This window comes from Cenococcum geophilum (assembly GCF_001692895.1).
Source record: "Cenococcum geophilum 1.58 unplaced genomic scaffold K441scaffold_32, whole genome shotgun sequence".
Lineage (NCBI taxonomy): Eukaryota > Fungi > Ascomycota > Dothideomycetes > Gloniales > Gloniaceae > Cenococcum > Cenococcum geophilum.
In genome coordinates, this window is record NW_027137590.1 from 1,863,094 (window position 1) to 1,932,609 (window position 69,516).

General features: G+C 39.8%; 13 protein-coding genes across 13 annotated transcripts in view; 4 read left to right on the forward strand and 9 right to left on the reverse strand.

Moving 5' to 3' along the window:
* Window positions 1-14,007: 14,007 nt before the first annotated feature.
* K441DRAFT_663227 (uncharacterized protein) lies at window positions 14,008-14,897 on the reverse strand. The gene has a single exon (XM_067649162.1). The coding sequence runs from the start codon at window positions 14,718-14,720 to the stop codon at window positions 14,157-14,159; it is 564 nt and encodes a 187-aa protein (XP_067502030.1). The 5' UTR covers window positions 14,721-14,897; the 3' UTR covers window positions 14,008-14,156.
* A 160-nt stretch (window positions 14,898-15,057) lies between these two features.
* K441DRAFT_570179 (uncharacterized protein) lies at window positions 15,058-17,585 on the forward strand (the record flags this gene model as incomplete). The annotated part of the gene is made up of 2 exons (XM_067643902.1): window positions 15,058-15,521; window positions 15,572-17,585. 2 exons carry the CDS (start codon window positions 15,058-15,060, stop codon window positions 17,583-17,585), a joined length of 2,478 nt encoding a protein of 825 aa, XP_067502031.1.
* A 10,013-nt stretch (window positions 17,586-27,598) lies between these two features.
* Window positions 27,599-27,817, reverse strand: K441DRAFT_570857 (uncharacterized protein; the record flags this gene model as incomplete). The annotated part of the gene is made up of 1 exon (XM_067643948.1): window positions 27,599-27,817. A coding segment is annotated over one exon (219 nt), but the record flags the coding sequence as incomplete, so codon positions are not given.
* A 10,136-nt stretch (window positions 27,818-37,953) lies between these two features.
* On the reverse strand, window positions 37,954-38,190 carry K441DRAFT_570493 (uncharacterized protein; the record flags this gene model as incomplete). The annotated part of the gene is given in 2 exon segments (XM_067643920.1): window positions 37,954-38,091; window positions 38,110-38,190. Coding segments are annotated over 2 exon segments (219 nt in total), but the record flags the coding sequence as incomplete, so codon positions are not given.
* Window positions 38,191-48,665: 10,475 nt separating this feature from the next.
* K441DRAFT_663230 (uncharacterized protein) lies at window positions 48,666-50,089 on the reverse strand. The gene is made up of 2 exons (XM_067649163.1): window positions 49,850-50,089; window positions 48,666-49,784 (listed from the first exon to the last, which is right to left on the reverse strand). Exons 1-2 carry the CDS (start codon window positions 49,996-49,998, stop codon window positions 48,971-48,973), a joined length of 963 nt encoding a protein of 320 aa, XP_067502034.1. The 5' UTR covers window positions 49,999-50,089; the 3' UTR covers window positions 48,666-48,970.
* Window positions 50,090-50,728: 639 nt separating this feature from the next.
* K441DRAFT_570589 (HET-domain-containing protein) lies at window positions 50,729-51,085 on the forward strand (the record flags this gene model as incomplete). Its single annotated transcript, XM_067643927.1, has 1 exon — window positions 50,729-51,085. A coding segment is annotated over one exon (357 nt), but the record flags the coding sequence as incomplete, so codon positions are not given.
* Window positions 51,086-52,493: 1,408 nt separating this feature from the next.
* K441DRAFT_663231 (Adaptor protein complex beta subunit) lies at window positions 52,494-55,503 on the reverse strand. Its single transcript, XM_067649164.1, has 5 exons — window positions 54,989-55,503; window positions 54,847-54,922; window positions 54,431-54,795; window positions 53,951-54,379; window positions 52,494-53,888 (listed from the first exon to the last, which is right to left on the reverse strand). The coding sequence occupies exons 1-5, from the start codon at window positions 55,231-55,233 to the stop codon at window positions 52,859-52,861; spliced, it is 2,145 nt and encodes a 714-aa protein (XP_067502036.1). The 5' UTR covers window positions 55,234-55,503; the 3' UTR covers window positions 52,494-52,858.
* A 43-nt stretch (window positions 55,504-55,546) lies between these two features.
* Window positions 55,547-57,169, forward strand: K441DRAFT_663232 (uncharacterized protein). Its single transcript, XM_067649165.1, has 2 exons — window positions 55,547-56,255; window positions 56,420-57,169. The coding sequence occupies exons 1-2, from the start codon at window positions 55,994-55,996 to the stop codon at window positions 56,722-56,724; spliced, it is 567 nt and encodes a 188-aa protein (XP_067502037.1). The 5' UTR covers window positions 55,547-55,993; the 3' UTR covers window positions 56,725-57,169.
* K441DRAFT_184334 (uncharacterized protein) lies at window positions 56,787-58,575 on the reverse strand. Its single transcript, XM_067640394.1, has 6 exons — window positions 58,426-58,575; window positions 58,105-58,321; window positions 57,563-58,002; window positions 57,404-57,456; window positions 57,101-57,241; window positions 56,787-57,006 (listed from the first exon to the last, which is right to left on the reverse strand). Exons 1-5 carry the CDS (start codon window positions 58,475-58,477, stop codon window positions 57,236-57,238), a joined length of 768 nt encoding a protein of 255 aa, XP_067502038.1. The 5' UTR covers window positions 58,478-58,575; the 3' UTR covers window positions 56,787-57,006; window positions 57,101-57,235.
* A 713-nt stretch (window positions 58,576-59,288) lies between these two features.
* On the reverse strand, window positions 59,289-62,687 carry K441DRAFT_688422 (Arginase/deacetylase; the record flags this gene model as incomplete). The annotated part of the gene is made up of 1 exon (XM_067652187.1): window positions 59,289-62,687. The coding sequence occupies one exon, from the start codon at window positions 62,685-62,687 to the stop codon at window positions 59,289-59,291; it is 3,399 nt and encodes a 1,132-aa protein (XP_067502039.1).
* A 551-nt stretch (window positions 62,688-63,238) lies between these two features.
* Window positions 63,239-65,036, reverse strand: K441DRAFT_727020 (queuine tRNA-ribosyltransferase-like protein; the record flags this gene model as incomplete). The annotated part of the gene is made up of 8 exons (XM_067654154.1): window positions 63,239-63,762; window positions 63,813-63,890; window positions 63,936-63,993; window positions 64,045-64,365; window positions 64,421-64,520; window positions 64,625-64,707; window positions 64,763-64,920; window positions 64,980-65,036. 8 exons carry the CDS (start codon window positions 65,034-65,036, stop codon window positions 63,388-63,390), a joined length of 1,230 nt encoding a protein of 409 aa, XP_067502040.1. The 3' UTR covers window positions 63,239-63,387.
* A 786-nt stretch (window positions 65,037-65,822) lies between these two features.
* K441DRAFT_663238 (uncharacterized protein) lies at window positions 65,823-67,973 on the reverse strand. Its single transcript, XM_067649166.1, has one exon. The coding sequence runs from the start codon at window positions 67,816-67,818 to the stop codon at window positions 66,151-66,153; it is 1,668 nt and encodes a 555-aa protein (XP_067502041.1). The 5' UTR covers window positions 67,819-67,973; the 3' UTR covers window positions 65,823-66,150.
* Window positions 67,974-68,049: 76 nt separating this feature from the next.
* Window positions 68,050-69,516, forward strand: part of K441DRAFT_640185 (kinase domain-containing protein) — a gene marked incomplete at its 3' end in the record, with an annotated part of 3,626 nt that continues 2,159 nt past the window's right edge. The window contains exons 1-3 of the mRNA XM_067646608.1: window positions 68,050-69,196; window positions 69,252-69,357; window positions 69,405-69,516. The exon at window positions 69,405-69,516 is cut by the window's right edge and continues 2,159 nt beyond it. Coding sequence (XP_067502042.1) covers window positions 68,124-69,196; window positions 69,252-69,357; window positions 69,405-69,516 — 1,291 coding nt within the window. The remainder of the gene's footprint in view (window positions 69,197-69,251; window positions 69,358-69,404) is intronic.

The following is a 69,516-nucleotide window of genomic DNA, read 5'->3' on the forward strand; positions in this document are numbered from 1 at the left end:
AATTACTACTATATAGTTGGCATCTAGTAAAAGTTTAGAAGTTAGGAAACTTAATACTTTAGCCAGAAAGATTCCTTACGGAAGAATATCTAGATAGATAACAGTAGTAGGAGTGCCTAGAGAATACGTATCTATAGCATATTAAGGATAAAAATCGAACTAAGTATTAGCTAAGGATAGACTAAGTATAAACAGGATTAAGTAGCTAACAGTTAGGAAAAGTAGAGGCCTATAGGACTAGAGGGAACTAGTAGTAGAGCCTTAAACCCTTAAAGGAATTTAAGGACAACACCTAAATTTACGAGTTAAATAGCAAAATCGACAGTTTGAGGTATTAATAGATAGTAAAGCAATAAGAAACCATATCTCGCCAACAGCAGTTAAAAGGATAGGTTTACCACATAAGAAAAAGGAGCACCCTTACCTATTAGTAACAATTTTAGAAGATCTAATAGCCTATAGAGGAGGGATTATTAATCTAAAAATAGGACCTATTTAGTTAACTATTATAGGGAGATAAATCGAGATATCTTTTAATATATTACTATTAGGGAATAATAAGGTAGTACTAGGAATGCCTTAGTTACAGAAATACAATCTAAAAATCGATTAGGTTATAGGTTAGGTTAATATTAGGGATACTTAGTAACGTAAGATATAACAATAAACTAAGATAGTATAGTACTAAGTTAGAGTAATATATAAAGAGACTAAGCGAGGCTTAAGTTACGTACCAAAAAGATACTATAAGTATGGCAAGAAACTATAGTCACTAAAAAGTAAGAAGCTGTTAGAATATATAGCATAAAACTATAAGATAGAATTAGAACCAAGAATAAGTCTAAGGTTCTTTCTAATCTATAAGCTTACTAAAGAAGAAGGGAAAGCATTAAAAGAGTTTATCTAAGAAAACCTATAAAAGGGATATATCAGACCATCGCAGTTATTAGTAGGTTATTTAGTACTATTTATACTAAAAAAAACGGCAAACTAAGGCTATATGTCGACTATAGATAGTTAAACAGCATTACTAGAAAGGATAAATATCCTTTACCCTTAATTAGCAAAATCCAAGACAGAATAGGTAACGCGTAAATCTTTATAAAGATAGATCTAAAATAGGCGTACTATTAGATTAGAATTAAGAAAGGCAATAAATATAAGGCAGCCTTTAGGTCAAAGGAAGGACTATATAAACTATTAGTTATGCAATTCGGGCTTATAAATATACTAGCAACATTCTAAAAGCATATCAATAATATATTAGAAGAGCACTTAGATAAATTTATTATAGTATATCTTAATTATATTATTATCTACTTAATAACTAAGGAAGAGTATAAAGAACACGTTAAATAGGTCTTAAAGAGACTATAGGAAGAACAGATACTAATAATAATTAAAAAATGCGAGTTCTTTACTAGGAAGACCGATTTCGTTAAATTTATTATTAAACTAGGCTAAGTTAGTATAAATCTAAAGAAAATTAAGGCTATAGTAAATTGGCAAGAACCAGAAAACATTATATAGTTAAGATTATTCCTAGGGTTTTGCAATTACTATAAAAGGTTTATAGCGTAATAGTTAAAGGATATTAAACCATTTACGCGATTAATAAAGAAAGAAGAACTATAGGTATAGGGAGAGGAATAATAAGAACTCTTTAGGAAAGTTAAAGAGTTATTTACCTAGGAGCCAGTTTTTAAGATCTATTAACTAGGATTAGAAATAGTCGTAGAAATAAATACATCGGACTATATACTAGGGGCATACTTTATATAGAAATATTAAGATGGATAGCACCTAGTAGTATACTATAGTTGGAAGATAATACTACTAGAGTTAAACTATAATATCTACAACAAGGAGTTATTAGGTATAGTTATAGTATTAAAGGAATAGAGAGCATTCTTACAAGGCATAGAAAAACTATTTATAGTTAAGATAGATTATAAGAACCTAACAGGATTCCTAATAATAAAGGAACTTAACTAAAGACAGGTTAGATAGGCAGAGATGCTTATAGAATACTATTTTAGGATTTAGTATACTAAGGGTACAGATAACACGCAAGTAGACGCTCTAAGTTATAAAGCTAAACTACAAAATAAGGAGAAGCTATTAGGGGCTTTACTACAAAAAGATACAGACGGATTAATTAGATACAATTATCTAAAAATTATAGCAACTTAGGAAGAACTAGAAAAAGTTTATAAGTTACTAGAGAGCTTTTAGGCATAAAGGATTCTAAAAGCACAGCTAGAAGATTTATAGGTAGATATATATAAGAATTAAGAAGCGATATATATTCTAAGAAGTATAGCAAAACACTTTATAGAAGACTTCTATAAAGGAATAACTTAAGGATATAATAGAGCTATAAGCTTAGTATTAAGACTCTAAGAGGAGTATATTATTAACAGAATTTAGGGCTTAGCGCGAAAAGTTATAAAGGAGTATCTAGATTGCTAAAGAAATAAATTAATAAGATATAAGCTATATAGAGGGCTATAACCTATTAAAATACTAGAGAGACTATAGAAGGTCATATTATAGGACTTTATTATTAAGTTACTAAAGTTAAGAAATCCTATTACTAGATAAGATTATAATATAATCTTAGTAATAATAGACAAGCTTATAAAGTGGGGATACTTTATAGTATATATAGAAGAAATATTAGCAGAAGATGTCGCTAGAATCTATATTAAAGAAGTATTTATAAGATATAGAGCACTAAACAAGATTATATTAGATAGAGATTTAAGATTCATAGTAGCATTCTAAGAGGTATTTTTAGCGGAATAAGGAGTTAGAGCAGTAACTTCTACTGCATATTATCCGCAAACAGATAGTTAAACGGAAAGACTAAATTAGACACTAGAGTAGTATTTAAGGCACTATATTAATTACGCGTAGAATAATTAGGTATTACTATTACCAGTTATATAGTTTATATATAATATAACACTATAAGAAGGAATAGGTATATTACTATTTAAGGCGAATTACAGATACGAGCCAAGAATATTACTATCGCTATATTAAGTAAAGAAGATAAGTAGTATAGCTAAGTAAAAGATAAAGATGTTAATAAATCTTTATATAAACCTTATAGAATTAGCGAAGAAAGTATAAGAGAGAATAAAAAGTACTATAATACTAAGTGTTGGGAATAAAGGCAAATGGTCACCATATGAGGCATATTGCCGTCACGTGTGGCAAGTTGCCATCACGTGCCGCCGCGGCACTAGCGTGGTGAGGAACCTTAAGTTCCTTACCCCTTTCTTTAAGAATATAAGAATAACAATTATCATACTATCTACGAACCGTAGCTACGTGATATCCCCTTGTGAGTCCAACACTAATTAGTGGTTAACTTCACAGTTATACTATAGAATAGCTAGGTTTTCACCAAGAAGAGATAAGCCACTATACCAGTGCTACTTGTACTAAAGGAAGCTGTCTTTTAAGGTTAGAACTGGTCCTAAACCTTAAATAGAACTCTTCTATAAATCTAAGGATTTAAAGGCCAGAACTGGTCCTAAGCCTTTCTAAGATTACGGATTCTTGCGTCTATTACGCAGAATAATACGCTTTACGAGTCTTCGCAATTTAAGGCCAGAACTGGTCCTAAGCCCTATAATCGCAAATATACGTCACAAACGCGTACTAAATAACAATCCCTATACTACTAATATTCCCTTCCTCCAAAGACATAACTATGGCTACTTTAAACGACTAGAGAGACTCCTTACTATTAGGGGTAGCTACATACGCAAAACTCATTAATAAAGATTAGGACGTATTTACCTTTAATATAATAACCTATACCGCAAAATAAGTTAACGGCTTTCTCCTATACCATATTCTATTCTACTAAGATAGCTACTACGCCGATTTACAGTTATAGGAATACTTTAGGGAGGATTTTATAGGATGGACCGCCGACACCTAGGTACTTAGCAATATTAATATTATTTAGGATTTTTAAGACTCCCTCTAAAGGAATAAGGTGTATATTACTAAGGACAGTAACCCAATTACTAGTAATATTTACGCCGTTCTTACTAGTATAAAAGAACCAGTATAGACGGAAGCTAAGATTATACGTTAACTACGGAAACCTAAAACCAACCTATATTCTTTGGAAGGCAACTTTAATTCGGAACGAAACCCCTAAAACGCTACTCTCCCACCTAAAGGTGCTCTACTACCTAAAGGTGCTCTTCCTCTACCTTTACCACCTCTAACTCCTCTATCCTAGCCAACCGATAAGCCTCTATTTTAAGAAGTCACGAATCTAATAAAGGTATATTTAAATGAAGAGAAGAAGTTTAGAGGAGAATTGTATAATATACTCGGAGCAAAACTACAGGTCTTTTATAACTGCTGTAATAAGGTCGGAATTTAACGCCACCAGTTCTATCATGCTTTCTCTATTATATTAAAGGGACAGGCGGCAACGTTCTATTATGACCATATCGTAGGTAAAAACTATAGCTTTAATATAATGCTTTAGCTTACTAGAGCCCACTTTAAAACCAACAAAAACCGCTAACTCTATATATCCGAATAGCAGGAGACTATATTCTAGAGAGTTATCGCTTCTAACTTAACAATGACTCGCCTAGAGTGTCTTTAACTACTCTTTAATAAACTCTAGAAAATCTAATATGGACTTACCAAAACTTACTAAAATAAGAACAGCCTAAGGGACTAGGTTATCTTAGCATGCCGTGGCGTTCCTAAGTGTAACTTAGCGCTATATAAACCTATAGACACGTTTAAAGGAGTATATACTGAGCTACGCTCCGCCATAGGTACTGCAATACGAATATAAGAATCTCAATAGCTCTATACCGAAAGCCCTACCTAACTAAGCGTTCTTAACTAACACGATTATAACTAGACTAATTAAATATATGGCGGCTGTAGTAGGGAATACGGCAAAGGGTACGATTAACGTCGACTATAAGGTAATTATAAAGGTCCTTATAGAGGTTCATTTTGAAGTAATTGCCAGAAGAAGTGCTATATTTATAAGAAGCCAAATTGCTAGTTAACTAGACACTCCCTTAATAAGCGAAAAGAGGCATATAATAAGTTCTGTTAGAGTATAAGAAACGTCAGAAATTATAAGGTTACTGCGGCCTACTTCTAAAGCTTTCTGGTTTAATACGAAGGCGTAGAAGACCTTAAGGGTGAGGTTAATAAGACCGAATAGCTCCTTATAGATATGGAAATTGAGGACTACTTACCTAACCAATACTTTACTGAGTATAGTGAGGTAAATAGTATATAAACCGTCGCTGTTCTTAATAACTAATCTACGCTCCATTTTATCACGAAGTTAGATATCTTTAACGAGCCAAAGGAGAGCTCCGCGTTTTCCTTTGATAATAGATACTTAGCGAACGTCTTTTATGGTATTATACCGGATACTAGAGCCGCAGAAGTATCTACAGTAGGAGAACCTTAAGTTTGAGCCCTTTAGCAGCTTAATAGCTTTGTTTAGATTAACTATTTAACGGTAGGCTAACACACAATTCGTTTTAGTAAAGGTACTATAATCTCTCTCGGCATAATTAGGGTTTAAACCCCCTTAGGGTATATTACTTTTCACGTTGTTCCCACAAACACCCCATTTCTATTTTGCATTAGAGATATAGATAAACTAGGCATTAAGCTTAATAACCTTAAGAATATGCTTATGTAGGGAGATAATCGGGTGCCTATTATACGTAAGTAGGGTTACCCTTAGCTGCTCCTTTAATAACCAGAAAAGAGTATTACTTAGAGCTATTTAACTAAGTTAGAGTTACGCTAACTACACCGTCGTTTTAGTCACCCATTAATTCACCAATTACTTAGGGTTCTTTAGCGAGTAGGCTATAAAGTTAAGGTTAAGGCAATTAAGTATCTTATAAAATACTGCTACTACTACCAAATAAACCAGAGGTCCCCTAGCCGATTTAAGTTTACCCTTAAAGATAACTATAACTTTAACTTCTATATTATTGTTAACGTTATATACCTTAGCAGCAAGCTAGTACTCTAAGTTGTTAACTTCTTAACCTCCTTCCAAGCCGCACGATTCTTAAAGGATATATCAGCTAAGAATATATGGGATACCCTTTAGTTATATTGGATTAATGTCTACCTAGGACCCCCTAATCAAATCGTCCACAATATAGGAAAGAACTTCTTATCTATAGAGTTCCGACAATAAATAAAGGCAATGGCAATTAAGGTTAAGGAAGTCCCTGTTAAGGCATATAATAGTATCAGAAAAGTAGAGTAATATTACACGCCATTACGCCGCGCATATAAGATTATCTCTTTAGAACTAAAGGATGCTAGCGAAGAACTTACCTTATAAATGGCTATTAAAGCTATTAACGATTCCGCTGGCCCGGATGAACTTATACCTACATTACTAGTCTTTAGCGCCTACCCTTAAATAACTAACAATTCTCTACTATCTCCCTTTATTATATAATGAGCTAAGGCTATTTATAAAGCAACGAAGGAGGTATGACGTCTATACGCTACGCGCCAGGTTAATAACGCACTAGGAATAAGAAATAGCCCAAATACCTTGACTATGCTTAATCTGCCACTCCAATCTAAAGTACGGGTATGGCGTAAAAAGGGAGGATGGTTAGGCCCATATAAACTTATTGCAATTAATGGTTAAACTTATACTCTTTAGATGCCCTATAGACCTACTTAATTCCGTTTAACTGTTATTAGGCCCTACTATAAAGATAACAGTTCTGAGCCTTTATAGGATGCCCCAGAAGATACCCTAGAAGATACCCTAGAGGAGAACCATAATTAACATGCCCTAGAAGGCGACTGTAATCCTAATATAATTATAGTAGACGTGCCGCAACTATAACGCGGTAAAGGTTACCCGAAGGGATCATAAAATTACTAACATCTTATTAATTTTAAAGAGCAATTCGTTGCTGCTATAGAGAGTAGAGTCAAGTTATTAATGGCCTTTATAACAGCCAAAGAGAAGGCTGACTTTAAGCTCGCAAAATAGCTCCAAAAGGAAGGTCGTATTATAACCCTAGGAGCTCCTTTCCAAGCATCCGACAAGCAGGAGATCGACGGTCTTATTATAAGAGGAGTCTTTAAATTTAAGAAATATAACCCTACTAAGTTTAATGGAGTTCGCATCTTTAAGTTAAGAATGGTTAACGAGATTAAGGGCAAAGCTACTGACGCCCTATTTGAGAAATTAAGGCTTATTATCTAAGGTTACAACAATAATAGCAAAGAGATAATTCTTATACAATCTCCTATAATTCAACGAGCTAGTTAGCAAGTTATTGTTGTATTAGCTCCCTCCTTAATAAAGAATAGAATAGCAGTTTATTTGCGAGATATTACTTAAGCCTACACCTAATTAGAGACGCACCTTTAGCGCTTAATATTAGCATACCTTCCGGAGCAAATTCGCCACCAGTATCCTAAAGACACGATCATAGTTGTGCTTAAGCCATTATATAGAATCGCAGAGGCAGGAACTCACTAGTAGGCTACCTACAGTAAGCACCATAAAGAGAAGCTTTTAATAACTACTTCTATATTNNATNCCTGCTTCCTTATTATAACNANNGGAACCCNATTNGGAATTNTNNGTATNNAAACTAATAATATAATTATCTTAGGAGACGACCAATTCTTAGCTCTTAAAGAGGATAAGCTAGTAAAGGTAAATCTTATAGCAAAGCTAAAGGAAAAGCTTAACTTAACAATACCATTACTCTTTAATGGATGCATCCTCTCCCTAAACGAGGATTCCATTACTTTACGCCAGAAGGGTTAAGGTAAGAAGATTAATATTATTAACGTTAATTCCCTAAAGCAAGGATATATAGAGCAACGCGCTCGCGAAGCTTATATTGCTTCTATCTATTAACCTAAGGCTTTATTTAATCTCTCCGTTGCCGCCTAATACTAGGAACTAACTAAGGACGACGTTCTTGCCCTAAATAAACGTCTTTTCTGGTAAATAAACCATCTTAATTAGGGACTACTCTATATACCTATTAATCTTCCTACCGCTAAGCTCTTTATATTTATTAATAGATNNTTTANAAATAATAAAGATTTTAGCTCCCAGTTAGGATATAAGATCATTATCGCGAACGAATTTACTAAAGAGAATGACTTTATAATCTATGGCAATCTTATCTATTAGAGCTTAACTAAGAGCAAGCGCGTTACTTAAAGTGTTTTAGCGTTAGAGATATATAGAATAGTTAGCGGAGTTAATATAGCAATTATAATTGGAACTACCCTAAAGATAATTATAGATCGACTTAAACTTCCTATTATCCCTACAATCGTATACACCAATTTATTTTCCCTCTATAAGTGTTTAGTCAAGCTCGGTACCACAAAGGAGAAGCGCCTTATAATTAATATTATAGCACTTTAGCAATCCTACGAGCGTTAAGAACTCTTTAAGATTTAATGGATTAATGGCTAAGATAACCCGGNAGATNTNATAACGAAGGCGAACCCAAATAAGGCACTAGAGACGTTTGTTAATATAAATACTCTGCGTATACGAGTTAAAGGTTAGGTTAAAAGGGAGTCCCTAGAAATTTCTTAGTCATGTAAGGTCTTAAGATGTCCAGGAACTTTAACCGGCAGTCGAAGTTGTCTAATTAGTCAGATTCTGCAGACCCTAACTTAAACTAGCCAATTAGGATTTTCCATCCCTAGGATGGAAAATCGCTATTTGGCTCGCTTACCGCTAGCGCCTTAGCGGCCCTACTAATAAGATACCTACCTATAACTTATAAGCAAGAAAGCACTACGTGCTAAGAGGCAAATTTTGGGATAGCGAGACTTATATTATAATGGCAATAGTAAGTAAGGAGGATTAATTTTTGTTCCGCTAGTTAAGCGGTATATATATATAGATGGCAACCACAAAAGAAGAGTTGCTAGTGTTAGGAATAAAGGCAAATGGTCACCATATAAGGCATATTGCCGTCACATGTAGCAAGTTGCCATCACGTGCCGCCGCGGCACTAGCGTGGTAAGGAACCTTAAATTCCTTACCCCTTTCTTCAAGAATATAAGAATAACAATTATCATACTATCTACGAACCGTAGCTACGTGATATCCCCTTATAAGTCCAACACTAAAAGATCTAAGGGACTAGATCTTAAGGAAGGAGATAAAGTATAGCTACTATATAAAAATTTTAAGTGTTAATAATTAAGTAAGAAGTTAGACCACGTTAAACTAGGACCTTTTAAAATTAAATAAAGGATTTTACTGGTTACGTTTAAGTTAAACCTACTAGCTAAGATAAAGATTTACCCTATATAGCATATTATAATACTAGAGCCAGTATATAGGAATATTAAGCCACTAGTTTACAAAGTAGATACGTATAGAGGATAGGAAGAAGATAAATAGCAAGTTTTAAAGATCGTTAACTATAAGGACATTAACAATAAAATATAGTATAAGGTAAAGTAGATAGGCTATACTAAGACTACCTAGGAGCTACTAGGGAATTTAAAAAACGTTATAGGAAAGGTATAGGAGTATCGGAAGAAATTAGATTAGGCAGCATTAATAAAAAAGGATTACTAAAAAAATAAGTTATCTAAGGGGGACTTAAGAAGAGCAGTTGCTGAGCTACTTAGATCTATTTCCTTCTCTATTAGAAGAGAATCCGTTCTTTTATTACTAAGTTCCTATAGACCCTATTCTATAAGTTTTTACTTCTTAGAATAAACCTTCTTATGGACCTTCTTAAGACAAATTAACTAAGTGGACGCCGTAAGACAAGACTTAAGGGCCTATTGCTAAGTATCGGCAGCCTTTTATTCTGTATTATAAGAACGGCGTAACTCTGCTAGAGTAATAGACAGTTTATTATCTAGCCGCGTAGCAGTAAATTAAATATAAAACTCTAAGACAAATTAATTAGGGAACTAGACAACTATTAAAAGTAATAGGTTATATATATTTAGTATTAGAGATAGAGCGAACGTTATAGGATAAATAAATATTTACTTTAGTGCACTTTAAGTAAGAGGACGGTTATTGTAAAGAAGGGTTTACTAACGCAATATAGACTAACCCCTCTTTTAAACAGCGAGAATACGGAGATAGTATAATCTCACTAAGAGACAAAATTGCAGTAATAGTGCGAACACGACGGATAGTTGAGGAAGAAGAAATTGCTTTAGGTATAATAAGCAATAATATTAACTAAATTAATTAGACGGATATTACACCTTTAGTAAATAACTTAGAGATATATAGGATTTTAAGGATAAAGATAAAGAGAAGGGGGATAGTATTACGGACGCTTTAAGTACAATATTATAACTACTTAGAGAAAAGTTGGAAGAAGCTAGTTAGTTAATATAAGCACGGTTTAAGATAGAGCTAATAGAGCTATATAACGAGGAATAGTAACTAAGGTTACGTAACGTGATCTATATAATCTATAAGATCTATATAATCCGTAATAGAGTAGATAGAGCACACGTATATTATATATAAGAAGGATTTTATAAAAGTACGGTTGTATATTTAAGGACCCTTAGTCCCTACCTAAATAGTTCCTTCCTTATAGTAATTCTTAGAATATAATTAGAGTTAATCTATTAGGCAACTACTCCACTAGTTATTATTACGTTGTTAACTTTAATTTATATTACCTATATACCTAGCCTATTAACGAACCCACTATAGTTCCTGCTATAAGGTTCTATTACAGTAGTCCTTAATAAAAGATTCTATAGTAATGCCTATATAAATTAGCATACTAAAGTACGCATATAATTTCTACCTATTTATTAGTTTTTACCTATAGGTAAACTTAGCTTCTTTCTCTATAGAATAGAGCTCTATATATTTATTTATCTACTTCGCAAGCTTATTTATTATTTTATTAGTAAAGAATAACTTAAATATAGCTAAGGTGTTATATTAATTAAGGTTTAGAGAAAGATTTAGGGTATTATAGTTATTAAAATTCGTAACGCGTAAAGGTTTAAAGGAGGGTAACGGCTATAGCTATAAGGGAGGTTCTTTTACCTTTTAAGTTAGTAGAATTAAATATTATTATTAATTCTATTTATCGCCCGATTCGGTCCCTTTTTAGGTCTATACAGGCTTCTACCTTCTATATATAGGAAAAAACCCCCTAGGGGGGAAAACCTAGGTATATCCTTTCAGCTAGTCTTACGCGCTCCGCCTTCGCCTAGCCTATATACCTTTATATAATGTCTGCCTTACATACCATGCTTCCAAGGTGTCTTAGAAGATCTAGGGGGTAGTAGAAGGGTTTAGTGATTCGCCGGCGTGCCACCTTCAACTAGGTAGGGGGTGTCCAGTCTCTAAGGGACTGGAAGGGGGCGTATCCTTTAGTATCCTCCTGCTGGATCTCATTTGCTATCTGGAACTGCTAAAGGACTCCTTAGCTTATAAGCCATTATGCTGCTTTATGTAGACCCCTGCTTATAAAGAGCATTTGGGTAATATTATTTGTGCCTACTCTAGCGAATAACTGGTCTCTTATAGTGCGTTGGTTGCAGAATAGTAGTATATAGCGTACTAACTGTGTAGGCCATCCGCACATATAGTGTGGCGTAATATTTGGGACATAGATGCTTACTAGCCATGCATTTAGCCCTAGAACCTCTATCCTTAGTAGAAAGGCGGCTGTAGATTCTACCTTCATCTGTCCTTCGTATAGGGGGAGAGTTAGTATCGTCTATAGGGTAATCCATATGGCTGCCCTCTATGTTTTTGCCGCCTTCTTCTATCGTTGGTTCCACTTAATATCTGCCCATCTTGCGATGCATATAGTGGATCTCCACTTATACTGGTGGCCTCCTATCCTCTGCTGCTATAATGGCGCTCCGCTGGCGTGGCGCCGGGTCTCCACTTAGTGTTATAGTAGCTCCCGTATTTCCTGTTCTTTTTCTACCGCACGTAGGCGGAGGGCTTCCTGGCTTGTAAGCTTAGGCGCGTTGCCCCTCCGGGGGGCCCTTACTCCTCATATACGATTAAGTGTTTGGCGTATGTCCTTCTCCACTAGGTGGTCTTGTACTGTAGCTGCTCTCTACATAGCAATTGTGTCTATGTATATATCTAGTAGAGGTACTACTGCTTCGCGTTCTAGTGCGGCACGTAGTATCCTCTTATAGGCCCCTGTGATTCTACGTAGGCATTAGTTTTATAGTTTAACTAATGGCTCTAGGGAGCTTTTTGCTAGTAGCTTGCCTTTTAGGTCCACGCCCCAGATCTGGGCGCCGTATAGCATTGTTAGCCTTACTACAGCTATATATAGTAGTCGTGTGCGTCTAAATAAGGGTCCCTAGGTCGAGGCTGCGATACGCAATATCGCTGCGAATGCTGCTGCTCCCCTGTAAGTCGCCTGTGTAATATGCGCATTCCAGTTTAGTCTAGCGTCCACCTATACCCCTAGGACCTTAAGGGTGGCTTCTAGTTTTGCTTCGCAGCCCTAAATGCTTACTATTAACGCTAGGTCGTTATTCGCCCTCCTTTTCCTTATAAAATAGATAAGCTGGTATTTATCTGGTGTAAATTTAGCGCCATGCTGTTTTGCCTATATGACGCACCTGTCGTGCGCCTAGTTTAGTCTAGTGCAGTTTTCTGCTGCTGTGTTTCCCCGCGTAATTAGGTTTATATTATCTACAAATCCTAAGGCTACTGTTTCCTGGTTGCTCTCAAATGTCTCTAGTAGCTTAGATATAAAGAATAAGAACAGAATTAGCGACAGGGGCGACCCCTATAGGATGCCTGTAGGTATTAGTATTAATTCGCTTTTATAGCCCTTAAACACTATCTTAGTGGTGCGCCCTATTAGAAAGGCTTATATAAACTTAACTATCCATTCTAGTAGACCCTTCTTTCTTAGGATCTATAGGAGTCTCTTATGCGATACGTTGTTAAAGGCTCCACTTAGGTCTAAGCTGAGCATAGATACTACGCATCCTAGGCAGGCTTACCACGCCGCCTAGACGCTAAAGGTAATTAGGGAGAGGGCTAAGAGGGTTAATCGCTTCTTTCTTGCGCCCATTTATATCCATAGTAGTAGTCCTTGCTCCTCTACGGCGTCTTATATGCGCTCTGTAACTATCTTTTCTAGAAGCTTTCCTAGCGTATTTTTAAGGGCGATTGGTCAGTAGCTTCCTAGGAGAGAGTAGTCCTTTTTATTTAGCTTTCTTAAGACGACTGTAGTTGTTACTTTATAGCAGTCTGGTAGATTACCTTCGTATAGGCAGGTAGTTATAGCGTTCGCTAGTGGTATTGCTAAGGCTTCTAACGCAGCCTTGATTGCCTCATTTGGGATCCTATCTGGTCCTGCCGCTTTGCCTATAGGGAGCTTCCGAATAGCTTCTTTTATATCCTTTGTTAAGACTATCTGGCTTATCTCTAGGGGTAGGGGGTAGTCTTAGTTGCTGGTGTCCTGTAAGTCTGCTTGGCCTACGCCTAGGAAGAACCTCTCTGCTAGTATTCTTGTTTTTTCCCCGTTGTTATTTATGTACTAGTCGTGTGCTGTCCGACGTAGTGCGGGTAGGTGGGGGTCCCCTGGCGTTTCCCCTGCGGCTCGCCTACTCCACTTTAACATTCGCCAAAGTCCCTGGTTGTGTGGCTTAGTGGGGTCTGAAGTAATTTCCTTAAGGAACCGGCGCCAGCTGTTTCTGCTCTCCTTCCGTATTGTCTTCTTAAGCCTATTCTTTAGGGCTTTATAACTCTGTTGGTGGTGGACCTCGCCCGTCTCACTGTACTGTCGCCTCGCCCTCCTTGAGCCTGCGAGTATCTGCGCTGCCTCCGGTGACCATTCGCGCCGGGCGTGTTTACTAGGCTGGGCCATTGGAAGAATTAAATATTAAGTTAGTAGAATAAAGTCTATATTATTAGAAGTATAATTAGTAGGTATAGTTAATTAATGTAATTAATTAAATCTATATAGAATATACGCGTACTTTTAGTTCTAGTGTTTTGATGTTCTGCGCACGGACCAATTATTGTAGGACCCTACCAGCCGAAGGGATACACCGCTTTCCTCGTGGGCCAGTACTTTTCATGGACCTTTATACTGCGTCGGCAAGCGCAGTTTATGAAGTTCTCAACCGACGACAAGAACAGGAAGCTGGCTAAAACCTTCCAAAAAATTATCGTGGCGTTTAGTCTTGACGACGACCCCCCCGACCCCCTTAGCGAACCGTTCTCGCTGTGGCGATCCTAGCAAAGCGCGATTGGGGAGCTGATGACGACGGATTATTGTGACGAGCTGGTGTGCATAGGCTATGCGACGTTCTATAGTAATTGGACATGCAATCGCTACGGGGATAGCGGAGACAAAGCGACGGAAGATAGCAGAGACAAAGCGCCGTTCTATAGGGGTTGGGAGCGCGATAGCCCCCGGGATAGCGAAGACGAAGACGGCAAGGCTGATGAGAGCGCCCAAATGATTGATATGACTGCGTATAAATATTGCAATGGGCCTTTCCGCCAATTCTTTCGTCCAATTGTCGAGGGTATCATTAAAGTCGAGACTGCGAAGAACGGCGGGAACGAGAGGGTTCCGGATCAACGATTGAGACGTCTGCAGCACCTGTTCATTGATCTTATCAATGTTCTCGACGACAAACGCGTGTGGATTGAAAAGGAATCTAGGAAATACTGTCATCGAGCTGATTGCTGCCCGTGTGAAAAATGCGGCTGGAAGGAGACGTGTCCTTGCAGTATCTGTGTCGATCGGAATATCAAAGAATGAGGACTGTCTATTAAATTTGGCTCTAGGGCCTCTATATATACATGAGAAAGGTATAGGCAATAGGAAAGGAAAGGGGAGGGGATAGCAATAGAAACAGGGGGTAGGTGACCGAGCCAAGAGGGGGTCCCCGATATGTGATAGATATCGTATCGTCGATCTGTATCGCGATAAGATTAGATTTCGCCAACCCTGATTCTTTCACAACAAAGTCCTCCCGCTGTCCTCTCTATCTTGGTCAAAAGCCACCGACATGGACCCCATTACCGCTTTAGGGGCAGCCGCGGCCATTGCTCAGTTTGTTGGTTTTGCAGTCAACTTGGTTTCCGCATCCAAGGAAACCTTTGACTCGGCCAAGGGATCTGTCGGCCACATCCAAACCATTGAAGATGTCTACGGGCGACTTCGGGATTTAAGCACATTGCTACGGAAGCCTTCGAAGATGGAGCCTGGTCTTGAACTTTTAGTAGAGGACAAGTCTCTCCTGGATGCCCAAACGTCAGCAATCAACGATCTGTCGCAGGTGTGCATAAATGAGTGCAACAAGCTCTTGGAAGTGGCTCCCAAGCTCAAATGTGAGCCTGACTCCAGGACCCGTTGGCAGAGTTTCAGGATCGCTCTTATGACGGTGTGGAAGGAGAGGGAGATCGCAAGCCTGGAGAAGAGGTTGCAGGGCGTTCAAGTGGCTTTGACGCTCCAAGTATGTTCCCTGACAAGGTAAGAAGTATCGAATGCCCAAAATCTGCGCAAGTTAACTCCTTGATCAGTGTCTGGCAGAGGATCTGCTACAGCGAGTTGACAAAACTCCGCTCGGAAAGTCAACGTCTAAGCTCGAGACATTCCGCAAGGCTAAACAGCATCTATACGGCTCTCGGTGAAATCAATACTCGTTTGGAAACTGCGAGCTCAGAGAACCTGGTTCATAAACCGTTTTCGCCCGCCGAGATAGAATCGCTCGAAAGCCAGATGTCCCGACTATCCTTTTCAGAATCGAATGTCGCCAAAGAACAGAAGATTCTCAAGAGTCTCAGCTTCGAGAGCCGCCCGACGCGATTCCAGTCTGTGCCCGAGGCTCACAGGCGCACTTACTGCTGGATCTTCGAGAACCAGAAGCAGAGCCCTTCCGACGTGTCATCAGCCAAAGGCAACGTACTTTCTTGGCTCAAAACGGGGCAAGATTGGTTCTGGGTGTCTGGTAAACCAGGGTCGGGTAAATCGACATTGATGAAATACATCGCCAGCCATCCAAAAACTTCCCAAGCTTTGTCCGAGTGGGCACAGCTCAAAACTGTGGTCATTGCGAGCCATTATTTCTGGAGCGCCGGTACGCCAATGCAACGGTCCTTTGAGGGCCTCTTAAGGACTTTACTGTACGACATCTTCCGCCAACTACCGGATCTAATCGAGACAACGTGCATAGAGCGATGGCCGAAACCAAAAGAGCAACTTGGCCATGGAGATTGGTATGTCTCCGAGCTCCACGCGGTACTCAAGCGAATTGGAGTCCAAGAAACAATTTCAGCCAAATTCTGTTTCTTCATTGACGGGCTAGACGAGTTTGATGGCGATCATGTCGACTTTTGTGCGACTTTGTGCGAACTGACCAAATCACCGCACGTCAAGCTGTGTGTTTCAAGCCGTCCCTGGAACGTGTTTGAGTACTCATTTGGCCGGAGCGTATCGTCCAAGCTATATATGCATGAATTAACTCTGGAAGATATCCGATCTTACTCAAAGAGTCGACTGAAAGAGCATCCACGGTGGCCCGAACTGCATATCGAGAGCCAAAATGCCAAATGGCTCGTCGATCAGATAACGCAGAGAGCGGCCGGAGTTTTTCTTTGGGTCTTTTTGGTGACCCAGCTTCTGCGAAACGGCCTTACCGAGTATGACAACTTCTCGGACATGAAAAAGAGATTGGACAGTGTTCCTCGGGACCTCGAAGCATTCTTCAAGCAAATTCTCGAGTCCGTCGAGCCTTTTTACAATCAGAAAATGGCGACAACATTGAAAATAGCACTGACTGCTAAACAGCCAGCACTGACTGCAATCTATGATTTCCACGAAAAAGAGTGGGAAGATGAGGATTATGCATTAAAGCTGCCCATACAAACACTTGATGCATCCGAAACCGAAGCTAGGCAAAAGCAGATGACTCGACGTCTCAACGCCCGATGCCGTGGCCTTCTCGAGGTCAATGGCCCAAGTGATCGTGTCGAGTTCCTCCACAGGACCGTTATGGATTATCTCAGAACCCAGGAGATGACCGAATATCTAGATCGGAAAGTTCCAGTCGATTTCGACCCAAGTCTCTCGCTTCTCAGGGCATTCCTGGCATACTTGAAAAGTACCCAGTTTTTAGGATATTTATATCGACGAGCGCAGGGTGATTTTTACGGCTCCAAGGTCAATTACGCGGTACAAGAAACCCTTGGCTACGCCATGCAGCTTGGAAATAGCATCAAACGTGACGATCTTTTGACAGAGCTGGAACATTGCCTTCTCGAGATGATGAGAACCGGCCAAATACTTCTAGAGCTACACGCAAAAGCCCGACTCGACTCTAAACTGTTAGACCTCAAAGATCGTGTTCGATTCAACATCAATCACGCTCCAATACCGGGACAAGGGAACAATACAGTTGTTAACGAGATTCAGGGTGTTGCCAAGTTGTACTTTTTGGAATCCTTGGAGCAGGTATTACCGCTCTCTACATTGGACGAAGCGGATACGAGTTTTGTTTCCTCGGTACTGGGGCAGAAACGAAGTCGCCTAGGGTAGAAGTAGCGACAATGACGGCTGTATCTATGAATTGAGAGGACTCACAACCCCAACTTCCTTTCATTTGACATGGTCATTACCTGTTTTATCGTCTCGCTTTGATGGTACAGCTATGACCAGTCCACAGCTTCCACCTTCTATTTTTGTCAAGGGGCAATGAGTGAGCCGCCATAACGAGCGAATCCTTTGGCTTCATCCGGAGCATCGGCCAAGCCGTATTGCTGTTTATAGGAGTATTGTTGCTTTCGGATATGGATCCGGAAGAGTTGTGACCATGGAATCTACTTTGTGAAGCTTTCTTAAGCCTTCTTAAACCTCCTCCGTTGCAGACGACGTCTTCACGTATGACATGAACAGCACGAGAGGTGAAATCTTATGGGTAATGTTTGATTAAAAATGCAAAAGGGTTAAAACCTAATTACGCCTCAAGGCGATAGCGACTGACGTGATCAAGACCGTGGTTTGGTGCTGCCATTGAGGGTGTTTTAAGAAATGATGTCTCTCCTAAACTACCTCCTTGTAATTGCTGCTGTGGCGTCGAGGTGTGGCGGAAGTTAAGAATACGGTATGATAAAAGACGCTAAGTTGGTTTTAGGCGTAAGAATCGGATTCGGGAAAGTTTGAGAGACACTAACCCGGGGTGCAGCTCGGCAGGGTCACGGAAAAGTTGAACGGGGTCACCGATGGAGCGCCGGAAAAAGGTCGGCGGGGCCACACTTTTACCCATACAGAACGCGCATCGGTAGCCACAATTTACCTTAGCGACCGCATGCACTGAATATGCGGTGCATATGCCAAGTCTATACATACACCCACGAGAATATATCGCGGTAGTTAAACGGCTTTATTAGTGAGTATATGTATATGTTTAGTATATGCTAAGTATGTACAGCCACTACAGCGCAGCCTGCCTTACATAGAATAGTAAGTATATACGTTGCATATGCTAAGCATATACAGCTGTTATAGCGCAGCCCACTCTATAAAGAACAGTAGGTGTATACCGTTGCATATGCTTAGCATATGCAACGTATATATAGATACTGTCACGATGACGATGTATTACATTCGAACGCTAGATAAACAGGCATCAGATTCAAAAGAGTTGATAGCTACGTACGGCTGTCGTGGAGACTCAAGAGGATTGCTAGAGAGCTCAAAAGGAATGCAGCTGCGCTAAATCTATATAGGGGCGTCGGGGCGGATAAACTATTTGCCGACGGTGCTAAATAAGAAAAGGAAACCAGCTGTACCGCGTAGCGCTTATAACGGCAGTCCCGTTACAGATACTACAGCGCAGCCTACCTTATATAGAACACGAAGGCGATACTTTAGAGGGTAGTATAAGTAAGGCCTTTCTGGGGTAAAGATAGAACTAGTAAGGTGTTAGATTGGGCATATATATAATTATATATTAATAACTATTACGGGACACCCCCATAATACCTTATACACGTCTACCTATTTCTACCGACTTAACAACTAGAGACTAACCACGAGACGGCAATCTACTATATTCCGCCAAGTTTTACTAAATCCTACTAAGTTCTGCTAGGATGTAAATCCTACTAAGTATTACGGCACTAATAGATATTGGTAGATTATAGCGGACAGTTATAGACAGTTGTAGACAGTTGTAAACAGTCGTAGACAGTTGTAAACAGTCGTAGACAGTTGTAAACAGTCGTAGACAGTTTCACACAGTTCTAAATAGTTGCCGTTACGTAACTAGAGGATCGTATATAACGTTAAGCGGCGCCGCCCTCTGTCTCCTTTCCTTTCTCTAGCTTTAGATCCTTATTTATAGGCTACCAATTATATAGGCTTGCGCGTCCCTCTTACCGTACTCGTGCCTTAATTAACTAAGTCGCTAATATTATCTAAAGCTTAACTACCTCTTCTTCCTAAAAAGGAACTTAAAAATATTTACGGACTATAAATAAGAACAGAACACAGAAATAGACCTAAAGATTAGTACTAGAACTTAAAGAATAAAATAGAACTAGAAGAATAGAAAAGAATAATAAGATCTATAGAACACGCACAGACTAGAACCCCTATAGAATCCTATTAAAAGTTACTATAATAACCGTACTATAATGCTAAGAAATATAGTAGCTGGTAAAGTAGCTATAGGACCCTTAAATACCTCTAATAGTAAAATAGCAACTAACTTAAACTCCTAGGTAGAGCTTATAGCAGCTAATGCTAAAATTAAATAACTTTAAAAGCTGCTTAAAGCTAGAGAACCTCTATACCTAGCGAAGAGTTATTAGATACCTAGAGACTTACTATAGTTCTTAAGGCTCTAGCCCAATATATAGCATTAGCATTATTATAGTCCGTAAAGATCATGGACCCCCTATTGCTTATAGATGGAACCGACCCTATATTTAATAATTAGAAGCTTTAATTATAGAATAAGCTTAAAGTTAATACGGACCACTTCCCTACCACTTAGGCTAAAATAGCCTATATCTTTAGCCGTACTAGTAGGGACGTATAGACGTACCTACGTCCTTGGTACATATAGGACTTAATAAATCCTTTCCTCTCTAAAGAAGAAATAATTATTTACCTGTCTTCTATTTATAAGGACCCCTTTAAAGTATAAAATACCTAACTTAATTATAAAAGCCTAAATATAAAAACAATAGAGACCTTCTTAGCCTTTTAAAACCGCTTTCTATACCTAGCCGGCTAGGCTTAAATTCCTTAGAAAGATTTAATGCTAGACCTATTTAATAAGCTTACCCTAGACCTACAGCGAGCCGTACTGCTAGTTTTTACTACTATATAGACGCTAAAGAAACTTATAGACTAGTGCTTAGCTATTAACTAAGGCCTCCGCTAAATTAAGGTATATGCTAAACGGTATAAAGCCAGAAACTCTTTAAATTAAACTATAAGTAATATAAGAACGGCCCGTAATACCCTAATATAATTAGAAACCCCTACAGCACCGCCTGTATAGCCCGCTACCAATTTAGTAATTAGCTATGCGGCTAGTTCTGCTATAGGTTTAGTAAATACTTAGCCTATATATAGCAACCCCTATATATAGGCCCTTAGTAATTAAGGAGCTTACTTCTTTTACGGTTAGAAAGGTTACTATATAAAGGATTGCCTAATAGGCGTAAAAGCGGACAAGGTTTTATTAATCTAGGAGGATAGTATAAAGTTATAAAAAAAAAAGGAACCCTAGAGGGAGACTTCTCTCTAGGGTTAAAAGGGATTAATATATTAGATGTTAATCTAGGTCGGCTAGTTAGTAAAAGAAGCTATACTATCCCTTATACTTTATTCCGCAATAAATACTAAGTTTTAACCTCTGCTTTAGCTAACGCTAGAGTAAATACTTTTACCTTAATAGACACCTAATATACTATAAAGCTAGCTAACTTTCTAAATATACCTATTAAAGAACTACCTAAACTAATTCCTATCTATAGGTATAATGGGTGGATAGGGCTACCTATTATAACTATCTTATAGATTTACCTCCGTGTTAACGGATAAAGGTAGTATAATATCCCCTTCCTTATTACGGACCTAAGTAGCTATAATATAATCTTAAGGCGAAAATAGCTAGCCTATTTAGGCCTATAGCTTAACGTATAGAGTAAACAGCTTATCTAGCCTAAAACCCTACCTTTAACCCCTTCCTTTATAAAACCTCGTACGGCCCTAGATTAATACTATTTACTAGGCTAATACTGTGTATAGGGACTAGGCCTTTGAGAAAGATATATAGCTTAATTTGTAATGGATCCGTATACTATATCGCCCCTAAACTACCTATATTACGCTACCCGCATTAAAGGCCTAGGAAGTTAGTAGTAATTTAGAAAAGCCCCCTATAAAAAGCTTAGGCCCTAAGTAGCTACAAAAAATAGTAAGGGATATTAGACATTATACTAAACTAATAAATTGGAGGGATAATCTACGGAAAATAAAATAGGAGCTAAGAAGGATTATAAACCCTAAACCGCAAAATATAGTTTAAAAAACGGCTATAAGAAAACTAGTAGATCTCCCACTAGTTAATATCTGCTATATTAGTGCCGTAGAATTCTACTAGAACTTAGTTTAGCCTAATACTATTACCTTTATAATAAGCTTAACTATATAAAATTAATTAAATAATTAAGGAAAAGGGAAATAAGCTTAGTGGATAAGAAAGTAAGCTTATAGATAAGGAACTAGTAGAATAAAAGCTGCCCTATTAACATTAAAAATTTAAGAATATATTTTTTTAAAGTAGCGTCTAATATACTTCTACCTTACCGACTATATAACTATAAGATTAAGATTAAGTAGGGTAAGAAAAACACCCTTAGCTTTAGCCCCCTCTATAAGCAGTTTATTACTAAATTATAGGCTATAAAGTAGTATCTTATTAATAACCTAAATAAGGGCTTTATTAAGCCTAGCTAAGCCCCTTTTACATTACGTATTCTCTTTATTAAAAAGCTAAATAAAGGACTCCGCTTCTATATTAACTACTATAAGCTAAATAATATAACCCGTAAGGACTGCTATCCATTACCCCTACTTAATAAAACTCTAGCCCAAATAAGTAGAGCTAAGGTCTTTATAAAGCTTAATATCCGCTAGGCCTTTTACTAAATTAGAATAAACCTTAGGTCTAAAGATCTTATTATATTTTAGACCTATTACAAAATATATAAATATAAGGTACTCCCTTTTAGACTAACTAATAGACTAGCTATATACTAGCGGTATATAAATAATATACTCTTTAATTACCTTAACGACTTCTATACAGCCTATTTAGATAATATTATAATTTACTCTAAGAACGAGCTAAAATATAAGAAGCACGTCTATAAAGTCCTATAACGGCTTTATAAGGCTAGCCTCTAGGTTAATATTAAGAAGTTAGAGTTTAATATTAAGTATATAAAATACTTAGGTTTTATTATTAGTATAAACGGAATTAAAACCAACCTAGAGAAGACGGCTGTAATTAACTAGTAGGCACCCCCACGGACCGTAAAGGGGGTATAATTATTTTTAGGTTTTTATAACTTCTACTAACGCTTTATTAAGAACTGCAGTAAAATTACCTAGCCTCTTAACCGTCTTACTAGAAAAGACTAGCCCTTTTACTTTAACGCTATATATAGGCAGGCCTTTAATAAGCTTAAGAAACGGCTAGTATTAGCTCCCCTACTTGCCTATTTTAACCTAAAACGGCTCTTAATACTAGAAACTAATACCTTAAATAGCGCGATAGCTAGTGTTTTTTTCCTAGAAGTAACTAGATAGAGAGTAGTACCCTATTATATACTATTTAAAGACTATAATAAATCCTAAGCTAAACTACTATATCCATAATAAAGAAATGCTAGCTATTATCTCTAGCTTTTAGCACTGGCGTATATAGCTAGAGGGGACCCCTAATCTAATTAAGGTAGTTTTAGATTATAAGGCCCTAGAATACTTTATAATAACTAAGGCCCTTATAGCCTAATAGGCACGCTAGGCGAATACCCTATTTTAGTTTAACTTTTTAATTATATATAGACCGGGCGCTATAAACTATATAGACGCTCTTATAAGACGTAAGTAAGACCTAAAGGACTAGATGGCTATAAAGATCTTATTATAGACCTAGACGCTACTATAACTAAAATACCTTAACCCCTAAATACGGGCAGAACTAAATATAGACTCCTTAGGCGCTAAAATATATCCTATTAACTCCTTTAAACTTAACCTTATTAATAAACTACTATAGGCTAACTAAACAACTCCCTCTCTATAGGAGTACCGTAAAAAGGTAAAGAACGTTACTAGCCTATAGTCCCTTAAAAACGGACTACTTAAGTACTAGAAACGGCTAGTAGTAGCTAAAAAATAGAACTTACGGACCCGGCTTATTGCCGAAGCTTATACCTAGGTCTTTACAGCCTACTCTAAAAAAAATAAGACCTATAAGATTATTGGCGACCGCTACTACTAGCCTAAAATAGTTATAGATATTAACCGCTATATACGGAACTGTAATAACTGCTGTAAATTTATAATTCTATAAGATAAGACCCTAGGACTATTAAAACCACTCCTAATACTAGAACGCCCTTAGTAGTATATCTTTATAGACTTTTATAAACTACCTATAGACTATAACAGATATAATATAGTTATAATTCTAGTTAACCGCTTTAGCAAGCGCCCGTTCTTAATCCCCTATTATAAGAATATTAATGCTAAAGAGGCGGCCTAACTATATATTTACTACGTCTACTAAATTTACGGACTACTAAATACTATTATATCCAATTATAGGCCGTAATTTATTTTAGCTTTCTAGAATAAGTTTATCTAGATCTTAGGTATTAAGCTAAAGCCTTCTATAGTATACCACCCCTAAATAGATAGTTAAACGGAAATTGTAAATTAATACTTAGACTAGAGACTTCGGCCCTTTATTAACTACTTCTAAAATAACTAAGCTAAACTGCTACCCCTAATAGACTACCCCTAAGCGACCCTACCTTATAACTCTATAGGATTTGCCCCTATCTAGCTAGAAATGGGCTACTTACCCTATATAAGCTTTAACTAGAAAAGACTAAAAGGACCCCAGACTATACGCAAAAAACTATCTTATAAGGAAGCCTAGTAGTACGCTAAGCGCTTAGAAGAAGCCTAGACGGTAGCCCGTATAAATCTAGAAAAGGCCTAGAAATTAATATAATAGTAGGCGAATAAGTATAGGCGAGAGCCTAACTTTACCGTAGGAGATATAGTCTAGGTTATAATAAAGAACGAGAAGACGGAACGACTTAGCTATAAGCTAAACTATTAGATAGTAGGACTGTATAAGGTTCTTAAGAAGATAGGCAACGCGTATAAAGTAAAGCTCCCAGATTTAATTAAAGTTTACCCTATTTTCTTTTTAAATAAACTACAAAAAGCCGTAAACAACTTATTACCTAGATAAAAGAATAAACCTCCCCTACCAATCTAAGTTAATAGCGATAATAAATAGGAAATTAAAGAAATACTGGCCTATAAGCTTATAAGGGGAATATTAAAATATTATATTAGTTAGAAAGGGTACGACTTAGACCCTACTTAATACCCTATATAGAACTTTATAGGTAGTCCCTATAAGCTTTAGAAATTCTATAATTATTACCCTAATAAATCTAGACCCCTAAAGTACCTTAACAAGTAAATAGAGTGCTAAAATAGCGAAGACGATAAGCTGCCTATTAAGTAAAAAGATAAAAATACCCTATGGACATAATATGGACGTATAAAGCCTAAGAGCAGGCTTTTTAGGAGGGGGGGGGTAATATTACGGCACTAATAGATATTAGTAGATTATAGCGGATAGTTATAGATAGTTGCAGACAATTATAAACAGTCGCAGATAGTTTTATACAGTTTTAGATAGTTGCTGTTACGTAACTAGAGGATTGTATATAACGTTAAGCGGCGCCGCCCTTTATCTCCTTTCCTTTTTCTAGCTTTAGATCCTCGTTTATAAACTACTAATCGTATAGGCTTGCGCATCCCTCTTGCTGTACTCGTGCCTCGATTAACTAAGTCGCTACTATTAAGTCTTACTAGGACCTAAATCCCACCCTACTCTGTGCACGTGTTGACTAAGTAACTAAGTTAACAATATATACCCTTTCTCCCCGTTTTCCTACCTTCTCTTCTTACGTAACGTTTTAATCTTATTATATAGTTTATATATATAGCTTAATAATATCTACTTTGCTATATATTATCGCCGCTTATACTTACTCTATAACACTATATTATATTAAATCTATACTTTATACTACCCTACCTAGTATATAGAATAACTTAAAAGCCCTTATATCTATAACTAACCTACGCGATATATTTACTAGATATAGATAGTAGGGTTTTTTTTAGTTATATAACTGGCTTTATCTAAGTAGAGAGGTAGCGGAAAATACTTAGTATATATATAAGCTAAATATCGACCTAAAACTTTAGAGGTTATATTAGTCCTTAGTTAAGCGACTAATATTTAAAGCTCTAACTAATTAACTAAATCCGTCGCAGATTAGATAAAGCTAATAATAACTTCTTAATATATATATAGAGGCTTTAGAGCCACATTTAATAAAGCAGAGTTCTTATTCTTAATTGTCCTATTTAATACTAAATTATACCCTTAAATATTGCTTAAGATATAGTTAAAAGTAGAACTAGGAAAGAAAATTAATAAAACATGTTATCTAAAAATGTTCTACTCGGCTTAGCGTAGCTTATAGATAGCGAGAAATATAGCAACTTAAAACTTATATACTAGGGGCCAGAGTTTAAAGTCTATAAAGCGATTATATACATCCAATCTCCTATACTTGCAGCTACCTATAATAGAGGCTTTTAGGTAAAAGCTAACTAAATATCTAGTAAAATTAACCCTAACTAGGAACTAACTAATAGGTAGGAGGCGGTGACTAATATTATAAATATTAACAAGTTTAATTCTGGCACTATTAAGAGAATAATCTAATTTATATATAAGTGGAACTATAATAATAGCGAGGAGGAGTAAGGATCTAATATTGCGAGTATAGAAAAGCTCGGCTAAGGTAAGGGATATATTCGCACGCTAATCTAATTTATCCGTACTTAAGCTTTAATCTATAGAATTAGAGGTAGCGTAACTTAACGACGCTAATGCCTTATCGCCATCCAAACTAGGTAGTAGCGGTAGCAATAATAAAGACATAACAATACGGCCGATAACGGCCTATATTATACTTTACCACATCTATATTAATATAATTACCAATTATTACAATATACTACAGCTAAAAGAGCTTGTAAATATAAAAATCCAACATATTTTAGGAACTAGCTAGTCTATAGGTAGGTTCCCTAATATTATTAGAGATGTCTTTAGCCTAACGGGCGACTTAGTATTATATAATATAATTACCTTAATAGCGGCCAAGTATATTAAAGAGCTTATTAAACTTAAGGACTTTATAGAGCTGGATGTTATAAGCGATTTCGCTATTAGTATTATATGGACAGTAATTACTATATCTAAGGATATAGAGGAAATTTTATATAGAAACTTTAAGCTATCTAATATTAGCTATAATAAACAGAATTACTACTTTAATCCGCCAAGGCGAGGTACGCTACGGCTAAGCGTAAAAGCAAAAATATTAATAACTATCTTTATACTCTCTACACGACCAGGGCCTATTATAATATTAGTTACAGCGCCAAGTTTATATATTATATTAATGATAGTAGTTATCTATCTAACCCTAATTACCCTTATATACTTTATTATAAAAAGTGCTAGTAAAGATATATAGCTTAGGAGATCGGCTTAGGTAGGAAATTATTATATAATACTTCTCTTTCTCCACTGAAGTTAATCTAAGAAATTTAAATATATATCTTATTTATAGTCGGTCCGTTAGATATTATATAGTAACTATATTATCTATCCCTATTAGCTACCCCTTACCTTACCCTTTATCTTATCCTTTACCCCCCTAGACGAATTATAAAATCCTAGTTATTATATCTATTTTACTAAATACTAGAATAGGATTAGATAATAATAGACTAAAATAAAATAAAAAGTAGTAAAGAATAATAAGATAAGCGCGCAATGACTAGGAAAAGGTCCTATATATACTATACGCATAGTTCTAAAGATGAATTTTATGCTCAAGGGTTACTTTATAAATATTATATTTAATCTTACCCTACTTTAGGAGTTTAGAGAGATACACTTATTAGAAATGCTTTATAAGAGTCGTTAGAGTATAAAACCTATATATGCGCTTACTAATTACAAGCTTTTTATTCCTAAGGCAGATAAAGTATATTTTTAGTCTTTTCTCCTTATATAAGGATGACCTTACCCTCTTTAGCGCTTTAGCCGCTTCTAAAATCTTAGCATCTTCTTTAATCTTAACTTAGCTAAGGGCGATACTTATCCTAGACTATCTCTAGCAATAACTTAGCTAATATACTCTGCCTTCCTTAATATTGCAGTAATCTACAACTGTATTAATAGTGTTATTGCGTCTATATATCTTATCTTCTAGTAATATGCTAGGTAGTATTATAATTACTTTAATAAGGCGTTTATATTTAACTAACCTATTATTACTAGATTTTAAGGTTACTTTAATATCCTTACTAAATATAATCCTAGAAAGTTGCCGCTTAATATTAATTATAGCTTATTCGTTATCCTAATTCTTCTTAATATTTTCTAATAGCGTATTTCTCTAATATTACCTTTTATTTATAATTTCTTAGCTAAGCTTTTAGTATTCTATACTTCCTATAGTTTTATACTTAAGGCTAAGCTTTAGCTTATTTTAAACTTTAATTAAGGAATAAATATATAGGTTCTTATCTAAGAGAGCTACCTCTACCTAAGAGGAACCTAAGATCCAATTAGGATCAGAAATTAAAGGTAATAATAACGTTATAGACATACACAAATAGATTCGCGCCCTTATAGCCAGCTAGAAAGCTAATTATCTTAAGGTAAAGAATATACAAGAGACCCTATAGGAGATCCTAGAAAGCCTCGCGGCCTTATAAAATAGCCTAGCTTCCCCTTTTTAAAGTTTTAGCTAACCTGTTTACTCTACTAAATACAATATACTAGGGAGAACGGATATAATAATGAAGTAATTAAAGTCCGTTAAGTTCTTTAACCCCTAATTACTATCTAATAGGATAGACCCTACCTTTAAGAATTAGAGGATTTAAGTATAAAGAAAGCTCCGTGTTAACTATAACTATTTCCTTTCTAAAGAAGCCAAAATACTCTACCTCTTTAGTTAAACTACTGGGGACGCCTAACGGCACCTTTAAGCCAAGTTTGAGGACAATTCCCCTATCTAATTTATATTTATTAATAAGATAATATAGCACCTAGCAACTATTTATATTAACCTAAATAAAGTACAAGATACCTAGTATAACTATAATTACCTAATAATAAAACTAAACTAACCCTTTATTAAATTCTAGACTTAATTCCTATACCTTATAGGAGAAGGCTAGGTTCCCCTAAAGAACTACTAATTAGACCTATACAATAAGCTAATAATCCAGCTATAAGAGAAGATCGCTATAACCTTAAATAACTTTCTTATATATAATAGACTCGCAACTTATTTCCTATTATTAGATTTAGAACTAAAGCAAATTAATACCTGCCCTAATCGGCAGAAGTGACCCTAAAATAATTAAAACTTATTAGTTATACCTATAGGAGCTAGAGTAGGAAGATAAGCTACGACCACTCTTATACTAAAAGCGGTTATATCTACGCACCGGTAAGCCCCGCCTAACTAGCTATATACTATACCCCTAACTAGTACTCGTTATAATACCCTAATTGACCCTACCTTAGCTATATGCTATAACTGCGATAAAGAAGGTTACTTTACCTTATCCTGCCTAGAGCTAAAGAATATAGGCGATATTAAGGAGATAGAGGAAGGAGAAACGTCTAAGGAGTTGGGAAAAAAAGAACCCTAGGGAAAGACTCCCCCCTAGGGTATCCTATTGATTTTAAAGAGATTAATCTAAGTTAGTTAATAGGTGGAAAACACTTTACGGTTCTATATATAGTATCTTAAAATAGATATAGAGTTAACTTAACTGCCCTTATTAATACTAAAGCAAATAGCTTTGCCTTTATAAATACTGCCTATATAATTAACGTTGCCAAGTTTCTAAATATAAAAGCTACCCTACTAGAGAAGCCTATTTAAGTAAAAGGCTATAATGGTTAAGTCGGTAAGCTGGTTACCTATATCCTAAAGTTATATATTTTCCTTAATAGACAACGCTAATATAGTATTTCCTTTTGTATTTTAAACCTAGGTTTATATAATATAATCCTTAACTAAAAATAGATATCTTACTTTAATATTTAGTTAAATGTATAGTAAAGATAGTTTGTCTAGCCGGAGGATAGACCAAAATTACCCTCCTTTATTAGGGAAATCTAAACTAACCGTAAGACACTAGCCGCAAAGGCTAACCCTACCTATTAGTAGGATGTAACTAATTGTAACCTAGCCTTTACCTAAGAAGATACTTATTGCGAGGCTAGAAGGAACTCTTTTATACTAATAAAGATACTTTTTTAAAGCGCTATAGTTAACGAAGACTCTATATACGGAAGTAGGATAGATAGTAATATAGACGGTGTCTAAATTGCGTAGATCTAACTGGTATAGAAAAGAACGTACCGATAAGATATAAGGGATAACCTCTAAAAGATGCGATAGGAGCTAAAAGGAGTAACAATAACGCTAATACCCTAGAAGCCCCTAAGGTTATATACGTCCTTATTATTATATAGCCCCCCTATAGTAGATATTGCCGTAATTAGCGCTATAGCGTTTTACTTTAATATATACCGGAAAGATAATAAGGTCCTTATAACAAGCCTATATAAGATTAATTAAATTATTAATAATAGGGAGAAAAAGCTAGCTAAGGAAACCAATAAGGAACTAGTTAAACGCCTCCTTTTTACTATCTATGCAGATTATAAGGACGCATTCTTAAAGACGGCTTTAAATACGCTACTACCTTACCGGATATATAACTATAAGATTTAATTAGAAGCTAATAACTCGCTAGGCTTTAGCCCCCTTTATTAATAATTAATGGACAAGCTAAAAGTAATAAAGTAGTACTTAATTAATAATCTTAATAAAGGGTTTATTAAGCCAAGTTAAGCCCCTTTTACTTTACTTATCCTATTTATAAAAAAGCCTAACAAAGGCCTACGCTTTTATATTAACTATTAAAAGTTAAGCGCTATTACCTAAAAGGATTAGTACCCTCTCCCCTTAATTAATAAGACCCTTATACGTCTAAGCCGGGCAAAGATCTTTACTAAACTTAATATCCGTTAGGCTTTCTACTAAATTTAAATAAACCCTACTTCTAAAGACTTAATAACGTTCCGTACCTATTATGGGTCCTATAAATATAAAGTCCTCCCTTTTAGACTTACAAATGGGCCTGCTATATACTAAAGGTATATAAATAATGTCCTATTTGACTACCTTAACAAATTCTGCACGGTATACCTAGACAATATTATTATATACTTAGACGACGAACTAGAGCACTATGTTTATATTAAGAAGGTTTTAAAGAGACTGCGGAACGTAGGCTTATAAGTTAATATTAAGAAATATAAATTTAGGATAAAGCGTATAAAGTATCTTAGGTTTATTATTACTATAGATAGAATTAAAGTTAATCTAAAGAAGGTCGAAGTAATCCGTAACTAGAAACCCCCTTATACCATAAAAGGGATCTAGTCCTTCCTTAGCTTTTATAACTTTTACTATTAGTTTATCCATAACTATAAAATAGTAGTAAAGCCTCTTATACAACTTGCCTGGAAAGATACGCCTTTTATCTTTAATAATAACTATATAGAAGCCTTTGGGGAGTTAAAAGATCGGCTTATCTCTACTCTAATCCTTTATTACTATAATCTAGACCTTAAATTAATGCTAGAAACGGACGCTTCTAACGGAGTTATAGCGGGAATCCTATTATAGCTACATCTAGACAGTAAATAGTACCCTATTACCTTTTTCTTAAAAATAATGGACCTAGCTAAGTGTAACTATAAAGTATATAATAAAGAAATGCTAGCTATTATCCGATCGTTATCCTAATAGCGCGTAGAGCTTAAAGGCACTAACTCTTAGATTAAAATATATACGGATTATAAAGCCCTAAAGTACTTTATAACTATAAAGTAATTTACTGGATAATAAGCCCGCTAGGCCAAAATACTCTCCTAATTTTTCTTTATAATTATATATCGTTTTAGTAAATAAAATATTAAAGCTAATATATTAACCCGAAGGGAATAAGACGTAAAACCCTAGGATAAGCTAAAGACCTAATACCGGATGCGCGCCCTTCTCTACCCTAAATAGCTTAACCTGTAGATTTTTAAAGATAAGAATAAGTTAGCACCTTTAGAGGGAGAAGTCTTAGATAAACTAATAGGGCTAGTTAACCACATTCTAACTATAAACCGCACGGCTAACTTCCTAAAAGCCCTCCGCAACTAAGCTATAAAAGGTAACCTTAATTTAAAAATAGAAGAAGGACTGCTTTTATACTAAGAACGGCTTATAGTTCTAGATATTAATAACCTATAGATAGAGCTAATCCGTAAAGCCTACTGTTAAGTCTCTATAGTATACCCTAGTTAAGATAAGACCTACTAACTACTAGCGCCCCGTTGCTACTAGTGAGGACTTCTATCTAATATAGAACGATTTATTAGAAACTGCTACACTTATAAATACGCAGATACTCCTAGGGATTAAACCCCTGGGTAGTTATAACTACTGCTTATTCTAGAACGCCCTTAGTAATATATTATAATAGACTTTAAGTCGTTTTTAAAGGACGCCTATAGCCATAATGCGGCCTTTATAGTGATTGACCGGCTATATAAGTAATCCGTCTCCCTCCCTTATTTTAAGACTACAACTACGAAGGATATAGCCCACCTCTACGTTAATAACATTTATTAATTCTACGGTGCCCCTAAATCAATTATTTCTAACTATAGTCCCCAGTATATATTAGATTTTTGGAACAAACTCTGCCGTATCCTTAGGATTAAGATTAAACTCTCTACTATATTCTACCCTTAGATAGACGGCCAAACTAAGATTATAAACCAGTATCTTAACTAGCGACTACGCCCCTTTATAGACTACTATTAGGATAGCTAGTTAGAATTACTACCTATAATAGACTACGCACAGCTTATACTCCCCCATAATAGTATAGGGATATCGCTATTTAAACTACTTAATAGGTATACGCCCTAAACGTCCTTTAATTGGGATAGGCCTACTAAACCCACTACGGCTCGCGAATGCCTTAGCCGTAAAGAGGCCTAGGTATTTACTAAGAGAATATATAGAGCCTAGGAGACCGCCTAAACAATTATAAAAAAGGCGTAAGAGAAAAAGGAGTCCAATGTAAATTAATATTATTATAAGGTAGACTTCTAAGTAGGAGATAAGGTATAGGTGTTAATAAAGAACTAAAAAACCTAGAGGCCGAGCCGCAAGCTAGACCATTAAATAGCTAGCCCATATAAGATTCCTTAAAAAGTAGGATACTCTTTTAAGGTTAAGCCACCAGAATTAATAAGGATCTACCCTGTCTTTTCCCTAAACCGGCTACAAAAAGCTATAGATAATCTATTACCTAGGTAATATAATAACCCCCTACTACTAATCTAGATTACAGAGAATAAAGAATAGGAAGTTAAAAAAAATCCTAGAGGTTAAAAAGGACCGTAAGGTCTTAAAATACTATATAAGCTAGGTAGGCCACGACAAAGACCTAAAATGGTATCCCGTATCTAACTTTAAGTACTCCCCCTATAAGCTACGGGACTTCCACCTAGTCTACCCTAACCTCCCTAAACTACTACGCAAGTTAAATAGCTGGATTAAGTGCTGGGAAGAGGGGTTAGATAACTATAACAATTTAGACGATAATAAGGAGCTTAGACAACGCCTAAGGGCAGGCTTTTTTAGGAGGGGGGGGGGAAGGGGGGTGATATAATGGTGCTAGAGCGCGTTACCTACTAAGTTCTACCATATTCTGCTACCTGTTATACTATTATATACTATCTAATACTATTGCATACTATCTGGTACCGTTTCCCACTATTAGCTCGCCTATTATTAGCTTGTCTACTGCTAGCGCCTTAGCGACTTGCGCTACCTATTTGTTAATACTAGCCCTCGCGACCCCCTTTCCTTCTCCTTGGCTTAGTATCTTCATTAAATAGCAATCTACAAGCTTCGGTTTAGAGGCATTTATACGAGCCGTCACACTTATTTACTAATAAGGATTATTTTATTATTAGGTGCTATAGCTACCACAGGCTAATTAATTGACTTATTTAGTATACTACTTTTATTACCTTTTTTTAAGGGTTTAAGCCTTAAACGATTGCCTATATATCTATACTAATACGCCGTAAAAGGTAGTACTTTAGGAATATTTAAGCGTCGGCGTACTATATTATTAGGTTCCGGAGGGCGTTACTTATATTACCTAGGTAGTATAGGCATTAGAAAGGTTTTAGTAGAACTAGCTCTATATAATAGAACTTACTATTCTTATTAAATGCCTTACCTACGCTATAACAAAGACTATATAGGCGCGTAACCTACTAAAATCCTATAATTACGCTAAGGTCCTTAATCTAGGGTAAAAGAGTTAAGTATAGTAAAGGCTGGTTAAGTAAGACCTTATAGCTGTAGGGGGTTTTAATTAATTGCTAAAATACGGGGATATTATCTAGGTCTAAACGGAGTAGTAGCGGCAACTTATTACGCCTAAGCTTAATATATAGCTTAATAAGCTACTCTATAGATATTAGATTAGGGGCTATAAAAGCTTTATTAGTAAAAAGAAGGCCTAGAAGAAAGATATAAAGGCTAAGAATAAGTAAAAGGTTAAAGATAATCTTAAGAATTAGGAAAGTATTATTAGTTCTCTATAAGTAAAAGGAGAGGAATAAGGTAGAAAGGGAATATACGCTTCTTTTATACTAAGATATTCCTTAGTAAATTTAAATATAAACTTAGGTATAATTATATAAGGCCCGCCTTCTAAGTCGTAAGTAAGTATAATTATTATATATTAGTAGTATAGGTTAAGAAGAGCTTTAGGTTAGCTTATAGTATAAAGGCCTAGCTATAGTAAGAAATAGACTTATATATAATATCGCCTAACTATATATTTCTTTCTAGTTATAACTAAGTTAGTCTTAAAAACTAGGGTAAGATCCTCTATATCTATAACGAGCTTTTCTCACTTCTTATTACTTAAGCTATATTTTTTTACTAGTTTCTAAAGTACCTAGAAAAGATATTTTAGCTCTATCTTACTTTACTAGGCTAAGGGGTTAACTAGGAATATAATTACCTTATATATTTAGCGGGTTAATTTACTAGTAACTTTTTTACTAGTTACTCTCTTATATATAAGGCAATAGTACTTCTAGTATATACTAAGCGAGCTAGAAAGCTTTATCCCGTACTATTTCCTACCCCCCTTCCCTTATTTCTAATTTAGGAGCTAGTTAAAAAAGCTATAAAGTAGCTAAAGTAAGAGGACTTAGTACGTTTTCTTAGGGTCTTTCCTTATATAGGTGTAGTATCTAGGAATTATTAGCTTTAGGTTAAGCCTAAGAGAAAGCTATAGAATAGGTTATTACTTACTAATACTATTAATCTTTAATACGGTTAAGGAGATCTATACTACTATTAGTATAGTCCTATATTATAAAATTAGATTCTTTAAACTCTTCTAACTATTTAAGGTAGTATTTTAGTAGATAGTCTTAATCCTTATAAAGCTATACTTAAGCGGGCGCTTTGTAAGCATTATTAGATCTAGTAATACTATTAGCGTTATAGTTAATACTACTATTAGCGTCGCAGTTAGCGTTACTATTAGTATTACTATTAAAGACAGTTAGTTCTATCCCGTAGCTATTACCGTTACTATCTATATCTATATACTTATTATTAGTAATACTAAATAATAAGCTACAATCTAATAATTCAGCGCACTATATTTTAGGGAGCTAAAAGAAAACTTAGGGTAGTAATAGCGGGAGGGACCTAGAGGGTAATAACGGTAGGAAGGATCTAAAGAGTAATATAGGGTTAAGGAGATAGGAGGGTAGAGAATAAGAAAAACAAGGCCTAGATTAAATAGATTAGAGGTAGGAGCTATAAAGTGTATATTGCTTTAGCGCTAGGCGCGTAGAAGGATTATAGTCTACCTATTAAAAAGTAAGGCGTATAGGGCGGTAAGTAAAAGGCTTAACGTTAGACCGGTAAGCAAGAGGCTTAGGGCGGCGGGGAGTTTTAGCGACGTAACCTCTAAAAACGGCGACAGAACCCTCCAAAACCGGCAGTCAGATCTCTATTTTCTTTTTTAATAGAGTAAAAGTCACTAATTAGATTCCTTGCATTTTTAAAGTCTTCCTATAATTGCCATTCTGGCTAATTTATATCGAATCCTATATATATAGCTCTATAGTAGAGCCGTCGTCCTCTACCTTTACTAAAGTATTTAGAGTTAATAATTCGTTTAACGGTCTACTCCTTATAGTTCTTATCTTTATTCTTATTTTAGATTAGTACTAGTAGGGGTTTAGGCTATATCTGCTCTAGTAAGGGGTTAGGCTAATAGAGGTATAGTAGCTATAGGTAAAATACGGGCTATATTCTACGGGTGGCTAGGGTATGTAGGAGTTCTAGTTTATATATAGCTCCCCTATTAATAACTCGTTTAATTAGATAGGGGCCAAGGTTTTTATAATTAAGTAACTTTATAGGCCTCTATATAGAGATATTATATACATTTAGCTATACCTAGTTACCAATACGTATCTCTAGTAGTAGCGTTCTATAACAGTCAGCAAAGTAGGCTTACTTTACTTAAGCCTAGGCCATTTCTCCCTTATAGTAGTTAAGTAGACTTTTTATACAGTCTACATACTAGTTAGTAAGTAGTATCTTAAGGCGTTTTCTATATAGTAGTTTCTTATTAATAGGTTCTAGTAGCTCTATACTAGATTAAGGGTAATAACCCTTATTCGTAAAGAACGGGATAAGTCCTATAGTAGTTAAGACGTAATTACTTACTGCGAATTTACCTAGTAGGAGGTAATCTACCCAGTTATCTTAACTATAGGCGACTACCTATCATAGGTACGCTTTTATGCTAGTATTAGCGTTTTCTAGTTACTTAGCAGTTTTATAGTAGAAAGATATAAATATCTTAACGGAGATGCCAAGGCGTTAGCAGATTTGTCTCTATATATTAGAATTAAATTATATACCTTAGTCGGACGTAATTAAGTTAGGTAACCGATATAGTCGGTAAACTTCGCGAAAAAAGGCGTTAGTAACGTTACTAACAGCTACACCTTTAGTTAGGACGTAGTAGCGCTCTTTTATAAGTTAGCATATTATTATAAGGATATTCTTATAGGTACGGCCATATTATTTACAGGGTAGTAGGTTAATAACAAAATCTATAGTAATATCTGCCTATTGTTATATAGGCACTAGTAGAGGGTATAGTAGTTCTTACTGCTTTATATTAAAGGCCTTAGCGTGCTTATAACTATAGTAGGCGCCTATAAAGCGTTTAACTAAGTCTATTATTTTTAGCTAAAAGTAGTATCGGCTAAGGAGCTTATAGATTCCTCCTTTACCTAGGTAGCCGCTTAATTAGAGGTCGTAGGCTATTTAAATTAGTTGCCGTTATAGATTTTCTAAGTTAGGGATAAATAGGCGGCCTCTATAATAGAGCCTATTTTCTTTTACTTTTAAGGCTGCTATATTAATTTAACCTAAGCTTTAGAGGTTAGTAGGCAGTATATAGGCGCCGGCGGTCTTTACGGCGATAAGTTAATATAGCAATAGATTAATAGAGGTATTATATGCCGTAGTAATAAGCTTATTAATTTTAGGAGGTAACTTTAGTTCTATGGTATAAAGCTAAGGTATAGTTAGCTCTATTATAAGTAGTATACCTAGGGCTAAATTTCGTGCTTTTAGGATTGTTTATTATTAGAACTAATTATAGGGGGTTTTTTAGACTAAAGAAGGTCTTACAAGCGATATATTAGGCTATTAGGTTTAGTACCTTATACTCCTAGTCTATATATAATTTTAAAGTTAAAACTAGAGAGAAACTCGTTCTAATATACCTAGCGTTAGTTTAGCTACTTCGTAGTTATAAAGTACTTAAGGTTATAATAATCCGTAAGGACTTTAGTTAGCTAATTAGGCTTTACTAAAAAGAGTTCTAGTTAGAATTCTTTAAACACTTATATAATTATAAGGAGTTCTTTATTATAGATCTTATAGTTACACTCTTATAGTATAAGCTTAGACAAGTAAAATACGACTAGGTAAAGGAAACCGTTATTACCTATTTAAAAGAGGACGCCTATGTTAACGTAGTTTAAGAAGTTAGTTTTAAGATAGAGTTATCGTCCTAGTATAAAGTAAGCTAGGATAGGTGCTTTAGTAAAGACATTTTTAAGGTCTTAAAACGCCTTCTTATATTCGGGCGTCTAGGTAAAGTATAGGTGCGTTTTTCTTCCTTTTATAGAAAGGCCCTTTATTTATATTATTACTATAAGTAGTATTACTATACCTAAGTAGTTATATATAAATTTTTAATAGAAGTTAGCGAAACTAAAAAAGGCTTATACGTCCTTAATACAGTTAGGGGCTTACTATTTAGTAATTATACGTACTTTCTTAGGGTCTATATGGACACCCTTAATAGTAATAATTAGTTTAAGGTATTTTACTTTTATAACTAAGAATTTATATTTCTTTAAATTAATATAAAGTTCTACGTCCCTAAGGCGCTATAAGACCTTTTAAACGTATTTAGTATGCTTAAAAGGGTTATTATTATAAATAAGTATATCGTCCAGGTACGTAGAGCAGAAGTTATTAAGGTAGTCCTATAAGGCGTTATTAATATAACTTTAAAAAGTGCCTAGGCCGTTATATGCGCTAAAGGGCATAATAGTATATTTAAATTGGCTAAAGCGTAATGCAAATGCGGTTTTCTATTCGTTACCTTCCCGTATTTAAAAATAGTTAAAGGCGGCGATAATATTAAGCTTAGTATAGATTTTAGCTTAACTAAGCCGCTTAAGGGTCTTACGTATAAGCGGTACTTGGTATTAGTTTTTAATTATAATAGCGTTAAGTCCTCTATAGTTAACGTAGAATTAAATACCTCCTTCTAGTTTCTTAGTAAGAAGGATAAGGGCGGCTACTAGTAATATACTAGGATAAATAAATCCTTTATTAAGGTGCTTATTAATATACTTTTTTATAACTAGAAGTTTATCTTTTAATATTAAATAGGGTCTCTTATAAGGTAGTATTTTTCCTTATTTAATATTAATAGTATAGTTGTTAGGTTAATATAGGGGGAGTATATTTACGCCCTTTTATAAGTATATATTAGTAAAGTCGTAGCACCTCTTAGGGAGGAGTTTACGGAGTTCTTTGTTAGTAAGTCCTTTTTTAAGCTTTATAACCTTTTTAAAGTCTAAAGGTAAAAGTCCGTAGAGTTTTGTAGGGGCGTTGTCTTTTAAAAGGTTAACTCTATTTATCCTATTACTATAGAGGATATATTTCTATTCTTTATTAAGCTTATATAGTCGTAATTAGGAAGCTATAGTAACGGTTTAGCCTTTTCTATATACTCTGCGGTAAAAGGCTAGGGCACTTATATAGTAGTAGTTAGTTATAAATAGGGTAATAAGGGGTTCTATAGGTTAATATCCTAGGGAGTAAATAAAGGCAGCTAGGCTATGCCCTAGGCAAGTCTCTCTACAGTATTTAAAGTTAAAGGTTACTTCTCTCTTCTTCTAGTTAATAGTAGGGTTATATTATTTAAGCCAGTTTATTCTAAGGATAATAGGGTAGTTAGTAAGTAGTATAATATAGGCCTAGAGTTCTTTCTAGTGCCCATTTATATCTAGGTGGAGTTATACTATATAAATAATCTTCTATATAGTATAACTACTATTAGCAAGTTATAGGACGCGGGCTTTAATAAGGGGTAAGGTAGGTAGGTTATAAGTACGCACAAATTAGGTATCTATAAATTTATTAATAGCTCTATAATTAATTATAGAACGGCTTTTATATTATTTTTTGGCAGTAGTTCCTATTATAGGTAAAACTATCTATTTCCGTCTATTTATCTTTACTAAGTTATCTATTAAATAAGCCGATATATAGATCCCTTTATTATTAAGGCGTTTTAACCTATAACAGAGAGCTAGGACTTAGCGTTTTCCGCTTCTATATCTAACTCTACCACTATTACTATATTTTTATCTTATATAGTAGTGGTATATAGTAATATATTTAGTATTTAGGGTATTAGGCTAAGTATTAGGCGGCGGCTACTAAACCTAACTATTAGGTAGTTTAGGTTATTATAATAGTAGCCTTCTTAATAGTATCTATAGCAGCGTCCTAGTTTCTAGAGTAGCTCGCGCTTTTTATTTAAGAGTTTTTATAGAAAGGTTAGTATAAAGAAATTAATATTAGCTCCGGTAGCACTTAAGGTAGTAGGTATTAATAGGCCTAGAAGGCTTCTATAAAGAGGTCTTTAGGTAAAAGTTAGTAGTAGTAATCTAATTTAGTTATTATTTGATTTTCTATAGAGCTGCTACTATATTATAAATATTGTTATAGTTATAGCTAGCGACTACGTAACTAAGGTAATAAGTAACTTTTTTAAGGAGGTTTTTTTAGTCTTTAGTATCGTCTCGGGTAAGGGCTCTAGTATATTCCTAAAATTTAATATAGAATTTATTAAATAATTTAGTAGGGTTTATCTTTAGGGCACGTAGTTTAGCTTAGCTAGTGGCTAATAGGTTATAGTCGCGGTATATTAGGTTAAGATTATTAAGGATTTTTTAGTAGGACTACTACTTTTAGGGGCTATTAGTCTTTTATTAGGCAAAGAGTCTATTAAATAGTATACCCTTTATTCGCCTAATAATGTAACTAATTTTAGTACCTTCTATAGGAAAAAGGTAGGCGCTCTAGGTTAGTTTTTTGCGGATTTATATCTTTTAGTGGCTATATTCCTTATAGTCTCCCTAAAAAACTTAGGGATTAGAGTAATATATATTAGACCCTACGGTAACAGCTTAGGTTTAATTATTATAGCTTTTATTATCACTGCTTTAGTAGGGGTTCCTATTAAGTAAAGCTGCTTAGCGCTAACCCTTTATTAAGCGTTAAGTAGGTAAAGTTGCTAGGGGCGTAGAGACTTAGGTGGCGTTATATATAGTAAAGAGGTATCTAGCATTATTATAAATATGCTTATTAAGCTAAGATTATAGGTATTTAATTATGCCGTCTTTTTTAGTAACTGTAGCAATAAGTATAATTTTAGCCTTTTTTAACTATTAGACGTCGTGTTTAAATATATAGAGGTTATCTTTAGTCTTTTAGTATATATTATCGGCGAGCGCCTTATAAGCTTATAAGTCTTAGATAATATCGCGATCTTAGGTAGTACGCATTTTAGCTTATATAAGCTTTAGGTAGTAGTTCTATAAAGGTAGTAGTATTTATTAGGTTCTTATGCTACCTTTTTTATAAACGTCTTAGCATTTCGTATTTCAATTTTAATAGGTAGTAGCTCTTCCACTTACTTATCCGTAGTTATATAGTTATAAGGGGGCAAGGTGCTTTAAGGCAGCTTTAAAGGAAATAAGATTCTATTAAGAGCTAAGTTATATAGACCTTATAAGTAATAAGACGTTTAGATAAGAAACAGAACAGGTTTAGGTTAATGTGGTTAAGATATAGGGGTAGCCGTAGTACGTGCACGTGCTTTAAGAGGCTTTGATAGAATTCCACTATCATTAAGTGTTTCACTAAGACGTCCTTACTGTAACGGGACAGTCCCGTTATAATAGTTAATAAAGAATAAGATATTATTAATATCTACCTTATTAAGGTCGTTGTAATCTTTTAAGCTACTAGGCTTCCCCTTAGGGGTTAAGGCTAAGGCTAATAAGTTAAATTCTCCTAGGGTTAATTAGCGGCGTAGGTTAAGTATAGGTATTAGATTGTTCTTTAGGTTTAATATAATAACTAGTAAGGAATATCGTCTTACTATTATAGGTTCCTTAGAAGTATAAAGTAGGGTAACTCGTAAATATACTACTTCTAGTAGCACCTACGGTATTACAGAGACGTAGAATTAGTTGTAGGCTAAATATTAGTGGTAAAAAAGGCGTAACGTAATGTTATAGGACGGGGGTAGTAGCTATAGAGCGTATGTATTTAAGGAGTCTATAAGACGTTACACGATCAATTATAAGGGTTAAGGGCGTAAGGAGGTAATATACCTACGCGTAGCTAATATAAGCTATACGCGAGGTGTATATAAGAGCACGGAGTTCTCCTATAGAGGCCCCTGCGGTAGGGTTCCGTAACATTAAGTCTTTAATGCGGGTAGCGTAATATAAGTAGTCTAGGGGCAATATAGTATACAAATCCGTTACAAATTAAGCTATATATCTTTCTTAAAGGCCTAGTCTCTACGTATAGTATTAGCCTAGTAAATAGTATTAATCTAGGGCCGTATAAGGTTTTTCATTATAATACTAATTTCTTTTATAAAGAAAGGGGTTAGGGGTAAGGTTTTGGGCTAAATAAGCTATCTACTCTATATATTAAGCTATAAGCCTAAATAGGCTAACTATTTTTGCCTTAAGATTATATTATAGCTACCTAAGTCTGTAATAAGGAAGGGAATATTATACTACCTTTATCTATTAATATGGAGGTAAATCTATAAGATAGTTATAATAGGTAGCCCTATCTGCCCGTTATATCAGTAGATAGGAATTAGTTTAGGCAGTTCTTTAATAAGTATATTTAGAAAGTTAGCCAGCTTTACAGTATACTAGATATTTATTAAGGCAAAGGTATTTACTTTAGAGTTAGCTAAAGTAGAGGTTAAAACTTGGTATTTATTACGGAATAAAGTATAAGGGATAGTATAGCTTTTTCTACTAATTAGCTAACCTAAATTAATATCTAATATATTAATCCCTTTTAACCCTAGAAAGGAGTCTTTTTCTAAAGTTCCTCTTTTTCTAACTTTACGCTATCCTCCCAGATTAATAAAACCTTGTCCGCTTTTATGTTTATTAGGTAATTCTTTATATAGTAACCTTTCTAACTATAAGAAAAGTAAGCTCCTTAATTACTAAGGGCCTATATATAGGGGTTGCTATATATAAACCAAGCATTTACTAAACCTATAGTAGGACTAGCTATATAGCTAGCTATTAAATTAGTAATAGGCTATACGGGTAGTGCTATAGGGGTTGCTAATCGTGCTGGGGCATTACGGGCCGTTCTTATATTACTTATAGTCTAATTTAAAGGGTTTTTAGCTTTATACCGTTTGGCATATGCCTTAATTTAATAAAGGCCTTAGTTAATAGCTAAGCACTAGTTTATAAGTTCCTTTAGTGTCTATATAGTAGTAAAAACTAGTAGTACGGCTTACTATAGGTCTAGGGTAAGCTTATTAAATAGGTTTAGTATTAGATCTTCTTAGGGAGTTTAAGCCTAGCTAGCTAGGTGCAAAAAGCGGGTCTAAAAAGCTAATAAGGTCTCTATCGTTTTTATATTTAGGCTTTTATAATTAAGTTAGGCATTTTGTACTTTAAAGGGGTCCTTATAAATAGAAGATAGGTAAATAATTATCTCTTTTTTAGAGAGAAAGAGATTTATTAAGTCCTATACGTACTATAAACGTAGGTATACCTATATATCCCTACCGGTACGGCCAAAGACATAGGCCATTTTAGCCTAAGTAGTAGGGAAGTAGTCCGCATTAACTTTAAGCTTATCCTATAATTGAAGCTTCCAATTATTAAATATAGGGTTAGTTCTATCTATAAGTAATAGGGGGTCCACGACCTTTATAGACCGTAATAATGCTAACGCTATATATTAGGTTAAAGCTTTAAGGGCTATAGCAAGTTTCTAGGTGTTTAATAATTCCTTACTAGGTATAGGGGGTTCTCTAGCTTTAAGCAGCTCTTAAAGTTATTTAATTTCGGTATTAGCTGCTATAAGCTCCACCTAAAAGTTTAAGTTAGTTACTGTTTTACTATTAGAGGTATTTAAGGGTCCTATAGCTGCTTTACCGGCTACTATATTTCTTAGTATCGTGGTATAGTTATTAGGGTAACTTTTAGTAGGATTCTATAGGGGTTTTGGTCTATGCGTATTCCGTAGGTCTTATTATTCTTTTCTATTCTTCTAGTTCTAGTAATATTCTTTAGGTTTAATTCTATATCCTATTTTAGTTTATAGTCCGTAAATATATTTAAATTCCTTCTTAGAAAGAAAGGGTAGTTAAGCTTTAGATAATATTAGCGACTTAGTTAATTAAGGTATAAGTATAGCAAGAGAGACACGCAAGCCTATATAATTAGTAGTCTATAAATAAGGATTTAAAGCTAAAGAAAGGAAAGGAGACAAAGGGTAGCGCCGCTTAACATTATATATAGTCCTTTAGTCACGTAACGGTAACTATCTAAAACTGTATAAAACTATCTACGACTATCTACGACTATCCGCTATAATCTACTAATATCTATTAGCTATAATCTACTAGTTTCTACTAGTTTCCACTAGCGCCGTAATATTAACTACTATATATAAAGCTTAGTAGTAATAAAGATATAGCTATTTATAACTAAGTATTAAACTATTTCGTTAAATAGGGCATCTAGGGCCTTCTTATCCTATATCTCCCCTTCCTCCTTTATAGCTTCCTCTCCTATACCTATAGCTACCCCTTTAGCTACCTTCCCCCTTAGCTACCCTACCTGCTTAACTATCTTTTACCTCTTTTTTACCTACTCGCTATCTTTCTATATCTTTTTCTATTTTAACTTCCGTTTTTAATAGCTAGTAGCCTATAATTGTAACCAACTACTAGACCCTGTATATTGCCCTATTTTACCTATATTAGCACTACCCTTATATGTCTTAGATACGTTTAAAATAAGTTATAGGCTTTAGAGTTCGGGGTCTACTTTCATGTATTTATACCACTTGATTTCCATAGATTTATAATTAAGTTGCTCGTTTAATTCCCACACACTGTAAAGCTTATAATAATTCTTAGTTAATAACTTACTACTCTAAAAATAGATAAAGCTTATCTTCTATTACCTAGGCGCCGTCTATATTACCTTCTAATCTTATATATTAGTCTTCCCACTCTTTTTACTTTAGCTTATATACCCTTATAGCATTCTTTAAGCGCTAGGCCTTATAAATATCATATAGCTGTACTATTTAGGCCTTAAACTCACTCTAAAGGCTATAGGGGGAGGAGGCTAAGGGGGCTTTCGTTAACTATAAAGTAGACTATAAGATAAGGAGATTTTTAAAAGACTTTATATTTATAAGAGGTAAGGGGGAGACACGTAAGCGTGGTATAAGTAAATAAAGCTACTAAACGCGTAAATATTAAAGGAGGAGAAGAAGGAAAAGAGGGCTCTATATTATACAATTATAATTATAGTAGGCCTTTCTATATAAAATTAAAAGCCCTATATAAGCTAGCGTGGGTATAAGGATAGGAGAGGGTTAGAAAATAAATTATTAAGGTAATAGTGAGGTTAAAGGCGCGCTAAGGCCCTTTATACTAACCTAGTACTAACCTAGGCCTTAAAAACGCGTTTAAAAAGTAGGGGCTACTACTAAAGGGGGAGGGTAATATTTAGACGATATGTCGCGGACCTTAGGGGGTTATACGTAACTTAAGGTTATACTAAGCCTAACCCGGACCTCTAATACCTATTATATATCGGGGGGGGGGTCATTTAGCTCGGTTACGGCCTAGGTTAATACGAGGTTAGGGCCACCCCTACTAATAATTGGCGCGAACCCCGCACGAGGTCACGCAACGACCGCCCCCGAGTACCTTTGCACGCGATTTTGGGCGAAAAGGTACATAATTTAAGTTAGATCGGTACTTCTGGACGGTCGCGTAATATTGCTCTAAATTTTAAACACCTAAATGCGTGCCATTCCTATATTAAGGCGTCTTAGTTACTGTAATGTAGTCCTATATTAAGACGTCTTAGTCGCTAGAGTATAGTCCTATATTAAGGCGTCTTAGTCACTATAGTATAGTCTTATATTAAGGCGTCTCAGTCACTGCAGTATAGTCTTATATTAAGGCGTCTCGGTTACTGCAGTAGTCCTATATTAAGACGTCTCGGTTGCTGCAGTGCAGTCCTATATTAAGGCGTCTCGGTTACTGTAGTAGTCCTATAGTGAGATAGTATTATATATATATATATACTGTTTAATATAGAGCCTTTCCCTCCCTCCCTCGCCCTAAGAGCTAGTAGTTAGATATTCTTATAAAGCTAATCTAAAGAACGCTGGCCCTGTAGCTGCTCTAGCTGGTTAATAGCCTGTCTTTTATCTTTTGCCGTACTGTCTTTTACGCGCTGTCTTATATCCTTAATTATCCTACGGCGACGGCTATAGAATATAGCCTCGCCGTTAACCCGCTAGCGCGCCCCCTAGTAGCGATTAAGAGCTTCAATTAACGGCCTACCCGCTAGCCCTAAAGTCCACTTAGCCCAGAGCTGGAATACCGAATTGCCGCCCTGAAGTATCTTATATTTTCTTAGCGGCGCCTATAGGTTAAGGATAAATAGGAGAGGTAGTTGAGTATTTGCTTGCGCCTGCGCTAGCGGGGGCGGTATAAATATAGTAGATAGCTAAAAGGGTGGTGCGGATATAGTAGATAGCTAAGTAGGGGGTGCGGATATAGCAGACAGCTAAGTAGGGGGTGCGGATATAATAGATAGCTAAGTAGGGGGTGCGGATATAGCAGATAGCGGAGCGGGGGGTGCGGATATAGTAGACAGCTAAGCGGGCGGTGTAGATATAGTAGATAGCTAAGCAGGTGGCGTAGATATGGTAGACGTTATAGTAGACGTTATAGTAAATGGTAGATATACGGATTCCGTAGGCCCTATCTAGATACCTATCTTTCCTTACTAGATTTATATAGGTGTAGGTGTAAATAATACTAATAACCTTTCTATCTCGCTAAGGCGTTCTAAGATTATATATACGTGTAACTGAACCCCCTTAATCTCTAAGATTGCGGCCTTATATCTTAGCTTAGCTATAGCCTTATAGTCGGGCCAGTATTTCCGTATTATTAGTTCATTTAGCGTAACTATATTAGCCAGTAAGCTTTTTACCCGCGCGGCGAACCTCTAGTACTCCTCGTAGCTAAAGAGGGAGTCCTTTTATAGGGGGTAGAGCGGGAATTGCTTACGTAGGATTACTAAGTCCTATAATAGGATTACCCTAAGCGCATAGAGGAGACGTAGAAATCCTAAGCCCGTAAGGTTAAGTTATATAACCTTATTATCGGCCCTGTCTAGGTAGTAGGTCTCTATATGTTTTAGCTAAACGTTAGTCTTAGGCTATATCTTTAAGCAGAGGGCCTCCTCTGGCACCTTCTACGCGTGGGGAAGAAAGTAGCCCTTTCCCTCCTTTAGGAAGCCGGCGATTAACCGTATAAACGTATGGGGTAGGTAGCTAAGGTAGGCTCCCGTTATCGCGTCCATATTTTAGCATCCGGCCTATTTAATTTGGGTCTCCTTAACGCCGCTAAGCTTGGCGTGCTAGACGCTCTACTTACGGGCGCTATAGGTTTTCTCTTTTAAGTAAATCCCTACCCCCTAGAACATCTTCTTATTCTATTTAAACTGCGTATAATAGCTTAGCGGCCGTTACGGTACTTTAATGCTGCTAGGAAAGACGTATAGGTTGTAGTAGTCCTCTAGCTGCTAAAAGGATAGGAAGCTCTTAGCGCCGTCCTTACCCTAGTAGTTAAAGAAGTAGAAGGCTATTATAGAGAGAGGGTAGAGAATAGGGTTAGTATTACGTATATAGCCTATATACTTAACCTTGCCGTACTAATTCTGCTTCCCCTATATTATTAATATAATTATATACGGCGCTAGCTTGTTTAGTTTAGGCCCTTTATTCTCTAGTTTAATAAGGATAAGGTTAGTAAGCTAAACGTCCTGTTTACTTTTACCCTAGGTAACAGTAGTATGGCCTAAGGAAAGGAATAGGTTAGAAAATAGTAGTTATATAGACTAGTAATATACGAACCTAATAAATACTCGGCTGTAGTTTAAAGGTAAAACTTAACTAAACCTAGCATTTTAGAGCCCGTCTCCTAGCACTAAGTAATCGCCCTTTTAAGCCCTTTAACGTTATAGCCGCTAGTAATTATAAATAGGCCTTAGTTAATAAAGTTAACGCGTTAAATCTAGTCCTTATCGCGGCGGACGCTGTTTAGTATCGCTGAGAGCTTCGCCCCCCGTAGCGGCTGCAAGGCCTTACCTTTTAATTGCTATGCATAGAGCTTAGTAATAGTAGAGACGTAGCTATTTATAACTGAGTATTAGACTATCTCGTTAAAAAGGGCGTCTAGGGCCTCCTTGTCCCATATCTCTCCTTCCTTATCCTTTATAGCTTTTTCCCCTACAGCTACGGCTACCCCTACGGCTACCTTCCCCCCTAGCTACTCTCCCGCCTTAGCCGTCTTCTACCTCTTTTTTACCCGCTTACTATCTTTTTATATCTCTTTCCGTTTTAACTTACGTTTTTAATAGCTAGCGGCCTATAATTCTTAGTTAATAATTTACTACTTTAGAAATAGGTAAAGCTTATCTTCCGTTACCTAGGTGCCGTCTGTATTGCCTTTTAATCTTACGCACTAGTCTTTTTACTCTTTCTACTTTAGCTCGTACGCCCTTATAGTATTCTTTAAGCGCTAGGCCTTATAAATATCCTATAGCCGCGCTGTTTAGGCCTTAAATTCGCTCTAGAGGCTATAGGGGGGGAGGCTAGGGGGGCTTCCTTTGGCCGTAAAGTGGACCGTAGGGTAAGAAGATTTTTAAAAGACTCCATATCCGTAAGAGGTAAGGGGGAGACGTGTAAGCATAGCGTGGGTAAATAAAGCTACTGAACGCGTAAATATTACAGGAGAAGAAGAAGAGAGCTCTATATTATAGAATTAGAATTGCGGTAGGCCTTTTTATATAAAATCAGAAGCCCTATATAAGCCATCGCGGGTATAAAAATAGTAGAGGGTTAGAAAATAGATTGTTGAGGCGACGATAAGGTCAAAGGCGCGCTAAGGCCCTCTATACTAACCTAGTACTAACCTAGGCCTTAAAAACGCGTCCGAAAAGTAGGGGCCACTATCTAGGGGGGGTGCGATATTTGGACGATATGTCGAGGACCTTGGGGGCTCGTGCGTAACCTGAGGTTATGCTAAGCCTAACCCGGACCTCCGATACCTATGCGTGCATCACCGATGGAAATCTGAGGTGCGTTGAACGAAGAAAAAGTATGGTACTTTGTATGGCGAATCTAAACAAGAACATCGATATGTTTCTGCCGTTTATAAGTCATAAACAGGAGGATACCCCAAAAAAACTCAAAAATACGGAAAGGGGCCAGAGCAGCACTTGGTATAATAAACGCTCAAATGCCTGATGCAAGCTTTCGATCTAACTTTAAGAGACCCAATCAAAAGCGTGCAAGAAGATCCGCGATTCCGATTAGGCATATACTGAACATGTATGCCTACTAACATGCGTTCCCCAATGCTCATGCTTCAATTAAATCCGGTACTGGCGGTCCAACGCCCCTCAGTAATACGATAGTGTTCCCGCTCTGGCAAGCTGTTCCCAATTTCTCACTGAATTCAAGCAGCCTCCCTGCCTCGACGTGGAAAACCCGTAGCCTCTCTGCTTCGCCACCGCCCCGATTATTCACATTTTCGACCTGGAGTGCTTTCGCTGCAGCATCAAGTACACGGCCTACACTCCATTCCTTATTGTAGAAAAAATCGCCGGTTGGATATTTTGCTTTCGTCGTATCCGCGGATGCTTCCACGTGGAGATAGAGTCTCTTGTCCTGCAGGATCGATGCTTCGCCTTTTGCGGTTTGTTTTAACTTGTTAAGAACGGCCACTGGGTTTTCGCGAGTCTGTTTCTTCGAGCCCGCGGATGAGTCTTTCGAGTTCACTCTACTTAGTAAACTCGAAGACTTGGGTAACGAGAATTTGGCTGCTGTGGACTTATTGAATTCCTTAAATTTAGTGAAGGCTTGCCAGGCAGTTTCCTTCTTCGCTTGTGCCGGGGTAGCTCGGGCGCCCAGTGGTATTAAGTTTTTGCAGTCGTGTTCTTCAGCCATACGATGTTTGAGGCAGTACTGTCGGTTGCAAGTGGGGCAGTGTACCCCAGGAACCAGGGCAGTGTTGATCAAAGTTTTGCAACTGGGAGAGGAGCACTGCTGATCGTGATTTAATAAAGAAGGCTTCTGGGTAGGCTTGTATTCGACTTCACGACGAGCGCGGGCCCAGGCACCGGCGTTAGAACAGACATGAGCGCTTTCTGTCCGATGATCGAGGCAGTAGGTTCTACGTTAAGCATTACAGTCAGTTCATCGCTTGTAGACCTAGAAACACGAATTCAATACACGAACCCTTTACAACTCTCACACCTGAAAGGCAAAAAGTCTAGCCGGTGGCAGAAGGCCATCTGGCAATGCCGCCCGATTGCTTCAACATCACCTTGCGACATGCTGGTAAAGCTTTCTGAGCCCGTGACTTCGGTAGATGCTGAAGAAGACATTTTGAGTAATAGAGAAGCAAACTTTTATACAGGAAGGCGAGCATAGAAAGAGGATGGAAAGATAAGATGATTAATTGCTAGAAAGCTCGAGAAGTCTGCTAGGCTGTGCTTGATTTGTAGGGCTGACGATATCGCGGCAAAATTAAGGCGGTGGGTAGGACGGTCTAGAATCCGGCGTTTATAGTCACAACTGCGTATATTAAATCATGAGCTTTCCAAGACATTCTTTCTACAAATGCTTTTAGACATTAGCCTCATTTGGATACTCTAGCCATATCCGTAGTAGCCGCCTACGCACTCCAATGTAAGAAAGACTTTGAGCTCCACGAGTTTGACTGGCGGTACAGTACTGTGTATGTTGCACATAGCCACAGCAGCCAAGAAATCACGCGCCGCTTAAGAGCTCCAAACGACTCTAGGATACGGCTCAGGCGGCAAAATGAGGAGATGGAACTACTTCAGGTGCAGCAGCCTCCCACGAGGTCTCTGAAGAGAATACGCTCTGCTATTATTATCTTTAACTTATTTCTTTCCTAGCATGTCTTTAAAATACTCTAACCACAATATAGGCCCTTGCCTAGTTCATGAAGATTTTCCACAGGATCTAACCGGACCAGAGAAGGCCCTGTCGCCGTTGTGCACGGAGTGCTCTAAGCATTTGTTCTACCAATACTAGCCTTTACCTCGCGAAGACTACATCGGACTTCTTTGGCTGTTCCTCGGAGAAGACGAGAGGCCTGTTTCATGTCGGCCTCTTTCAGTACCACTAGAGGATGCTCCTTCGTATGAGGCCTTATCCTGTGTATGGGGTGATCCGACCAATACCGTAGAGATAATATGCGGCCAAAGACGGGTGTCTATTACGGTCAATTTAAGAGACGCTATACGAAGATTCCGTTACAAGAATGAGTGTAGAGTGCTCTGGGCAGATGCAATCTGCATTGATCAGCGAAACATCGAAGAACGTGGAAGGCACGTTCAACTGATGGGAATGATATACTGGAAGGTGGATCGCGTCCTTGTTTGGCTAGGCCAAAATATTGCTGAGAATGACAGGCTAATCAACGTTGAAGAAGCATTCGCCTGAATCTGCGAAAGTAATATGGGATTTAAAGCGAAAGAAGAAGCATATGGAGACGCAAAGGAAGTTCCTCCTGTGACCTCTGATGATATCGCCGGATTCACTGAATTGGAAGTAGATAAGTTGGAAGCAGCTTCTATCCTCCTGAGTAGTCCGTGGTTCCGCCGAGTCTAAGAGATTGGACTAGCGGCTGAAGCTTTGGTCTTTTGCGGTGATACCGAGACCGAAGCAGCTGAGCTTTTAGACTTTTATCTGTGGGTCATGGGTTCTGGTCAAGCATTATACAACCACTTTTGCATTCACCTTACGCAACAGACTGTATGGTACGAATACTGGCTTGCAACCCGCTCTGAATATAAGACTGTCGCGGAAAAATCAACAAAACTTTCCTTCATCGAGATTCTTGCTTTCGCTAGACATCTGGAAGCGACGAACCCAAGAGACCATGTATTTGCTTTTCTAGGCCATCCAGCAGCATTGCAATTTCCTCTAGGACACAAAGCCACAGCTAACATGGATTATGGATCAATAATATCTCTTAGTACAAAGCCATTGATTTAGCCTGACTACACAAAAAGCCTTGGAGAGATTTATATAGAATTTGCCGTCAAGATTTTCGAGGCAACAAATAGCCTTGATCTATTATCATACATAATTTATTTCGAAAATTCAATCGAAGAGAGCATTCCTTCGTGGGTGCCGCGGTGGGACTTACCAGGGGTTTCTCAGGTATCGTTCGGGACTGACCATCAAAGCAAATATTAGAACGCTTCCAGAGGGTCATACCCTACATCATCTACTTTCATAAAGAGTAATGAACTTAACAGCCTAAGTGGTCTGCGGCTTAGTGCTTTATTTGTTGATCGAATCGAATGGACTTATGAGATTACGATGCCTGTCTGGACATGTTTCGCTTTGCTTAAATATGACTTTGCTGAGGGATCTACTATCCCTGCGAACCCTATTGAGGACATCTGGTCCCAGCTGTCTCACCGTGAAGTGTTCAGGACAGAGCCTGAAAAGGATAGCCTGATGACTTTTGGCATCACAGTGACTGCGGGGCTGCTGGACACCGAGCCTGCAGAAAATGAGCCCGAGAGGCACTTCGGAAACTTCTGTGCGTATCGGCTGAGAAAATCAGGAATATCAGGGCCAAGGCCAACTAGCTACCTTACCCCATGGCGCCGACCCGCACCAATTTGAAGCTGGTGTTCGCACATATACTCAGTCAAGGACTTTCTTTCGTACCCGATCGGGTTTAATTGGCCTCGGTCCCCAGCCGACCGCAAAGGAAGATGTTTGCTTCGTTTCGTTATTTTAGGAGCTAAAACTCCATTCATTCTCTGGTCTACTTCGCTAGACTCACATTACAAGATACTTGGAGAGGCTTACGTTCATGGTATCATGCGAGGCGAAACTGTGGCAGCTGAATATTGCAATGATGTGGAGGACATTATCTTGTGTTGAAGACCAACTTTCGCTCTTTTAGACCGCGAAATTCTGATATATTGAGCCCATCGTAACAAGGGACGTTCAGGAGAATTGAGAGGTTATTCAAAACTTGATCTGCGTGATACCCAAAAAAATCTCGGCTCCTCGAACTTAATGCTGTAATAATATATGAGAAAGCTGTACCTCTCTTGCGAGGTCCTCACTCCAACGCGAGCCATCGCTGGAAAACCGCATCCTCAGAAGCGCTCATAGACACATTCCCTCCAAGCACGCCGCAACTCCTAATTCTTGCTTCCTGCCTACCAGCTCCCGTAAAATCCCCCTTAACTACAGCAACAGCAAATCGCCACCTCCAGCCCCCGGATTAACAACCTGCTGCGGCTGATTCTGATTAACCACATACATGCTCGCCGCATTACCCGCAATCGGGGACCCCCCAAACGCGCTCTCCCTCATCTGCATGTGGCCCACGCCCGCAAAATACAGGTCCGCCTCACTGACCGCCGCGGCGAGATTGCCGTTGCCGTTGCTGCCGCTGTGACCATTCGTATTAATCGCCGAGGTTGTATCCACCGTCGGTCGTTCCGCGGCAGCCTTCTCGCGCGCAGCAGCAGCAGCGCGCACCGTGGGCAGCGTGTGCTTCTGCAGCGTGGGGGAATCGATTAGCCGGCGCGGGCGAGCAGAGCGGAAGACTTGCTGGACTGGTTTCAGGTAGACCGTCGCTAGCGTTCCGACGTTAAGACACATCTCCTCCAACGTGGCCGGATCCAGTTTCTCGCTTTCTTCGGCCGTGATGGCGGGCTTCTCGCCCATGACGATGAGTTTCGCGGTTTCTGGCTTAGAGGAGAGGAGACGCCAGTACATGTATCCGCGGTCGCGGAGGTCCGGGTTGTCTGTCTCTTCCGTTGCCCACTTCAGGACCTTAGGGACTAAATCTTGACCCTTGGTAGGCCGTTGGATGAAGAGTTTGACGGTAGCGGTAAGGAGGGCGAGTTGGACTTCATGAGGCTCGTCCGCGAAAGTGTAGAGGAAATCGTCGAGTAAAACATCTGAGTTATCGATGCGATCTGCATACTGGCCGATAACCCATATCATAGCTGCTTTCGCTTCTGGCTCGTCTAGACTGTCTAGGTTCTCGCACAGCGTTGAGATGATAGATTCGTACTGATTCGGGTATTTCCGGAAGATATTGCGAATGACAACAGTAGCTTCCTGCACGATATACGAGACTTTCGTAGCGACGAGCTCCAGGAGAGTTTTGATGCAGAGACGAGCAGCGGGCTCGATCTTTATGGCAAGCTTGCCGATTGCCCGTACAGATTTTCGGACGAAATCAACGTCGATCTCTGTGGCGTATCTGAAGCATGTTAATGATATGATTTTAAGTTTGAAAAGAACAGGCAACTGATGGAAGCTTACTCTCTTAACTCTGTCAGAACTTCCTTGATGTTCTGCTCCGTAGCAAGCATAAAAATGAGTTCCAGCTTCGTGACTTTTACATAAATCGGGTCATTATATTTGCAAAAGAAGACGCGAATATCGCTCCGCAGAACCTCTGGCCTTCGTTGAAGAATCAATAACGCGTTTCGGAGTGCTAGATATTGGATTTCGGGTCCTTTGGAGAGGAGGGTGACAAGAGGCGGGGAAAGTTTATTGCAAAGCGATGCTATTACTTTTTGGTCGGCGATGTAGTTCATCAGATAAAGTATGACACGGATGCAAGTGAGGACGACAGCTGAATTAGAGTGAGATAGGCGAGGTGATATTCGCTCTGCAAGGAGTGCGGCCTCAGATGAGTCTTGTGGAACATAATTCATCATTGCTTCAAGGATGTACGTCTGGCCCCATCTGCTTATAGTAAGTAATTTGAAGTGCTGATTGAGATGCTTGATATCTTACTCCGAACAGTCCGGTAAAATCTGCACTATCTTTGATGCGCTCGAATAATCGATCGTGAGTTTAATGCTCTCACTCCTTTCCCAAATATCCATCAGGCTTGCCAGAGCACTCGATACTACAGTCGGGTTTTCATCTCTGAGCATGCTGTTAAGTTTGTCAATAAGGTCCGAGGATTCGACGAGGTGGCGGTCGTGATCGTAAAGCTTCGCAACGCAAAACGCCGCCGTTTTACGAACATATGGGTCGGTGTCTTTGAGGAGATGCTTTAGTGGTGGGACGGTTGCCTCAACGAATTCACGGACATGTATGTAGGACATTGTTCGCAAGGCGAGTGCTCGTACTAAGGGGTTGCTATCATCCATATCCTGCGCACTCTATTAGTACCTAGATCCAGCCTCTTCTAGGGCTATACTCACATTAACAATTATGGGCAGCGCCTTGAGCGCAACATCCGGCTTTATCCTAGCATAATTGACCAGATACAAGAAACACCTGCTCCTCGATCAGTTCTCCCTTTCCAAATATAATTACAGTGTCAAAGGCTGCAAACCAACTAACATCTTCTTGATCTCCAAGCTCGCGATATGCATACAAGCGACAATATCCGGGAACAGCGCCACCATATCATTATTACTCATAGTCATATTCGCAACAATCTTCTTCAGCGCCGTCTTCTTCGCCGAGAAGTTCTTGTCCTTCTTGCCGCCGCTATTAAGCTCGAGGCGCAGCTCAGCTACTTTGCCCTGTGGAGAACGGAGATATTGTAAGCACGGTGTGTCAAAGGCTACGGTGGGGAGGAACATGGTTGCAGCATTCTCTCCTCATCTATCGACATTGCAATCTATATCAAGATACTGGCTTTTCAGAAGGAGGCCCGTCTCAAGCGTGCGGGGGAGAGTAAGGCAGACGCATAGAAGTATTTTAGAGAGTTGCAAGGTTGAAAGTATCACAACGAGTGCCATTAAGAAGGGTAAAGTGGACAAAGAGCAGTAATAGAAGAAAATCTAACATACTCGAGCAAAGAGCTTCGCATCTTGCCCGCTCGTACTCATTGCTGCTGTCCTCGTGCCCAGTCAACGGCACATCTACACATGCATGCGCTCGGCAGCTCCAGCTCCCCTCTCGCTCCGCTGCCGTTTTAGTCGCCCCTCCACTACGGCAAAAGTTCCTGGTCCGATGTTCGATTCGGTTGGGGGGCTTTTAGGGCACTCTAGCGAGCATGAACATTGCAGAATTTAGAGAGAAGAGGTCGTGAGAGACGTGAGAGGTAGTAGACAAGAAATTGGATACACAGTGTAGGAGGAAGGGAATTGGACCATGGCACTACTCCGGGCGGCCCTTGCGGAGCCAAGACTAGCGGACCTCTTATTCAACCATCTCTAATACCACGCTTCCAATACTAAATGTATCTTCAACATCAGCCACACAAATCTTAGCAACGCATCCGAAACCCCCTCTTACCCTCAAAAGAACCAAATCCTCCAGAGAACCACATTGCAAAACCGAATCTCACCCTCTAACCCGAGCGTCCGCACCTCTCCATCTCACTCCTACAAACCCACCATGGCCGCACAACCACCTCCAACCCCCAAATGGGTGCTCGACCTCAACAGCGCCCCCTCCGCCAAACCCAAAGCCTCCTCAATCCCCGACCCACCCGGCTTCACCGCCGCGCTCAGCGCAAAGCAGCGCTCGCAATCCAAAAACGCGCCGCAAGCCTCCGTCCGCAAGCCGCCCACAACCGAAGAAACCGACACTCTGAAGTTGAAAAAAGCATGGGAGATCGCCATCGCACCAGCAAAGCAGCTACCCATGAACGCAATCGGTACGCACAACCCCCACTCCTCCAATGTCCAATGTCCAATTTCCAATTTCCGATTTCCAGTTTCCAGTTTCCCTTTTCCTTTGTCTTTTCACTTTACATTCGACCTAGACCAGGAACACGTCATGCGAGCGCATGAAGCTGACCGGTGCGATTCCGCCGCACAGGAATGTACATGACCGGCTCGACCCTCCAGATCTTCTCCATCTTTATGGTCTTCACGCTCTTCAAGACGCCCCTCACCGCCATCGCGACCCTGGGCCGCACTTTCGCTCCCTACACCACCCCGGGCACCGCGACGCGCCTCCTGCCCGCCAAGCTCGTGTTCGTGGTCATGAATCTGCTCATGCTTGGGCTAGGGCTGTGGAAGGTGAACCAGATGGGTCTGCTGCCGACGACGCGCAGCGATTGGTTGGCGTGGGAGGCCGAGAGGACGTGGGCCGAGAGGGGCGTGCCGACGGAATGGTTGTAGATTGGGAGAGAAGAGGATATGGCTGCTGGTGGGATGGAGGGTTTATGGGCGTCTTTGGAGAATTTGGGATTGTTCAAGGGGCTTTATACCACGCATTAAATTCTTGTCTTATGGCCGCACTTCTTTGGGCTACGGTGCATCAATATCAAGCCGTTATTAGATGGAAGTAATACTACATTGATCATTTGGCAAACTTAAGTAGCAAAAGGTACTTGATATCCGACAATCTCAGAAAAGCTACCTAACGTCCCATGTTTCGACAGAAGGGGGTATCGTGCAAAACTGAAGGGAGATATTGCCAAAAAGTATGCTCCGAAAAGAATAATTCTGAATCTGAGAGGATTAGATATACTTCAACTTTTGCACCACCTGCTACCAAAATCTCATTTGCGAGTTAAAACCTGACATTTTCCACCCTCCATGAATCTCTTATAACTCATAACCATGATCAGTCTTTTGCCTAATTGAAACCATATTGCTCAAACATCGGCTGCTCTCTCCATCGCCCATCTCAAGGATGCCCGTGTACACTTTGCTGCATTTACTCATCCGCAAGTAGAGGCGCCCGTTCTCTGTCTTCACTAACAATCTCGCCACGCTTGAATGGGTCTCTTCCGAGCAGTCCTGGAATTCCGACTGCAAGAGACAGAATGAACAGGATAGCCATGATGATGAAGGCGAAGATCCATTGGAAAGCGATGATGTGTTCCAAGAACTGAGATACACCAATTGCTGTCGTAGGCGTCAGCTTCATTGTCACTTTTCTTAAGAGGTATTTGGCATCAGGGGCGATTTAAGCACTAGAAGTACGAAAGCAGAAGGGGACAACTAAACATACCAGCAGCAAGCACACTCAACTCAAATCCCATGGTGTAGTCCTTAAATGCTGCTAGGAAGAAAACTCCATAAGCCAGGATGCCCCAAATGAAGATGTTTGCGACGATTCTGGCTGGTAGCGAATGTGCATGCACCATAACCGCGCCGCACCAGTACAAAGCCACAAAATTCCATGCCAGCGGTCCGCTTACAACCGGTATGTGGATGAAGCGTGGGGTAGTGCTGTGGTGGAAATAGGCCGAGCTGAGGTTGAAAAAATTGATGATGAGAAGTAGCTCCGCGAGCCAGAAGTGTGAGCGCACCCAGAGATGGATGAAACCAAAAAGAAGAAGGTTTGAGGCGATGAAGTGCGAGCCGACAGTGGCAGCGGCAGTTACATAAGCGGAGTTGGAGGCGTACAGGTGCCAGCAGTAGCCAATTTGGAGTAAGAAGAGAATAATCCTGCATTAGTATGATTAGCACTTGTTTTATGCATAAAGCACTTTGCAGATTGCGCATAGATTTTGGTACAAGGCTGAACGGAGGGTAAATCAAACCACACACCAGTAGATACTTGTGATGATCGCATTCATAGTAAAGGGTGTCTTATGGTAGCTGTTCTGGCCCCAAATGGTACGGCGGTGATATATGCCTTCATGAGGCCTCTCGAGGGTATAGTAGATGCTTGTAATGACTGCCAGCAGCCACGTTATAGCCGTGGCGATTTTGTACGTAATGATAGATTGACGCGAGTACTCATCGTGGGAAGAGAACGGATTGACTATGAGTATATTAGCAGAACTTAAGTGATTAAAGTAGATTGCGAAAGGGAAGATATAAGAGAGATCTGCAATCCGAGCGGGAAGACGGAGAAGCTATACGCACTTGAATGAATGCGCCTGTGGAGGCTGTCGCCGGCGCCGTTACTCTCAGGCATTGTGACGGGGTATTCGAATTGGTATAGATTCTAAAAGAGCAGAGAATTGAGGTTTGGGTGAGAGAGAGGAAGAGGGAATTGTCGAGGTAAGGCTGGAGAGTGTAAAGAGAATTTGCAGAGGAGTGGTTTTGAGGTTGGTATTATGGGGGAGTTACCAAAAGCCGCACAAAGGTCACAAGTCACCAGGTTCAGACGTCATGAGGCTTGGCGAATGCGGGGGCGGCGCTTACTTGGAGCGAACTCCAGGGAAACTGCCTGCGAAGGGAAAGGGGAACATGCAACAGGCCATCACATGGACAACGGTTTTCGCCTCAGCTTGCACCGCACCACACCACCGCCATCCCCACTTTACAGTCTGTCCGCATGTGATGAAATAAATGGGGGCTTAGAACGATGGGGTGCTAAGCTACATAGTGCGGCGGGTATCTCTAGTGGGAATAAGTGCAACCAATAAGAATAGAAGAGCCAAACAGAAAGGCAAGGAAGCATAAATGGCAAAAGGCCAGAAATAACAGGTGCAGCAGAAATAATAGAAACAACAGAATTACAACAATTCATAGAAGAAAATCGAAGATCGAAGATCCCAAGCCCACTCAAAGTGTCTAAAAACCATGGAAAAAATAACATGAGCATGGAATGGCCATAAAATTTACGGCGCGGGACGTCATCCTCACCTGACAGGCCCGGGCGTTGATAGGCGCCGCTGAGCCGACCTGTCGATTCAGAAAATCCTGACGGCTCGCCAATTGCTTGCATTTCGTCATTCACCTCAAACCTCTGTTCACATCCTGCAAAGCCGTGGCATCGGCACCTACCGAGCCGGTGTGTCTGGCACTTCCCAAATGTCCTTTTCATCCTCTTTTCTTGTCTCCAACCCTTTGTGTGCCTCCTCCCCGCCACCAGATGCTTGCTCGCTTTTCTGAACAGCAGGCTGCGCCAAAGACAAGCTGGCTTGATTTGGATTTGATGCGAAAGGAATCATTCCATTCGCTGTAAATACGGTCAGGTCCGCTCTCTGCTTCATGCCTGGTGACATAGGCCGCCCTGCTAGAGTAGAATCCGAATTGGGCGGCAACCATTGCAGCGATACTTGAGAGGGGGCAGGAGCCGTAGTTTGAGCCGGCTGTGAAGCATTCCCGCCAGCGTGAGGGTTGTAATGGATGAATTGCGGCAGAGAAGATGGCGGAGGTGGCGGAGGCGTATCGGGACGTGGAGGTGATGTGGTCATTGGTAATGGTTCGGCTACCGTCGTAAATTGAGATTTGGGAAGTTGGTCGGGCTCGATCTTAAGCTGAGTCGCAGCTGTTGGAGAATACACGGAATCGATCAATGGTCGTGCCGCTGCAGGCGGAGAACTAGGTGGCGGGACAGCTGTCCGAATTGGCTGTATGGGCTGTGGTGGATGTAGTGGTGCTCCACTGGCCGTCTCTTGTACATTGGGAGCCTCGGGCTGGCTGGATGCCATCACAGATGCAATCGATGGTTGCCCTGCTGGAGCTTCGACGGGGGATGAAGACACTGCAGCGCTCTTGGTTTCTTTCGTAGCTGCCTTTCGTGCAGTCGTAGGCGCTTTCGCTGTTCGAGGAGCTGCGGCCTTTCTCGTAGATGTCTTGGCCGCAGCCTTCCTTTTCTCGGCTTCCAGAGCCTTTTGCCGCTCTCGTGCTTCATACTCTTCCCTTGGTGGTAGCTTCAGTGAGATTCTCTTCAGTCCAGATGCGAGTTGATCAACCTCGTTCTCTTTGTTCTGCGGCGCTTTATTCATAGATGTCGATGGCACCCGCGGAACTGGAGGCTCTTTCACTGGCGCTCGGGACTTTGTGGTCTCAACTTGTGCTTGAGGGGGAGCTCTTGCCTTCTTAATTTGCACCCCATTGACAGATGCAAGTGCCGGAGTAACGCTCGGTTTTCTTGATGGAACGACGCTTGATGCTCGACTTGTGCTGCGGTCACCGTTTACAGACCCAATGCTCGATGCTATACTCGTACGTCTCGAGGCAGGACGAGGAGCAGGAGGTTCGATGCTTGCCAACGGCAAATCTGCAATGGTTTTCCTACGACTGGATCCCGAGATTGGACGACCGGAGGAATTATCTTCCTCGGATTCCAAATCAGCATAAGAAGGTTTCGCCTTTCTACCCCTCAGCTGCCTGCCGGACGGTTCAACAGCTGACGTGGTAGGAGCTATTGACTGCCTCTCCTTCTTTACCCGCGGTTCGGACAATTCTTCCGAGGTGCAGCTCCTAGTCTGACGCTCGGTAGGTATCAATAGTTTGCTTAGTTCAAAAGTCGCAGTTGCCCAGTCAACTTCCGGTGGTGGGGGTGTGGGCGCTCGAGATGGGCTCGTCGACATTAATCTGCCTGCTCCAGACACGCTCCGACGAACTCTTGCTGGATCGACAATCTTTGCAGAGAATGATTGTGTTGGAGAGTAGTAGGTCGGTGGAGCTGCAGTTCGGGGTTTCTTGGGTACCACCACTGGAGGTGGATTCACGAGGATCTCCAGCTCTGCAAGGCGAGATTCGTGCCACCATTCAGGATTGTACTTTATCGATGTAGTCGGATTTGACGTATTTCCATCTTTCAGATTGAGAGCGCTGATTCGCTGTCCCATCTCGTAGCCTAAGCCGTTGTCTGGTGTTGCATATGGAACAGACAGGGGTTGACCTTCGCAGAGCCCACTTAGATGGCTGAGAACTCCACTCGTCAATGCCTGATCACTGTATCCACCTTCAAGGATGGAAATCACTCGTCCATCCACACCAGTCCCTTCTTCTTGCGCCAGGCGGACTACATCCGAAGTAAAGCGAGCGTAGAATTCTGTCGGAACATTGACTTTGTGCCTCTGCATTCCCTGACTCTCCCATTCGCTAGCATCAAAGCCTGCGGACAAGAATATCGCAGCTTTGGGAGCTGGCTGATTTGGCGAAGTCCGTAATCGTATAGTATGGTGCTTGAGGTATGCACGAGCCTTCTCAATCAAGACAAGGTAGCGACTCTCATAGAGTTCCCAGAACTCTGTTTCTGTCTTCCAAGGCTGCAGATGAACGTTCCAGATCGATTGGCCATGAGCGTTCTCGATGCACAAGCTAGCATTGCGCACTTTCTCGTCATCTCCCCATTCGCAGGGATATGAATTGATGTCGTGCAGACTGAAATATCCGATGGATGTCTTCTTCGAGTTTGGAGTATTCTTCGGCATCTTAGCAACTTTAGAGTTGTGAGCCCATGTTATGGATTGTGATCCATCCCCATGATGGAGATCAAAATCGATGATGGCAGCGTGGGTCAACCCGTGTGCCATAGCAGCATGTTCAATACCTACGTGAACATTGTTTATCCAGCAGAATCCAGAAGGAAAGTCGGCAGAGCAATGGTGACCCGGTGGTCGGATACAGACGAAAGCGCGAGATGGTCCAGTCGGCGTCTTAGTGCCTTGAAATACCGCATCCACAGCGTCAAGTACGCCACCTAATGCTCCTTGGAACGCGTTCAGAGACTCTGGGCAGAGATACAAGTCACCCTCATGGAGCTTCTCCTTCGCCGGTTGGCTGGTCTGGTTGTGGCCCCCTGTCCTGCTCAGCTCTTTCCCAGTTGTCGCCAACTTCCTCTCGGCGGAATCGCACATTGTCTTCAGCTCCTCCATCCATTTCATACCATGTACATTAGAAACCACGGACGAAGTGATGTTAACAGCGCGCGATGTCTTACGAATTTTGAAGGGAATATTCTCGTTGGGACTTCGCCGAGGATGTGGCGGATTTCCTCCTTCCGCATGTCTTTCTCCCAGTCGCACGTAGGCCGCTGATACTCCCAATACACCGGCGAGGATGCGCTCCGGTCGCTCTACAATCATGTTGAGGGTGCTTTTACTGGTCCTGGGTCTTGAATATCGATGTCCATAGCATTGATCGTGTATAATAACTATCGTGCCCGCCGCCTTTGGGGTTTCCGATACAGCATCATGCAACGCTAGCTCTTTCTTGAAATGTTCTGCTGCTATATCCGCAGCTTTTAGGGGTTCTTTTTCCTTCTCCTCGATCGGAGCGTGGAGTGGCGACTTCAATGTATTAGGAGATGCTTGGGTCGGATTGAACGAGGAGCGTCGCGATAAAGGCCTTCGAGGAGTTGCGGGGGATTCGCCAGCTCGCAGCGATGAAGTCGAGGCCTTCCTAACAAGCGCAGGCGAAGACGATCTGTGGTAGAGGCTCATGGTGCTCGAGCTGCGCCGGAGCGGGCTAGGGGGTGGTTTCTGAGCGCCGGGCGACCTTTCAAAGCGCTGTTGATCTGTAACGCGGCGGGGCGAATTCGGGCCCGGAGATGGAGGTAAGGGCGTGTTGGAGGCAGTATTTAAGGACAGGCGCTTCAATGAGTTCGAGAGCAAGGTTGAGCTGTTGTTTGTTGACGGTCGCGAGGATTGAGGTGCTTGGTTCGCTGCACCCTCAGGATGCTGGGCATCTTGCATTGTTGCGGATAAACAGCCGCAGTGCAGGCGTGGTGAATGGCTGAGTGAAATGGGTTTCAGGCTGATTTTCAGCGCATGAGTGAATTGTTTCTGCGATGACGATGCGCGTTTGTTTAGCAGGCAACCCTGCCCTGATTCAAGCTTGCTGCTGAAGCGAGCTGCCCCCTCGCATCCATGCATGCACGCCCCTTTTAGTAGAATCCATAAGGCTGACTATAGTCTTCAGAACGAATAAAGTTTTCAACAACTCTATGCCCATTATGAAGGGTTTTAAGCCATCCTTCGACACAACCGATTTCTCTTTAACACCACTTGATGGGCTACTCATCAAGGAACGCGTGACTCCCTGAGACACTCAAATGCTAACACAGAGAGCCAACCAGCCCTTCCAAGAGATGCCCCTTGCTAACCATCATCATGGCAAAGCTACTCAGACTCAAATACTTGCTCAATCAACAAGTAAATCAACGCCTACACCTCTCAATGCTGTTACGGCCCATTCTGGAAACTCTCTTCGGTCATCATATAGTTTTCCGAAGAACTCCTTCAGAAACGTTGGATACCTGTCTTCCATTATAGCTTTCCGCGCTCCCTTCATCAAATTGAGAAGATAATGCACATTGTGCATAGTCAGGAGATGTGCCCCCGCAGTTTCTTTAGCTGCTACATGATATATGTAGGCTCGAGTAATGCCTAAGCCCCCTTCCTCCTTTGGCCGGCAGCATATGCACCCACAACCATCTTCAACAGGGGAGAAGTCCTGTGAGAACGACGCATGTCGGAGATTTAAAGTCCCTGTAGAGGTAACTGCGTTGCCAAAACGCTGTGTCTCATGTTAAGTACTACCGTTGCGTTGACACGTGATGGGCTTACCGCTGTCCTTGTTGGCCAGACACAGTCAAACATATCTGCACCCAGCGCAATAGATACTACTAAGTCTTCAGGATAACCCTTTGCAAATTAGTAGGGCCTAGAAGACTTAGTGGAGATACATACAACTCCCATTACATATCTCGGCTTCTTTTCTGGCAGCAGACCAGTGCAGGTATCCACTCTAATTCGTGCCATTAGTGATTTCTTCAGTGTAGAAATAGTAAATACATACACTCTACAATACGCTTCCTTAGCTTCACCCCCAGACAGCCCACCAATTGCAATGCCTGGAGTATTTCGTGCAACCATTTCTTTTGTGCATTGTCTCCGCAAGTCCAGATCAAGTCCTCCCTGGATGATGCAAAAAAGATTCTGCCTCTCCGGATACTTATGGGCCACAATGCAACGATCTAACCACCGTACAGACCGTTCCATCGCTTCCGTCATCCGAGCCAGGTCTGGAGATGTGGTTACAATAACGTCGTCTAGCTGCATAATTATATCCGATCCAATTGAATTCTGAAGAGATATGGAGTGTTCAGGGGTGAGGAGCCTAATCATTACATTAGATAAACCATGTTGGAGAAGTTGCGGGGTGTGAGAAATACATGGGCGTGCCGTCATGAGGGCTGAAGAAGCGCACTCCTTCTTCCGTAATCTTCGCAAGCTTCAGAAGGGAAACCATTTGAAAACTGACATCGGTGTCAGCTACAATGGTTTCGGTTACGAAGTTAGACGGGTCACCGACCCACCACTATCTGCAAACATCAGCTTGTAGCCCAACCAGAACCCTCAAGCAATAAAGCAAGCACCTGTAAGTATATTGTGCGGCCATGATTGAAACTTATGCGCTCCTCCTATCGCATCAAGTGTAGCTTGTCCAGGTTTCAACCCTCTTAGATCTAGTCAGACTCTCGAGCTTAAAGCCGTACTTCACAGGGTTATCCCACAGATGGTATGTGTTATTAAGGCATAGCCTGCAGCCCGTTTCCTCCAACTGTTCAGGCGTAAGACCTTTCAGCGAAGCTTGCGTTGCTACGGGCATAAATATTGGCAAAGGGACCGGACCATGAGGAAGGAGCAGCGTCGCAGCTCGAGCTTTTGTGACCTGTTAGGACATATGAGCTAAGATCATCTAATATTCTAGGAAATAGAGATATTACTTACGGAGCATTTCGCTATCAGTTCGAATGTCAGGGCTGAGGGCATAGGAACTGGTGCCATGTTGCGTGATCTGAATTGAGGGTAGCAAGCTATCGACCAAGAAAGTTCAGACGTTTCGTTTGGTCAAATTTTAAGCACCGAGAGAACCCCGCATAATTGTCAGAAGAGTACTCAATCAATCGCACTTCACGAATGAATAGTGGTCTCGCATATAACATGTTAACATACTGTTAAGAGTATTTTCACGTCATAAAGCTCAAATTTTCCAAATTCGTGCTGAGTGCACGGATCACCACCTCACGCAGCCCCCAAGAGTTAAACCCGAAACTTAATATACCCCCACACAATCAAATCAAGTTTGGATTTTGGTCCACAATCTTCAAAACACCTGAATCCCCAATAATGACCAATCTGCCCACTCAGGCGGTCGATGCTCTTGAACTACCTGCTTTAGACTCTCTACCATGTCTCCCTTCAAATTTAGATTGACTCTTTCCTATTTACAACATATCTCACCTAGAATCCGGATTTCTATGAGTTTCGGGAATGAGTGCAGTAATCACAGCTTTAGATCTTGTGATCTCATCGCGAGCTAATATACGCGCTGGCTGTAAAGATGGGGAGGAAGTAAGAGTCCCGAAGGATGTCTAGCGCGCTTCGCCAGGGAGTTCCACGCGCGAGAGGTGATAGTAAAGGATCTTAGCTTCGGCGGTGATCTAGTGGTATTCGAGGAGGAAGTAGTGTAGTGATTGCTATCATCCACACTTCTTCTTGTGCTTTGCCATTGGAGGTTGTAGGTTTTTCGGATTTTTCGAAGGCGTGGGAGAGGATTATTCGGCGGANNNCGGGGGGGGGGGATAGTAAGAAGGTGCAGAGGTGGTAGTCGTTATGTTCGACATTACAGAGCTTCCAGGAAGGCTGCGTGATCCCATAAGCCGAAGAAGGGGCTAAGACTAACCGAAGAGCGGCAGCTTTAGTCCTGAAAGGTGAGTTTGTCGCGGTATCTGTCACCAAGAGGGAGAGCGATACCTAGATATGTATGTATTTTTGAGTTCCTTGGGCAGGCTGCCCGCGTTTATTCAACAAATCCATCAACCTCTCCGTGATGTACGCTTGTTAGAAGGCCGGACTGAAGGGACCCTGCTGACCAGTGACCACCTATCGTATGTGGCTCTTATACAGCATCTTTTAACACCTTCAACGGATCTACCACCTGCTCCAACAATCCCCTATGTATTCTCTGTTGCCTCTCTAGGTCTGTAAGGCCTGTTGTGCTCGCTGCATCGCTGTCCTTATCAAAGTTCAAAGTCAGACATTTGCGGACTGCATCAGCAAATACGTCGCCACACCGATGTGCTAGTCTTTCATCTGTGTGTCGCAGAAGGTATTGGCTGACTTGCTCTGGAAGTCTCTGTTCGGCCTTTAGGCCAGATATCATGTCTTCGGCTCTCTCCCAAAGGCCAATTTCGAGGAGGATTACGCCGAGTGAGTAAACATCGTGAACCTGTGTAAATATCTCTCGTGGAGTCCCCCATCTGTTCGGATGCCTATACAAATTCTTGGCGAGTTCGTTGTCGTAAGGCCCGAGCGAGCTATCAGCTGAAGGTCTCGAAGCCTCGAAGCCACAGATCCGAAGCTCTGCCCGTAGTAAAGCTGCCCTATCCAAATCGTCATTAGAGAAGATGAGGAGAACATTATCGCTGCGTAGGGCTCGATGCACCCAGTTCACGGAATGCAGCAAAAATAGCGACTCTGCGAGTTGATGGCACATATGGAAACGAAGTCCCAATGATGACCTTTGATCAGATTTGATGCCACGGTAGAGGCTAGCAAGCGTTCGTACTGTTGATGTAGCACTTGAATCTGAGATGTACGAAATGAGGCGAATTTGACCTGAAGTCTCAGATATTTGACTGCAGTATCTGAGGCAGCGCAACACTCGGAAGTCGGAATCCCTCTGGCTGCTCAAAAGTCTCACAGTCCTGGAGAATCTCTCCTCGAAAACGTCTGAGAGGTTGCCGTCTTTGTCCAGCGGGAACATAAAAGTTTCAACCAGCACAGTACAGTCTTCGAATATACCGACCATTTTACCAGACACAAGCGTCTTGGTGTCTTTGACGGAATCCCACGACGTGTTGAGATCTGCTGGCAGGTTCGTCTTGTCAATCACAAGTTTTCGTAGAGCAGCTGACGCCGCCAAACCTGCAGTGCGAGCATCAGAGTCAGACTGCAATGTGTCCAGGTTGGCCAAGACGTTGAATGCAGGCAGTGGCCACCATGTATCTTCGAGAATGGCTTTCGTGCGCTTTAACCAGTCTTCAAATTCAGTATTTATTCGAACGGCTTTTCTTTTCCCTCGGATTGCCCAGGACCATCCTGTAGCAGACATCAAGTGTGATGTCTTGTGAGTTTCGAGGTCGTTTCCTGCCGTGGTGCCCTGGAATACGATTTTCTCCTCATCTGAAGTTAAACCAAGGTGTTTTGCAAAGCCCGATTTTGACTGAGAAGGATCAGAAGACGTGGCATACTTCTGCTCTAAGGCAAAATGAGCGTATAGTAGTCGCAGAAGCTCTAGCATAAGTTGAACAACAATCTCCTGGCTGTGATCTGGCAGCACCTCAAAGAGCCTTTTCCCCTGGAGGAATGGAAATTTCTTAGCTTCGAAGAGTATCTTTTGGAGGGAGTCGTAGCGATGAGAGTTTTGCCGAAATTTGAGGCCAAATTTTGTTGCATCGGTGCCATAGTGCCTAACATCGCTCACAATGGTGTGGCCAACCTTCATGACTTTGGCAGTCACTTCGGCGATCTGAATAGCCGCCACCGTGGCCTGGAAACTAGCCATTGAGCTAGACTTGCGGTGGTTAACGATAATAATTATGAAGAGTGTTTGCAGATAACTTTCTATGAATCCCTTCTCAATTTATCATCGAAAGTATGTGTGGAGAGCATCAAATTACTCGCGGGGCTGGCATTCAGGCAACAACTCGGGTATTGCGGGGAATGTGACCACGCCGAAAGCGAAATTCCATCCCGCTCAAAATGTCTCCGTATCCGCGGTCAGTGCCTAGTTGCGCACAAGATGGTCCATCGAGCAACATCTGCTGGCATAATCAGGCTTGAACGTTGGCCTTGGCAATCATCCTCACCATGAGCGTTGTATCCCAGATCTCATTAATGCCAGGCCTTGATAGCCTCGCATCTGCTGTCAGTAACTTTGGCATCGGCACATCCTCAGGCGGACCTGCCCAGAGTCCTGCTCCATCGGTGCCACTGTTCGACTTCCTTCGGGTCGCTTCTGCGTCCGGCTTGCGACAATTTACCCGGGATATCGCTGAGGAGGGACTAGTAGGCGCAAGGCTCGGTGATGGCGCCGACTATGTTGTGGACGAAGTAAGGAGTCCAGACGGAGACATTGTCGTTGTCAAGCATGTCAAAGCTACCCTCCTGCTAGACGGTACTGCGGGAGGATCTGATAATGAGGACAGCTCCCGAATACGTAAGGTGTTGCACGAGATTAAGATTGCCACCCACCCAGCGCTCAAAGGGAATGCGAATATCTTGCAAATGAAAGGATTCGGGTGGGAGCTGGCCGAAGGCAGTCTGACCACGCCCTTCCTTGTGGTGGAATATGCTGAACATGGCACTCTACGGAACTACCTGCAAAAGAGCCCTCGTGTTGTTAGCATACAGACAAAGCTCAGCCTTGCTTTTGATGCGGCAGGAGCTCTTCAAGCTCTGCATACCCATCGCATTGCTCATGGGGATTTGAAGCTGGAAAATGCCCTGGTATCGACCGCTCCTGGGGACCCAACCTTGAAGATCACCGATTTTGGACTGTCGGTGGTGCTATATGACGATGAGAAGTCATATGAGTATTGGGGCACTCAGCGGTATCGACCACCGGAGGTATATCAACAAACTGGTGATTCTCCGACCGCAGGATTCATAGCTGGATCTAGGTACCGAGCTTGCGACATTTATACGTACGGACTCTTACTCCTAGAAATTTTGATTGACGGTGAACGATACTTGGAGCATGTTGGCGAACAGGGCCAGATTGAGGAGCAATCTGAAGCCCTGCGGTGTCTCTCAGGCGTGATCGACGTAGATGATGTTGCCCTCCCTACACTCAGGAGTATAGTGGAAAGATGCCTGCATATCGAAGCGGAAGCTCGGCCTCGAATTGAAGAGATCATTTTTCAACTTGAAGATAGCAACCAGTCAGTCAGATGCACACTAATTCATGAAATTAGGTTGAACTAACAAGCTACTTAGACATAAAGAAGTTGGAGAAGTAGGAGACGTAGAAGATATCGCCCCGCTGACTCTTTCGGAGCTAGCGTCCAGCGACGATACTAGCAGCGCTGTCAACCTGAATCAGGTAGGGAGTCTTCGTACTTGCGATGCCCACTGACGACACACCTTCAGATTTTCGCCAGCCTGGTCGGCTACGAGCTCGAAAAAGAGTCAGCACATTTAGCACCTTGGAAAGTACGGGAATTGATAGCCAAGGGTTTTCATCAGCGAACGAGTCATCATA

Excerpts from the sequence above, each read along its gene's own strand:
- K441DRAFT_663227 (XM_067649162.1), bottom strand. The coding sequence starts at position 14,720 with ATGACAGTATTTCCTAGATTCCTTTTCAATCCACACGCGTTTGTCGTC.
- K441DRAFT_663231 (XM_067649164.1), bottom strand. The coding sequence starts at position 55,233 with ATGTTCCTCCCCACCGTAGCCTTTGACACACCGTGCTTACAATATCTC. Across the intron at positions 54,923-54,988 it reads AGCTTGGAGATCAAGAAGAT|GTGTTTCTTGTATCTGGTCA; the intron begins GTTAGTTGGTTT and ends ATCGAGGAGCAG. Across the intron at positions 54,380-54,430 it reads ATTTTACCGGACTGTTCGGA|ATGGGGCCAGACGTACATCC; the intron begins GTAAGATATCAA and ends TACTATAAGCAG.
- K441DRAFT_184334 (XM_067640394.1), bottom strand. The coding sequence starts at position 58,477 with ATGCCTGAGAGTAACGGCGCCGGCGACAGCCTCCACAGGCGCATTCAT. Across the intron at positions 58,322-58,425 it reads CCACAGGCGCATTCATTCAA|TCAATCCGTTCTCTTCCCAC; the intron begins GTGCGTATAGCT and ends ATATACTCATAG. Across the intron at positions 57,457-57,562 it reads GTTGAGTGTGCTTGCTGCTG|CAATTGGTGTATCTCAGTTC; the intron begins GTATGTTTAGTT and ends CGCCTACGACAG.
- K441DRAFT_663230 (XM_067649163.1), bottom strand. The coding sequence starts at position 49,998 with ATGTCTTCTTCAGCATCTACCGAAGTCACGGGCTCAGAAAGCTTTACC. Across the intron at positions 49,785-49,849 it reads AGGTGTGAGAGTTGTAAAGG|AACCTACTGCCTCGATCATC; the intron begins GTTCGTGTATTG and ends TGCTTAACGTAG.
- K441DRAFT_663238 (XM_067649166.1), bottom strand. The coding sequence starts at position 67,818 with ATGGCTAGTTTCCAGGCCACGGTGGCGGCTATTCAGATCGCCGAAGTG.
- K441DRAFT_663232 (XM_067649165.1), top strand. The coding sequence starts at position 55,994 with ATGGCCGCACAACCACCTCCAACCCCCAAATGGGTGCTCGACCTCAAC. Across the intron at positions 56,256-56,419 it reads GCTACCCATGAACGCAATCG|GAATGTACATGACCGGCTCG; the intron begins GTACGCACAACC and ends TCCGCCGCACAG.